The sequence below is a fragment of the Mirounga angustirostris genome, unplaced genomic scaffold (genome assembly GCF_029215605.1).
Source record: "Mirounga angustirostris isolate CCGP_5_RB_7025 unplaced genomic scaffold, mMirAng1.0.hap1 SCAF_3, whole genome shotgun sequence".
In the NCBI taxonomy this organism is placed as follows: Eukaryota; Metazoa; Chordata; class Mammalia; order Carnivora; family Phocidae; genus Mirounga; species Mirounga angustirostris.
The window spans coordinates 114,029,764-114,101,852 of NW_026991711.1; positions in this window are offsets into that span (position 1 = coordinate 114,029,764).

Sequence of the window (72,089 nt, forward strand, 5' to 3'; positions counted from 1 at the left end):
TCCCTCTTTAATACCCATCACCAGGCTAACCCATCCCCCTACCTCCTGCCCCTTTAGAACCCTCAGTTTGTTTCTCAGAGTCCATCGTCTCTCATGGTTCGTTTATTTTTAAGATTTTTAAGTTTCTATTCCTTTGTTTTTTCTGCTTCAATTCACTCCTTGAACAATTCAGTTCTAAAAGCAGGCAGTGGGATTGAGTATGATAAATGTCCTCACCAGGATGGAGAATATGGCCCAGAGCAAGGTACAAAAACCCAAGTGGGTTAGAAATACCCACGTATTTCTAAGTAGGAATCCACACAGGATGGCAGTAATAGCAGTGATCTGGCATCTGAAATCAGAGCTCATTAGGATGAGAAGAACATTCATACTTGGGGTAGCAGCCAGGGTTGTCAAAGCCCAGGCAGCGCATGGGGGCATTTTTGAGGGCTCGGGGTGGCAGCAGCAATTGGAAATTGGTCACATGGGGGGTTGATTAAATAAGTAAACATATCAAAGATAATGGGAACCAGCTTTCTCACTGTTGGAGGAGGGAACAACAAAGGTGGAAAGGGAGGAAAAAAGAGAATGAACCCTGTGGTCTACAGAAAAATTTGAGGTGTTGATATGAGCTCATGATTTCCAATAGACAGATAAACAGAGATGTAAACACATGGATATATATAGAAATAAATATAAATGAAAGGGCTTGGGAATAGTGACATCCCAACAGCAATGAGCACACAGTACTTGTTTTCTAAATACCATTCACCACTAAATGGAACCAGTCTCCTCAGACAAATTGTTGATTCCAAGACTATGGCAAAAAAGTTCCCAATCAGCTTGGAACACCTTTTTGCACCAGAAAGAAAGCAAGGGAGTGTTTAAAAACAGATGGTGACATGTCAAAAGGACACAGAAGCCAGCTTGAAGGGGCTCCCCACTGGATAAACCTGGGGCAATTAAAATACCAAAATAAATAATTACAGTTATAAATTAGAACCAGCTAATTAATACTAATGTAAGTAAATGAATAAATTGAATGTTTGATGGGGAATTGAATAACAAGCTTTATAAATGAATATTTACATAGTTGCAAAGTGTCTCCCCAGCAAATAATTATAGAGGGAAAAAGAGTAACATTACTATAGAGAAACCTGGCAAACACTATCTTTAGCAAATGATCAACGTAATAGCATCAGTAACAGGACAAATCAAAATGTTATGTACCTAATAGGATACACTGAGAAGAACTCAGCATCACTGCTATGATATCCCTGGCAAACATGCATAACTTGACTCCATTTATAAGAAAAAAAATCAGACAAACTCAAATTGAAGGACATTCTACAAAGTAAGTAGTCTGTGATCTTCAAAAGTGTCAAGGTCATGAAAGTCAAGGAAAGATAAAGTAACAGTTTCAGATTGAAGGGGACTAAAGATTCATGACACCTAAATGTAAGATGTGATTCTGAACTAGATCTTTTTGCTAAAGAAAAGACATACTAGGAAAATCATAAAACTTGAATGGGGTCTAAATATTACATGGTAGTCATATATCAGTGTTAATTTTCTTATTTTGATGATTTTATTGGGGTTATTATAGAAATATGTCCTCATGATAGGAAATATACACTAAAGTAAGTATTCAGAACTGATGGGGCATGAGATCAGCAACTCTCTCGAGTGGTACAGGAAAATTAAAGTTCTTCATACTGTACTTCCAACTGTTCTATATGTTTGAGACTGATTCAAAACTTTAAAAAATTATAACAGAAAAACACTGCCTAGGGTTGACTTTTCATTTAGGAGGACCTTGCAAACCAAATCACAATTTTATGTGATGGTAGGTCTTTCTCTCTTACTCTTGGGCTAAACCTGAGTGAGATGTATAAATTCTCCCAATTGCTAGGTTCAGTCCCATCCTTTATATAAACCATCGTTATCTTTTATCAGGGATAATATAAGAAACTCAAGTCTTATCCACTTTAAAAGTTCTCTAATCCATTTTACGGGTGTTGGGAGTTTGCATCCTTGTCCTTATGACCTGCTATCTGAAGACTAGTTTTAGGCCTGTTTTGCTCTAGCTACTTTGACCAAGACCTTGGCATTCAGTTAGTCTTTTATTTTTCTTCCCCTCAGTCAACAAAAGATAGAAAAATACTTGAGTACCAATTACATGCCAGACACCATCCTAACACAGAATAAAGATGTAGCCAAAGCTCTTCATACAAAGCTCCAGTATTGAAACTGACAGGACTGATAATCTTTAGGAAAAGCTCCTTTCCAAGGTCACAAGTGTTACTCTTCATACACACACACACACGCGCATGCGCGCATGCACAAGAAGGGATAAGATAATTTTTTAAAAGGGCTTATAGATTGTTATTCTGATGCCATTCCCATTGGAATGGACAGCATAGTTCTGGAAAATAAATGACCAGTACCTGAGGCTATTAAATAGCTGTGACCCATTCCTAAAGTATCCCATTTGGCTTATAATGCTTCTTAATCAATTCTATTAAAGATATCATTAAGACTTGCTTGCATCATTTACATAATGTGAAGGGACTAAATTAAAAGAGTTGTGAACCGTCTATCTCAAGGCCTGGATTTAGTGCTATTATATGCCACACAATTTCTAGCTCTTACTGTAACATCCTCTTTGACACCCAACCTATTGCACAATCACTTGTCTCATCCTTAAATGCTGTCATTTGTAAGCAACATATCCATTCTTCTGAATAACTTACACATACATCCTGCCCCAGACTGAACCACTTCTGAAGAATCATGAGAGGGTTATTTTAGTGCAGGTTCATGCATTAGGTTCGAAACGTCAAAAAAAAATTCACAGCTAGTGTCTTGCCTAAAGCTGTTTACACATCATGCATTAAATATTTTAATCAAATTTAAGTTTCAATTTTATTTAAAAAATTACAACCACATAGGTGTTTAAAATACAGTATCTGGGCAATCCTGTTGTCTAGATAAACTACACAATTATTCCACCCAGATCTCACTTCTATCTGATGCCCATGGGTACCACTGCTCTATTTAGACCATATCTTTCAAATTGTAGGTTTTTAGTTTGACACAGTTAATCAAATGGCCACCTTTTACATCCCTTTTCCTTTTTTGCAAGTCCCTGGCTCCTTTTAACCTAATCTACTTTAAAACTCACTCACCCAAACTTGAGCATTGCCTGCTCACTCTGCTGCCATAAATTGTATGCAGAATGGGCCAGAGGGTGCTCTAGTCTCTAATCAAGTCAGCTAGGAAATGACAAAAGCTCCTATTCTTTACTAACTTTCTGGCATTTTCAAGATATTGTAAAGCCCTCTCCTTGTGATACCTCACACATTTAGGCAGTTATCCCTAAACGTGGTGAGAAAGAATGCATTGTTAGGACCCATGGCATGGAAGGAGAAACACCGCAAACAGGTTGGTGTTAATCTTTGTGGTCTCTAGACTCCATATTTAATACACTTCACATTGCACTGAGATTAGGGTTGAGGAAGAAAGAATGGTTTAACTTAGATGTAGACAAAGAGATAATTTACATTCAATCCTAAAACTCCAGTAGGGACACTCAAAAATGAAGGTTTATCCTACTGCCTTCAAACTAGTACATCATCATTGCCTAACACTAATAAGCCCATGAAGCTATGTCCCCCACAACTCCCTATCTTCAGAGCTTGTATTAATGCTTTGGCTCTTCAGAATATTAGGAAAGGGTTAGACATGTGCAGAGTATTCTTGATTATACTCAGTATGTAATGTATACCCTATTTCCCTAGTAGACTGTGAACTCTTCAAGGACAGGGAATTGGTCTGTCTGCCTTTTCTTCTCTATACCCCTGTAAATGACTACTACCTGGAACAGAGTGGTGGTACTTAATACTTTTTGAATGACTGTCTGAATTGGGACAGAAAAAAAGCTCATGAAGAATATAGGTTAAGATTTAACCCCACGTAAATCTAGAGATTCATCAGTATGCCTAAAATAATCTACCTTACCATTTAAATCAAACTCATCTTATTTTTTTATTTTATTTATTTTTATTTTTTTTAAAGATTTTATTTATTTATTTGACAGAGAGAGACACAGCGAGAGACGGAACACAAGCAGGGGGAGTGGGAGAGGGAGAAGCAGGCTTCCCATGGAGCAGGGAGCCCGATGCGGGGCTCGATTCCAGGACCCTGGAATCATGACCTGAGCCGAAGGCAGACGCTTAACGACTGAGCCACCCAGGTGCCCCCAAACTCTCTTATTTTATTAAAAACCAAAGCAACTGGTAAAACTTCTCCACACAGAAAAATTGTATGGATTTGGAGATGCCAATTAGTATCTGAGTGTGGATGACTGGAATCCAAGCAGGGAGCTAAAGCCAATATTGGATTACAGATTCTGTAAGCCTTTATTTATGTAAGTCTGGTTCACCACTCCCACTGTGTACCTTCCATAGGTCTCTACTGAGAGACTGGTGAACTCTTCCTGCTTGACAGGTCATGACTCCAATTTTTCTTGCCTCTTTAGCTCCAAAAAATTGCCAAATCCCACACTGATTTTCAGAGACTTTCTTGTTTGTTTCTTAAATACTTGCTCTGCTCAACTTAAAAATTTCACAAAAAACGCAAGGGAGAATCTGAAAAGATTGGATTTATCTCTCTGTACTTCTCCTCTCTCCAGCATCTTGGTCCCTCAAGCCCTGGCCACCTTCATTACTCTGTACTTCAATTTTTATCCCTCTCACACTGTGACACTATCAGAAGATTCATTGCTGCAGCCCTCTGCAGGATTCTTAGCCTCCCTCCGTTGGCCAGGAATTGGGAAATATCCCTAGGAAGAAAGCAGCTTACAAAATATCAGCTCATCTCTCTGTAATTACCTTCTTTTCTAGTACCTTCACTCCTCAGTTGTCTCAGCTGTTTTCCAAATTCTTTAAATAGATCATTTCATATTTTGTCCAACTTTTCTGTCATTCTCAATAGGAGTATTGTTCTGCTGTAAACCAATGCATTGTGCACTTTGGAATCTTTTTTGATGAGTTTTTAATCTGAACATTCATCATAGTTTAAAAGAATGTAACTTAAATGCAAGTTTGTAAAGGAGATTTGTAACTCCTATTTCCATGTTTATGGAGTATTTTATTACCTCAGATGATATGATTTGAATGGTGTAGAAAGGGGGTGCCTGCCTCAAAGTGTTTTAGTCGCATATACCTATTACTTAAGATCGTACCATAAGAAAGATATTCAGGGCACTGTTAACATACAGATGCCTCTAGAAGATTAGCAGCCATTACATTGATGATGATGAATACCAGACTTTTGCAAGGGGAGAGATACGGAGAAGGAATATGAGTCTTGAGTGTTGCTAAAGAGAGAATCCCAAGGCCAGATTCAAGCTACCGGTACCCAAGAAAAGGGAAAGAAAGCACAATGTGAGGAAAATACTGTGACAGGATTAAGCTTTCCTACATCATGTCTTTCCCGAGACTGACTCTAATCTGTAGGATTATTGCACCTCTATCCAGATTAACAAATATTAGAAGGATCATATCTACCAAAGGTGGACACTCTTCCTCGGTGCTGGCGGCACATTTTGTCTGCCTGCTTTGTAAAGGGTGTGTAGCCCAACGAGGCCTGAACTAGTATCTACCTTCTTATTTTCCTCTTTAGTAGAGGAATGTTTTAACTGATCCACTATGTTAACATTTGTTATATATTTTTTTACTTTATCAATCATGAAACCCATGACAAAGCCTTGCATTTGTACACCAAAAGGTAAGAAACAGATAGAAATGAAACCCTTGACCCTTATGTGCCTGTTCTATGAGCAACATATGCTAAACCAAACAATTCCAGACATCCAAACTTTGGACTTAGGTTTGGTTTGGACAAAAGCAAGTTCTGTTACTCATTATGAAATGAGTGTGTTTCCTGTTACCCAGGAAGTAGGAGCTGGTCTGCAACAAGATGCTTCATACAGAGACAGGAAAACCACAAATCAGTGTATGTGATCAGTATTTGACATTCTACCAGCATGTTGCAGCTGCTTCCAGCTCCGCTGGGATAAAGCATTGACACGTTATTTGACAAGGTCTATGTGGGATGGACTGAGCTGTGAGAGGAAAGCCACAAGGCCAACCTGCTGAAAATGGTGTTGTTTTATTTTTTTTTCCAAAATGAATTAAAGTGCTTACAACCCCTGCCAACCTTGGGCCCTCTTGGCCAAATTTGTCTTAAACCCAAGAGATAGCTCCTATATCTCAAAGATTCACAGATGGAAAGAAATGGAAAAACACTCCTAGAAACAATAGCTAATTTCAAATGAGGGGTTAGGGGAGGAAATAATCTTTATTAATCTCCTACCACATACCTACTAGGCTCAGAGCTTATTTACATTATAACAAACTTTCACATTAGTCCTAGGGTAACTGGAATAACATTTTTAAAAAGAGGTATCTGAGGCTCTGAAAAATTAGGTCATTTATCCAAGATGATCCAGTAATGAGTGATAGATCTGAGACTTAAACCTGGGAGTTCCGAGTTTCAAAACTCATATGCTTTCCATTACTCATGATGCCGAAATACTCCCTTTGTATCATCTGTCTTTTGGACTTTATGAAGACCATATAACTGTGATAAGCCAAATTCAATGCCTTTTAAAATCACGTGAGGCATGTGTTCCTTATGTTACACAGTGAAACAGCTCAAGACATAAATTAAGGTCTAAGCATGTACTTGCCAGCGCCCTGATAATATCATCCTGGCATAAACTGACATAGTGGTGGGCCTCCTCAGTTCAAGTTCTGTCAAATCCAATCACTTAATTAAGCCCTGGATATGATGGGAATTTCAATAGCAGGGCACTCTGGGAGCATTCTATAATATAAAGCAAATACAGAAATAAAACTACTAGAGAGAACCTATCAAAGCCATAATACATCTATTACCACAGCTGTTTCTCCCCAGACACTAGGCTCCCTCCTGAGCCTATTATTAAGTGCAAATGACCAGGCTCAGTGACTGTTATTTTTAAAAACATTACTTATCGTGTATTGTGTTCTGAAGCTTGTTGACTTATTTTAATTTGCATAATTATAGTAATTTTCTCCTATGTCAATGCCGTAGGATTATATTAGGGTTTTGCCTTTTATTTAAAGAAATACACAGGTTCAAAAGTAAATTGTTGTTATATCATTTTTGACCCTTTCAGGCGGTTGAGATGCAGTGATCATGAAAGGATACATTTTGCTAAGTTCACCCCTGGCTCAGGATTGGAAGGGGTGGCATAGGTATGAAAGAACAAAACAGGGAGAGATAAAGAAAAGTGGTTAGGATAGTAAAATGATGTAGAAACAGAGGGAAGAAGAGCTCTTTGTAGACCTTCTTCAGAGTGTACTTCAATTTTTATTGTAACATTTTCGTCTTTAGCAACTGAGGGAATTAGGCCACATCATCCTTCTTTTACAGAGAATGAACTTAAGAATAATCACTCATCTAGTTTACCTTAGAGCCAAGTTTGACACCTAGATTTCTTGATTCTTAGTCTGACCATGTTCCACTCCACAGAATAAGAACTTTGTCCAAGATTTGCTCAGTGAAATATTGAGACATCCAGGCTATTAGTTGTCCACACTTAGGCTGTACAGTAAGTCAGGAAATTTTCCACTTTATGGGCACTTTTATTTTTTTAAGGAAATTTGTCTATACTTGCCACATATCCCCACGACCTAAATTCCATTTCCCCCTTAGGTCCTTCTAGTATGTCTTAAAACCAGAAAGATAACAGACCTCTGACAGAATCAAGAAAAATAAAACTCTGTTCTTGGTTCCTGCCCATCAATCCTATGCCCAAAGCTGCCCAAGAAAAGTACAGACAGGTTGGCATAAAATCCAGTACATCCACCCCCAACTCCAAAGGGTGGATGAAGATAGAAGCACATGTACCTAGAATGTGCATATTGGCACCCTGTCTTCCTATTTCTCCCCCCTCTTTTTAAAGTTTCATGACCTTCCAGTCAGTAATAGGAGGACCCAGACAGTTGAAACACGCTGGAAAGACATGGGAGAAGGGGCAGCATGAGTACATAAATGAAGGTTACTAGACTTGTAGATTAGGAAGAAGTCTTCAGCGCAGGTCATCTGAGTCCCTGAACTAGATTTCCAACTGTCTTTTTTCTTTTTCTTTTTTTAATTCAAAATCAATTAACACATAGTGCATTATGTTTCAGAGGTAGAGTTTAGTGACTTCTAAATTCATCACCCCTTCATGTGCCATAGGATCTATATCAAAGTTATCCCTTTCCCCTACTAAGGCGGTTCTTACTTAAGTCAAAATTCCCACTAAGGTCTGAAACCACAAAATTACCTCTAAATCCTCTCTCTCTCTGCTTTCTTCATCCAAGCAGCAATGTGATATAACATAGGAATAGTGGACTTAGAACTCAAATGTCTGCATTTGAATCTCTACTTCCCCTCACTACTGGTCTTTAGCCTCTCTAAGCCTCCCTTTCCTCATTCATTCCTTAGAGATAATGCCTATCACAGGTAGGTTGTGAGGACTAGTAGATATAATACATGAGTGCCTGTAAACACTTGAAAATGTTATATTTATTAAAGTGGTTCCTTCTTTTTCATTTCCAGCATCTTCATAAAATGTAAGCCCTTATTACTCAGCTGGACAGTATTTTCTAGTTTTATGGTTCCCAAGAATTGGTCCAGTGTTCTTTTCCAGTATTTATTTTTCAGTAGTATTATTGGTCTATGTCTGTTCCAGTCATAACACACTGTTATCAGAATATCTCTGTGCTTTTGTACTCCTCTGCATTTGTTCTTAATATCCCATTTTCCATGGAATGTTCTACTTTCCCTACTCTTTTTGGTCTATCCCAAATTTCTCCACTTCTATAAAATCCTTGATTCTCCAAAGAATATCTGATTTGTGTTCTATTCTGATTTCATCCCACTCCAAGAATTTTGTTAGTAACTTCCTTATAACACGATGCAATTCCTTGTGTGTTAATCACTTATCTATGTCCACACATAAAATTTATGTTCTGCCTCCTGATTTTTAACTTCTTAAGATCAAGGTCTAACTTATATTTACACGAACACGGTCTAACCTAATGACTTCCAAACATTTTAATTGTTTTCAATGAATCCTTAGTTTGACGTGGAAAAACTTCCTTTAACCAACCGCGCCCCCCCCCCCATGGTAACGCAGATACTATCAAATTGAATTTTAAGTACTCAATAGACAAAACCATATAGCTAGTCTTGAGACGACTGAAGACTTCTTAGGGTGTCACCAAACCAGGATTGAAAATGACTAACGTGAACTGAGGTGACTCTAAAATAAGCTATTTTCACAGTTGCAATATTGTATTGCCTTTAAATATGTTATCTTTGATACATACAAGCGTTAAGCCAAGCCTTTTCGTCTTCAGATACTGTGCTCTTCTCACTATTTTGCACCAACTGTTAGAGTTTTATCAACTCTACTTATAATAACTTCAAGTTCTTCCTGGTTTGGGAATAGGTAAAGAAGATTAAAATATAAATTTCCTGAACCACACCAGAGCTTGGCAAACTTGCTGTAAAGGACCAGATAGTAAATATTTTAGGCTTTGTGGACCATATGGTCTACTCAAATCTGCCATTATAGCGTGAAAGTGGCCATAGAAAATATGCAATGGAATGAGCATGGCTGAGTTCCAATGACACTTTGGAAACTTTATAAAAATCAGAGAGTGGACCCGATTAGGCCTGCAGGCTATAGCTTGAGACCCCTGTTAAAATCCCCAATAAAGGTCTATCTACTATCACTGCAAAGAAGCAGGCTAAGTGCCATCTTGTGTCAGTATAAAACAAATAATTAAACTTTCATATTACACTTGTATTAGATATTTAGGGCACAATACTGCATAAACCTTGGAAATTGACAAAATTGTACATAATTACAACTCCAAAACACATGTCGTTCCCTCAACAGAAATTGAGATAATCTACTAAAACACTTTTTAAAAATCTAAAGGTGTAAAACATTTTTCCCTGTAGTTGCTTGGATATAGGATATGTAATTAATAGATTTTAAGTCCAGAAAATAAATGAAGCCAAGTGCCTGTGACCTTTGGTTTCCACATTCTCGCTCCTGAAATAAATTGATCTGTTCCAGTGAGTGTGCACATATAGGACCTTAGACTGGAGATGAGTCAATAATGAGCTGATCTTTCATGAGAAAAAGACTTGCATTAGTGAATAGGAAATAAGATTACAGAAATCATAGCACAGAGACTACAACTTGTTCTTAATAGAGACGGGTTTTGTTTTCATACAAACTAGTGGAAATATTTGGCCAAACATGGCAGATAATATGTCTACATATAAAACCCTCGTTTTCCTTTGTAAGCTGGGTCAGCACATTCAGTGAGAGCTTCGTGTTGGTCATATGAATTGTGAAAAGCTCACACTACATGAGGTTTTGACTGAATAAAAGAATAGCATACAGTTTTGTTTTTTGGGTTTTTTTTGCTACACCTCTGGAAAGCCTTGCCTAACCTTCACAGTAGGATCTCTGTCTCCTTTAAATCTCTGTGCTCATGATAAAGAATATTCATTTGCTTTTATGTACTATCTGATATTGTTACCCATTCTCCAAATATGTGGCTTACTTTTGGATTAGAATGAAATATATAGACTCACTCATGTGAGTCTAAACCTCAATTTCACTTTCTACTAGCTGATTGTAACTCCCCATCTTCTCTGAATCAGTTTTAGATAATAATAACATCTATTTCATAGGTGTGTTGTTGGCTCACATTTAGAAACCTACATAACCACTATCATGACCATTATTGTCAGTATTTTCATGTCTTTTTCTATATGAAGTTTTCCTCAACTTCCCAACCAGAATTCAATGGTAGCTATCTCACAGAACTTTTGGAACTTTCAAATTCTTTATATTTTTTATGCTGCTTTTAAATTGTTTGTATGTCTGCTTCCTGATATTAAATGAATGACTTTCTAATGATCAAGAAAATTACCTTCTTAGACTTTGCTCTTCAGACATAGTACACAGTGGCATCAGTAAAGACAAGCATAAATGTAGTGCATCTTCCTATGCTGATATATAAATATTTTGCTTAGAACTCTCTTCCTATTATCAGCCAAAGCTTGAGTTTGTGTATGAGTTTACCTAAATTTCTATCGAAACCAACACAATAAATTACAATGTTAAAAAAAGAAGATAAAATATGTCGTTATAGAAAGATAACCAGAGCATGTAAGAGAATTTATAGTATGTTGCTGGTGCCCTCCTCACATGTCAGGAAGCCCAGGATGAGGATAGGTCTGTTTGTCTATTGATTCCTTATGATTATAGATAAAAAATAGGATAAAACAAATTAAAATGTGGGAAAGGGCTATTGATCTCTTCTGAGCCCACAATTTCTCAGATCTGAGCCCAAGCCAGCTCCGGTAGCTGGACAAAATCAACCACCCTATAAGACCAAGTTGGTTTTTTTTTTTTTTCCCCCTAATTGTAGCTTCTATCACTAATTTTTCCAGACACTGTCTAGTCAAGCTAGTGTAGAGTTCGACTCTTATCTCAGATCATCTACTGAGTATACCCGCTTCTGCACATTTCCACCGTTTACACCTGTACAAATTGAGGCACTTGACACTTAATCTTCACAACATTCCCCTTTAATCTTATCTACTCTGACTCCCTTTCAAAGCCTGCTACATACCACTGCATAACTGTTCATCCAAATAGGACTTTCTATATGATACTACCTGATCAAGACCTTCAGTGAACTGCTGCTGTATTTTTTAAGTTAAATGGGATCACTGCTGTAAAAGTAATCCTGAAATTCCAGCTTGCTCAACACAACAGAAGTCTAGTTCATGCAACTATCCAATGTGGATATTCCTTTTCAAGTATCCCCCCCGCCCCACAAGGTGGCTTTCTATTAAGTGATGACTGAGGGACCCAAGTTTTATCTTTTGCCTCCACCTTCTAGATCTTCAGAGTTTTCTTCATTATGCAAATAAAAGGAAAAAAGAAAATGTGGGAGGTTGCATCAGAGGCTTTTGTTGGGGCAGGCTTGGAATTGGCATACACTAACTTCACCCACATCTCATTGGCTGAAATTTAGTTATATGGCCCCACCTAAATGCAAAGGAAGGAAACTGGGAAATGCAGTCTAGGCACTGTGCCTAGAAAAGGAAGACTGGCTAAGGATGAACACATAACAATCTCAGTCATCCAGATGAAGCATAAGCAGAGCAACTGGGCAAGGACTCCTCCTTTTATTAATAGCATCTTAAATGAGAGATTATAAAACAGCCGACAAAGTTCTTCCTCAAATACTATCTTTTCTCATCTTCCCAATGGATCTGGCATGCTTGTATTTTTATACCCATTTTTCAGATGAGGAAGCTAAAATTCAGAAAGTTAATAAAAACTGGTCAAAGTTATACAACTAGAAAGTATACAAAAGAGTCAGAATATGAACTCAGGAAATTTGATTCTTATTGTACCGGTATTTCCACTGTACTGGGGCTAAAATTACTTATGTGCACCCGCTTTACATATAGATCCTTAACTCAGGTATTAAAAGTCAGGCAAAAAATGTGTGTAAAACTCCTACCATGTTTCAAGTACAGGCACAATCCTAGGTACTGAGGAAATAAGCCAGACACAAGCTGTGCCCTCATGGACCTTATAATCTAGAAACCATGGCTTCCAGTATTTTTTACTACAAATGATATGTTCTACTCATATAAAGTTCTTCATCATTCTTTACCATTGATCTTGATATCATGATGGCATGATAACCTTAACTCTCCCTTAGCTTATATGTTCCTAGTTCTCTATCTACCAATATCAACTCATTTATTCTTTGTCTTCAAAATCTAGGTCAAGTATCTAGTCTTATTTTCTCCCCGAAGACTTACTCGCTACACCAGCGCTATCTTTTTTCTCTGACCAAATTTAGAACTTATATCTTACGGGAAAACATGTTGATTGCATGCTACTTTGTATTGTTTGTTAATTTTTCATACCTTATTTCATGCATCCCTGCACCATAGTAGCTAAAACTCCTCCCAACAGTGTTTATTTATTTATTTATGTTCTTGGATCACTGAGAGAGGACATTTAAAAAAACAGTCCTATGAAGACCACCTGTATGTAAAGCTTGTTGACCACCTTGTTATAAAGCTGAAGATGAAAATATTATTTTGTTTAATGTTCCTTTGATACAGTCAATTGTGATAAATTCTTATGAGAATGCATTAACTGAGAAAATGTCAACTTTCTTTAAAAAATCAGATTACTCGGGCACCTGGGTAGCTCAGTCGGTTAAGTATCTGCCTTAGGCTCAGGTCATGATCTCAGGGTCCTGGGATCCAACCCAGCATCAGACTCCCTGCTCAGCAGGGAGTATACTTCTCCCTCTCCTTCTGAGCCCCTCACTCATGCTCTCTCTCTCTCTCTTTCTCTCTTAATAAAATCTTCTTAAAAAATCAGAATACTTCTTTCCAAAAGAAAGTAAGAATTATCTAATTACATTTTACTGGATTCTCCAGATTCTGAATGGAAATCTCTCCTATTTATTATGTTTGATTTTTCTTTTTCAGGGCTGTGGTTTTTAAAAAACAACTCAGTGACATATATATTAACATCTCTCAATTTACATGTTGGGTAGTTTCCTGAAAAATGGCAAGTGATTCAAAAATACACTGAAATTTTATATAAGAAAAAAGATGAAATATACTTTGGTTGGTTAAAAAAAAAGGCCACTTGTGCCCCCACTTTTTTCCATATCACATCAAAATGAACTGTAAATAGTTTATGTAAATATATTAACATCAAAAATGTTTATTCATGAACAGAAACACAGTTCCTGAAAATGTCCAATAGATCTGTAATAGACATAAGGCATGAAACCATTAGGAATTCTTGCATACAAAGTGCTGCATACAAAGGTGAAGCATGAAGCCAATAACGCTTATTAATTCATCTTTAAATGCATCTAAGAGAGCCTGGATTTTTACTCCATTGATGTCAGCCTATTTTATTTCTTTATCTGTGGAATTCCTGGTTCACATGGCAATTTTTAGTCATGATTTCACTTGAGTTAGGGACACAGGAGTCCATAAGACATAATCCCAGATTACTTAAAAGTACACATAGTAACTGGTAAGAATTATGGATGCTGGCCAAGAAATCACTGCATTATAATGAGAGTAATGTCACATGCTGTTGGCTTGGTGAGCAATGCCCTCAAACTGAACTGCCACTGAGAGAACCCTTCACACCCCAAATTTGGCAGGCAGTTTAAACCATGTCATTCCAAACTTAATACACATATCTGTTAGGTAGTATTAATTTATCACTTTGTTCCCATGATATGCAAATTAATCACACATAAATTTATAAATTGACACATGGGTTTGAAAACATAAAAATAATTTTAAATTGAATCCAGTTCTCAACTTATATAAGCCTTAGTATTCCTAATTATAAATTAGTACTAATATACTTCTTTCATGAAGTTGTTGTGGGAATTATATGAAGAGTATGTAGTATAATTATATTTATAATATATATAAAAATATATTATAATTATAGAGTATGTAGTATAATACCTAACATAATATCTTACTCATTGCTAGTCACTATTATTGTCTATTACTGAAAAGTGACAGATTCTAATAAATGTTTATAAGTATCTACTCTGTCCCTAGCCCTTCATGCCATTCTGATATATAAATAAAAAATGCCTCTATCTGCTTCATGGAGGTTAAGAATGAACACCAGTCAACATGTGCTCTAATCTTATTTCTACCAAATTCCAATATTAAGTTCTAATGTTGGACACCTTAACCACCAGTTAACACCCAGAGACACATGCCTCTGTCTTGAAGAAATACTATTACAATTTTATTGAATGCAAAACCAATGTATTTTTACCTATTTTTATACACCCTCACCTCAGCCTCATCTCTAAGTTCATGGGTATTTAGTAATAGTTGATAGCTTAATTTCTAATCCATTACACTAACCTCTGTTATCCAGGCACAGAACAACCCTCAAGCAGCAAGGAAAAAAAAAGTTCTATCCTCTCTTCTCCCAGCTCATTTGCAGCTATAGCTATGAAAAATATTCACCTCAAGTCACCCACCATTCAGCCTGATCCTGTACCAAGACAATGCTATCTACAGATGCTCTTAGACTAAAAGAAACCGCCTGCCAATACAGGGAGGAGGATCAGCCAGTGATATATTTAAATGGATAGGTATTACAGAGGCCAAAGGAATGCAAATGATATTTTAAAAGCTAAGGTCTCATGGGAAAGCTTTAAAATATTTCTTAAAAGACATAGGTGATTAGTAGGGATGAATTTTAACAATCTGCAAGTAAATTTGCAACAAATCCCTAGATGATTCTATATCTACCTTTATCTTTTCTTTTTAGTTCTCAGAATCCTAAACAGATTCAATACTATCTCCAAAGGGACTGCCATTTACATGCACGTGCACACACACAGTGGTATGTGCAAGCCAGTGAGCTCTTGTTCACAGACAAATGTTAAATATTCAGGAATTTTTGAACTGGTTGATAAACTGTTGGTTGCTGAAATTGGCCATGGGGGAAATATTTACACCATAGAAATTAACAAACAGTACAAATCAGGCCTTTGCTCTTTTCTTTCTTTCTTTCAAATAGCTAGTTTACCAGCACATAGTGGCATATGTCCTATTCTTTATGGAATTACAGGAAATATTCACAACTTATCTTGGGGCCATCTATAGCAAAGTAATGGAGTAATTCATTTCCAAAAGAGCATTCAGGTATCTGAGAGAATAGCCAGATATCAAAGAAGTAAACATTTTAAAGGTTAAGTTTAGAGAAATTGGACTCTGTCTTGCTCAGATATTGGTAAAATTTTGAATGTTGCTAATAATGGTGACTTTTCTATTTATGCTGTAGAAACCCACTCAAGTTTTGAATCAAACTGGGAGTTCTTATGAACACCATGGCTGCTTTCTGGACTAAGAACTCTAACATAAAGTGATAAAGGCTCTATTCTATAATGTATAGGTCAAAAATGATCCATTCTTTAAGAGGAGGAGATCTGAACACAAGTAAAGCTACTAAACTATGTGATGTAAGGGTGACTGAATCCTGAAGGTTAAACAAATGTAGATAGCCAAACTGGTCATTCAGGGCCCAAAATGCTTTCTAATAACAATTTCATGAACCAAATAATTGCCAGTGCTCCTAACACACAAACATGGAAGGGATGTCCTAAGTGAAAGACTCACCAGAGTCCCTGACAGCCCTTTCTCTATTCTATAATGTATAGGTCAAAAATGATCCATTCTTTAAGAGGAGGAGATCTGAACACAAGTAAACCTACTAAACTCCAGATCATCATAAGGAGTAACATCAGCTGTGATTAGAATGGTGGATACAGTAGCTAACTGAACATAATAAAAATAAATAAAAATAAATAAAATAAATAATTTTTTAAAGTATATTAAAAAAAAAAAGAATGGTGGGGGGCGCCTGGGTGGCTCAGTTGGTTAAGCGACTGCCTTTGGCTCAGGTCATGATCCTGGAGTCCCGGGATCGAGTCCCGCATCGGGCTCCCTGCTCAGCGGGGAGTCTGCTTCTCCCTCTGACCCTCCCCCCTCTCATGCTCTCTCTCTCTCATTCTCTCTCTCAAATAAATAAATAAAATCTTTAAAAAAAAAAAAAAAAAGAATGGTGGAACTCTATTTTAAATTGCTAAGACTAACCATCATTCCGCAGAAGAGAACTACACATTTACCTTTCTTGCACTTTTTTTCAAAAAGCAATTTCTTATCATTTTTGTCCAAATATAGACATAACATAAATATTAAAAGATTAATGATTCATCACTATACTGTAAATGATGTCCAACTAGTGCAATCAACATCTTGAAACTAATTTTGTAAATGGAAGAATAAAGCAAGTTTTGAACATTAAGCTAATTACCATCAAAAATAATTTGATCACCAGTGTGTACATAGTATTGTTTTCAGGAATGCAGGCAAATATAACTTGAAGATGTACCTCATTTTAAAAAACAAAGAAATTGATATCTTAGTTTACGAATTTTTTTTTTTTTTTTTAGAGAGATAGCGAGAGCAGGAACACAAGCAGGGGGAGTGGGAGGGAGAAGCAGGCTTCCCGCTGAGCAAGGAGCCCGATGTGGGACTCGATCCCAGGACCCTGGGATCATGACCTGAGCCGAAGGCAGACGCTTAACGACTGAGCCACCCAGGCGCCCCCTTAATTTACGAATATCTTACTAGAGAATGCAATAGATGAACTCAGAAAGCTTCTAGAATTTACTTGTTGTTTTTTGTTTTTGTTTTTGTTTTTTTTACTGAATTTACTTTCAAGGACCAATGTTATAATACATATTCCCAGTAATAGGATAGCTATCCACTGCTTTGTCCTTGTATCATGGATAGTGTGACTTATAAACTTATGCTATTTTTAATTTTTCTCTGAACAATGGGAAGCCCCTAGTCATACTGGTGACTTATATCTAGGAAATTAGACAATTGCATAGTAATCTTATTTCTTACTTTGTCTTACATTCCTGTATGTTTTGTTGTTGTTACTCACTTTTGCTTTTGCCAATTTTTTCAGCTTTTTATGTTTTATCTTTTATTTTCAAGTATTTCTGTAAATATACTGATAATTCTTAAATGATGGGAAAATTAAAGCATTTGCCATGTGAGTTTTTTTCATCTTTATCACAGTAAAAAAAAAAATCATTTTTATGTTTCTTGGCCAGATTTTCCATTCATGTCTTTTGCCTGATACCTACTGAGTGGTTATATGTTTGTTTCTTGTTTCTTTGAACTGATGAGAAATTTGTGATACAAATACATTTTCCAGGTCGCTACTTGTCTTTTCAATGTTTATGATGATTTTTGCTATAGAGAAGTCTTTTAAGTCTTTTAAGAGTAAAATTTTTCTGTTTCAGTTATGGTTTCTCCTTTTGATGTCATGTTTAAAAAAACCCTTTGATAGTCCAGCATCATATAGGTTTCTACCTACTTGCTTTAAATTAATGTTTTATACTTAACAACTTAATTCTTCTGAAGCTTATTTCGAGTAACTTTTAAAATATCTTATACTAAATATTTCAGCATCCATCAACCAACTATTTCATCTTTTGTCACTGATCTGATGGAACATGCTTAATATGTATTAGGTTGCTTTCTTGGCTTTCAATTCTGTTCTCTTAAATTTTTCCATCTATTGTGGAATGAGTACAAATATACTACAATTATTTTAGCTTTATAATCGGTTTCAGAACCTGGCAGTATAAGTACTTCCCCCTTATTCTTAAAAATCTCTAGGTATTTTTTCTTCCTATTTTTCTACATAAATTTAAAAGTATTAAGTTGTCCCTCATCAATACACACACACACACACACACATACACACACACACACACCTGGAACTGGATTAGATTTATGAATAAGTTAGAAATCTAGATAATATAAATGCTTATCAGCCTGACAGGAAAAAAATATACTATCTCTATAGCTTCTTCCCCTAATTGGTGAAATCAGACCATATTTATTTTGACCTGACCTGCTAAAGAACTTCCAATTCAGCCAAAATTGGTTTGTCATTGTCAAGTGCCATGGTAGGAGATGGAAGTTGAAATTAGGTAAACTTAGGTCTCCTCCCTGGAAAATCTTATGATCTAATATAAATCCTGTACTTCAAAGGAGATACCAATAATGTTAGTAGGAAAAAATACATCTTTACAGACGTATAGGCTTCAGTATTTACTCCACTAACTTTCTTTCTTAGGTATATCCCTTTCTTGTTTCTCACACATTCAGCTTCTCAACATTTTATATTTAAGGTGTTCATTCTACTAATGCATAGTTTATCATATGAGAATGTAATTATTGATTTTGCTCTATAAGATCCATAAGAAATGTATTCTAATTTCTCAACTAAGATGTAAGTGATATTCAAAGGCTACATAATATAGATTTTACTAATTTTACATTTTGGTTTGGAATATTAAACAATGTTGTTTCTGCATGTGTGTTTTCATACTTTACTAAGAAAATACGAAATTCTGCCTAGACCTCAGAGGCTGGCTTAGTCGGGGCCTTCTACTGCCATAATCCAGCACAAACTATGACTATAATTGGTATGTGATTAATAACATATACAAAAATTAAACAAAATATACCTACCTATATCTAGAGTGTGTCTATCATTTAAAGCAGATTTTGTCTTCAATTACATAGCATGAAATGATAAAGTTGAAAAACAGCATGTGCATCATTAATTACAAATTATTTATTTCACAGTTGAGAAAACAGAGTGTCCAAGAATATAGAAACCATACAAAGCTACATGAACTTGCCAGTCAAGCTGACCAGTCAGTTTTGAAAGATTGTTATTCTATTACATTGTATATAAAAAAATAACCATAGATATTACAATGAAAGAACTGTTCCCTTTTAACTTAGATCCTAGGAGTGAGCAGGAAACTGAGTCCTAAATTCCAATACAAAGAGTCTGCATGAATAGCCAGAACCAAAAGTTCTGGAACTGAGGATGAAACAAGTTGGATCCACGCAAGAGTAGTTAGTAGCAGACAGAGAAAAAGTCATCTGCCCCTGGCTTTTATGCTCCAGGATTTGGTGGTATGGGGTCATTTAAAAAGCAACATCACCAAAGGCAAGGGAAGCAAGGGCAAAAATGAACTATCGGGACCTCATCAAGATAAAAAGCTTTTGCACAGCAAAAGAAACAGTCAATAAAACCAAAAGACAATCGACAGAATGGGAGAAGATAGTTGCAAATGACATATCAGATAAAGGGCTAGTATCCAAAATCTATAAAGAACTTATCAAACTCAACACCCAAAGAACAAATTATCCAATCAAGAAATGGGCAGAAGACATGAACAGACACTTTTCCAAAGAAGACATCCAAATGGCCAACAGACACAGGAAAAAGTGCTCAACATCGCTCGGCATCAGGGAAATCCAAATCAAAACCTCAATGACATATCACCTCACACCAGTCAGAATGGCTAAAATTAACAAGTCAGGAAACGACAGATGTTGGCGGGGATGCGGAGAAAGGGGGACCCTCCTACACTGTTGGTGGGAATGCAAGCTGGTGCAGCCACTCTGGAAAACAGTATGGAGGTTCTTCAAAAAGTTGAAAATAGATTTACCATACGATCCAGCAATTGCACTACTGGGTATTTATCCCAAAGATACAAATGTAGGGATCCGAAGGGGTACGTGCACCCCGATGTTTATAGCAGCAATGTTCACAATAGCCAAACTGCGGAAAGAGCCAAGATGTCCATCGACAGATGAATGGATAAAGAAGATGTGGTATATATATACAATGGAATATTATGCAGCCATCAAAAAGAATGAAATCTTGCCATTTGCAACAATGTGGATGGAACTGGAGGGTATTATGCTGAGCAAAATAAGTCAATCAGAGAAAGACAGGTATCATATGATCTCACTGATATGAGGAATTCTTAATCTCAGGAAACAAACTGAGGGTTGCTGGAGTGGTGGGGGTGGGAGGGATAGGGTGGCTGGGTGATAGACACTGGGGAGGGTATGTGCTATGGTGAGCTCTGTGAAGTGTGCAAGACTGTTGAATCACAGATCTGTACCTCTGAAGCAAATAATACATTATATGTTAAAAAAAAAAGAAGAAGAAGAAGATAGCAGTAGTGTAAGAATGAAGGGGGGGAGAATCGGAGGGGGAGACAAATCATGAGAGACTATGGACTCTGAGAAACAAACTGAGGGTTCTAGAGGGGAGTGGGGTGGGAGGATGGGTTAGCCTGGTGATGGGTATTAAAGAGGGCACGTTCTGCATGGAGCACTGGGTGTTATACGCAAACAATGAATCATGGAACACTTACATCAAAAACTAATGATGTAATATATGGTGACTAACATAATAAAAAAAATAAGCAACAGGCAGAATGGAATACAGTGGAGAGAACTGGAGAATTCTACTAATTTTTCCTATCTCTAACAATTACCTGAGTAATACATTCTCATTTGTAAAAATTTCAAACAAAAACAAAGAGTTTCATTTTATTTCTCCCTTCCCCAATATACCCTCCTTCATCTTACTCTTTCCCAAAGGCAATCAGTTTTAATAGTTCAGATACCTCATTTAACACCTTTTTTCAAGTCATTTCCCTAAGGTATGAACAAATTTGCAAATGCATGTTTTTTAATATAAAGGAAACCATATTATATGGTCTGCTCTGCATGTTACCACTTTCATTTAACAATTACATATTGGTATATTTTCAAGTCTGTTTATGAAGACATAGCTCATTCTTTTTAATGATTGAATAATATTTTACAATATACACAGATCACTATTCATTTAAACATCACCTGACTGATAGAAACTTATGGAATTCCCATTTAGGGGCTTTAAAACACTGTTTCAATTACCATCCTTTTACATGTATATTTTTGCAAGAATATGAATTTCCTACAGATTAGATATGGACTAAAACTGCTGACTTCATACATGTTTTCATAGACAGTCAAATTTCTCTCAAAAAAGACCATGCTTACTTCTAATGCCATCACAACATATAAGAATATCTGGTTCTTCACACATAATGAATCCTGGTATATCAGTATATTTAATAGTTGTCAATCTTAAAGGCAAAAATTTTTGTTTAAATTTTTAACTCCCTGATAAGTAATGTTTATTCATTCATTTCTTTTATTTGTTCTATAAATTATTAACATATATTATGTTTGTTTTCTTCTGGGGGTTTTGATTTTCTTATTGATCAGTAGATACTCTTGAAATATTTTTGACCACAAATTCCTGGATTTTTCAAGATGGACTCTTCCACTGGGTGCAGTAGGACTTTATCTCTCCCTTTGTAGTATTAGCATCTCTAATACTTTTTTTTTGCCTCATTTCATTTCTTAGGAATTTAATTTTAAAGGTATCATTGTCAATAGACATCTTCCTTTTGTTGCTAACTTCACTGGGTAGATTTTTAATATTTCATTAGTTATAAAGACTGCTCTAGAGTTTGAGGATCCTCATTGTGACAGATTTTCTGTTTATGCCACTACAACTCCAGCTGCCTTTGATGCTCTCCCCATAACACAGGGTTAGAAGACTGGGAGCAGCATGATCTAAAATTCTTTGCTTACACATTTCCAGTTTAGATTCATCCACTGAGAAGCACTTGAGTGAGATTTGGAAGGTGGGAGGGAAGCCAAAGCCATGATTTCCCCTCCAACAATAGTGGGCAGATTATTGAGCTTTGGCCGATATGAGATCTTACATTAACCCCTAGAATTGTCTCTGGAACCAAACCAACTCAGTCCAACAGCCCACTGTCACCAGCAGCAGTGAAGTTTGCTGAAGTTCCCAACCAGGATGTGAGTAGCAACTTCCTAATTTCCTGAAAATTACTGACAAATCTGAGATCTGAGGGTGAACTTTCCATAGCCTCCATTTCTCTTGCCCTAACAACTAATGTGTTTCTAAAATATGTTTTTAAAATGATCAATTTCTCTTATTATAAAATACATATCTATTAAATTCCTGCTTGAATAGCTCTTGTTTCATAGACAGAGCCTTGACTGATACAGCTATTATTACTTAGGGAGATTTCCTTTCATTTCTATTTTTTTTTTAAGATTTTATTTATTCATTTGTCAGAGTGCATGAGAGCACAAGTAGGGGAGAGCAGCAGGCAGAGGGAGAAGAAGACTCCCCGCTGAGCAGGGAGCCTCAATCCCAGGATCCTGGGATCATGACCTGACCCGAAGGCAGACACTTAACTGACTGAGCCACCCAGGTGCCCCTCATTTCTATATTGTTGAGAGTTTTGGTTAGAAAAGAGTATTAAATTTTGCCAAATGATTTTGCTGCTATGAGAATGGCTTTAATTATTTAATTCAATAAATTACATTCATTGATTTTCTAATGTTGAACCATTCTTGCATTTCTGGGATAAAGCCTACTATAGCATGATGTTAAGATGTTCCTGAATTACAGAATGATTTGAGATGCTGTCTTTTGTCAATACTCTGAAACAGTATTACTTAAGGATTCTTTTTCTTTCACGGTTTTGTCAAAATCATTTTTACAGCTATATGTGCCTAATACTGTTTCAAATAGAGATCATTGACTATTTTTTCCACTTCTTTCTATGTTTTTATGTTCAGTGGTCTACCTCTTGAGTCAGTTTTGACCATTTATATATTCCATAAAATAAATATACATAGATTGTAAAATGCATTCTATATTAGCCATGCAATGCACTTTTTTTTTATATTTTCAAAATCTTCTCCATAGCAATAACTAAGTTTTTTTCCACTTGTCCCCAATATATAGGTAGTTGCTTATTTTCATTTGGACCTTTTGTTTATTTTATATAGTGTATTCAAAGAACCATCTTTTGCTTGTACTGATCATGTCTGCTTTGTTATGCTTTTGTTTCATCAATACCTGCCTGTTAATTGTCAGTTTATTAATAATTTTTATTTCATTAATTCCTGCCTAATTGATTTCTTCATTCTGCTTGGCTATTTTATTCACTTTCATTTCTTACTCTAGATCATTGCCTTGAAATCTTAGCTCATTTATTTTCAATTTTTCGTATTATATAGTAAGTGCAGTTAAAGGCAAAAGTTAACAGAAACCAATTCTATCTTCACCAACAGGGAATTTACTGAAAAGATATCAGTGGCTATTAGGAAGCAAATGAGCAAGGAGTGCTAATTGCTGAAATACGGAGGTCTTTCACCTCAGAGTGGAGAAGTTCAATGTACTAGAGAAGTAAGATTGTACAGCAGATAAGAATGAGACTAGAGAGCCAAAGTGCACACTCTAGCTTTACCACTGACTAGGCTCTGTGATCCTGGGCAAGTCACTGTACCTTTTTGATCCTTAGTTTCTTCATTTGTAAAAGGGGATAATAATCATGATTTTCCTCATAAAGTAGTTGGAAGGCATGGATAAGAATATGTAAAACTTAAAAATATCCTCCTGAAAAACAATTTTCTTCCATTATCCTCCATAAGCCTCCAGAGCTAAATCAAGCTCTTCTCTGCTTCCTTCTTAGGGTCAAGAGCCAAGCTGGTAGTCCCCCACAGGCTTTTTTCACTTTCTGAAAAGAGAAGTTTCTGGAATGTAGTCTGAAAAAGTGGGCCAGAGAAAAGATGAGGTCAGAAATGGAGGCCAACTATTTCAAATGCCATTTTTAATGTCTCTGGATATAGTACCAAGTTGATGTTTAAAATATTTAATATGGGGAGTACATGGACAATGGCTGAATAGGAGGATCTTGAGCTTGTCTCTCCAACAGACACACTAAACAAAAACTACATGTTTTGCAACTCACTCTGAAAACAACCTGAAGATTGGCAGAACAGATCTCCACAGCTAGTCATCAGAAGGCCACATGGAATGGGTAGGAAGACAGAGGCATGGTTGGGAATGAAATCCTCAGCACAACTTAATCACAAACAAGAGAGACATCACAACCATGGAAAAGTGAAAGTATCAGACCCCTTAGATTGGGCATCCCCACCAATGGGAACCCACCTTAAGAAGAATCCCCATAATGTCTGCTCAGAAAAATCAGTGGAGCATAAGTCTGGAAAAACTAGAGGGCTATAGGAAATCCATTCTTTGCCTTTGAAGAGCCAGCACACTAACTCAACTCAAGACACAGCATAGAAGCAGTAATTTAAAAAATGCCTGGGCTATATATGAAGGAAATCTATTGACTAATTTTCAGACCTGTGTCAGAGGGGCAGGGATTTATAGATTTTTTCGGGGGAAAAAAATGCTGGTGGGTATCAAATTTTTTGCCCTCCCCCAAGATTAGATTGCTTGATGCTTGGGTGGGAGCAAGTCTAAAAATCTCCATCTACCTTGCTACCACAGCTTGACGCACCCTAGCATTTCCTTGTGGTCCTGTCCCACCCAACTTGCCCACCTTGGCAGGCACTTCTAAAAAGCAACTCCTGCCCTGGAGTGAGGGGACAATAACCCTACATACCAATGTACCCACAGTTCCAGCAGCTGGGCTGTGTAGGGAACAAATCCCTACCCTTTGGTGCACCTGCAGCTGTCTTAGCAGTTAATTGTAGAGCCAAGCTGTGGGTTGCCCCACCTGAGAGCCAACCCAAGGGGGCTACAGTCAGGCCTCTCAACAGCATGGGGAACAAACACTGCCTAGCACCATCGACAGGTGAAATGGGATACTGTAGCCAAATGGGCTAAAGACCAGTCCCACCCACCAGCATACACACAGTAATCAAGGCCTAACCACAACAGGAGGCACATGTAATCCACACAGGGGATACCCTTAGAGTGTCTAGTTTTGATGACCATGGGGGATTGTGCTATGGGGCACCAGAGGACCCCAACTACACTACTTTCAAGACCAGGAGAGGAAGCTGATTTACCTAGTACAAAGAACAAATACAGAGAGTTAGATGAAATAAGGAGAAAGAGGAAAACTGCAAATGAAAGAGCAAGACAAAATTAGAAAAAGAGCTAAATGAAATGAAGATAAGCAATATGCCTGATAAAGAGGTCAAAGGAATAGTCATAAAGGTACCAAAATTAATGGGGCACTGGGTGGCTCAGTTGTTAAGCTCGGGTCATGATCCCAGGGTCCTGGGATCAAGCCCTGCATCAGGCTCCCTGATTTGTGGAAAGCCTGCTTCTCCCTCTCCCATTCCCCCTGCTTGTGTTCCCTCTCTCACTGTGTCTTTCTCTGTCAAATAAATAAAATCTTAAAAAAATAAAAGATACCAAAATTAAGAGAAGAGTGTATGAACTCAGTGAGAATTTCAATAAAGTGATAGAAAATATGGAAAATAACCAGTCAGAGTTGGAGAATACAATAACCGAAGTGAGCAATGGATTAGAGAGAACCAACAGCAGATTAGAGGATGCAAAATAACATCCTCAAAATAACAGGTCAGTGATATGGAAACAAAGTAATAGAAAGCAACCCACTCTGAACAGCAAAAAGAAAAAAATCACACACACACAAAAATATAAAAAGGTTAAGGAATTTCTGCAACATCATCAAGCATAATAACATTTGCATTACCGGGATGCCAGAAAGAGAAGAGAGAGAAGGGAGCAGAAAATTTATTTAAAGAAATAATAGCTGAAACTTGCCTTATCTGGGGGAAGGAAACAGAAATCCACATCCAGGAAGTACAGAAAACCCCAGACTAGAGAAACCCAAGAAGGTCCATATCAAAACACATAGTGATTAAAATGAAAACAATTACATGGACTTCCAGGGAAGATGGCAGAGTAGGAGGAAACTAGTCCCTGCTCTTAAAGAGACAGAACAACAAGCAGCCCCTCAGAGATACAGCATAGCAGTTTGAAAAATGCTGGGGGTATATGGGTGGGAGATTTGTTTACCAATCTCAGAGTGCCTGCTGGAGGGGCAGAGATCCTTGGGAGACTTCTGGGGAGACAAAGGAGGTGGCAGGCACAAATGTCCCCCTCCCATAGAAACACATGGCCACCTGTAGGAACCAGCATGGCTCCCTCCAATACTCCCTACTTAACTTGGTAACACCTCACCTCCTGCCACCCAGTGTTTTGGCAGATAGGCCCCCTCCAGCCAGGCCTGCTTCAATCTCTGCTGCTGGAGGTCTTCTCCCATAGAGGGCCTCTGCAAAACTTGCTAACACCATGTCTCCCACCCCCACACCCTGCGGATCTGCCCTTTGAATAAGTACACTCTTGGCTGCAGCCAAGCCAAAGCCATACCACAAGCCTGGTAGTGTGCAAATAGCCCCAACAGGGGAAAGCACAATTCCAAAATGATTCCTGCTCTGCAGATAGGGGAAAATAACCACACACACCACTCATACTGTGGCCCCAGCAGTGGGCTGGGGCAGACAACTGGTCTGACTGCAGGCCCAACCCACCAATGAAAGTGTCTCAGGGGACAACATGGGGAAAGCACCCTGCAGTTTGGTGCTACTGCATCTCTCACAAATGCCTGTTTCTCTAAAGTCAAGCCCAAGGCAGGCCCAGACTGTCCAACTAATAACCCTGCCCACAACAGGCCACTGCAGATGACTGGGCTGAAGGAAAAAGTCACTCAACCACAACAGCAGGACACATACAACACACACAGAAGACACCCCTGAAGCGCCAGGTTCTGGTGAATAGGGGACACTGCACTGTGGGACCGCTTCTTCATAAAGCCACTGCTTTCAAAAGCAGGAGACATAGCTGACTTTCAGAACACACAGAAAGAGAAATGGTTAGACAAAATGAGGAAACAGAGGAATATATCCTAAATGAGAGTACAGCACAAAATTACAGAAAGAGACCTAAATGAAACAGACACATGATATGCCTAATAATTTAAAGTAATAGTCATAAAGATACTCACTGGATGTAAGAAAAAAAAAAGTGGAGGACATCAGAGAGATGCTTAAACAGATCAAAAACAAACAAAAAGAACCAATCAGAGATGAAGAACTTCATAAATGAAATTAAAAATATACTAGATGAAATAAAAAGTAGACTAGAGGAAGTAGCAGAATTAAGCAGCAACCTGGAGGACAGATTAATGTAAAGCAATCAAGCTGATCAGGTGAGAGAGAAAAAGTAATACAAAGTGAGAATAGATTTAGGAAACTCAGCAGCACTCACAAATGTAATCCTTTCATATTATAGGGATCTCAGAAGGAGAAAAGAATAAAAGAGAACAATAGCTGAAAAGGTCCTGAATCTGGGAAGGAAACAGAAATCCAGATCCAAGAGGCTCAGAAATCCCCCAACAGAATCAACTCAAGGAGGTCTACACCAAGACATATAGTAATTACAATGTCAAAAAGTACTGATAAAGAAAGAATGTTAAAAGCAGCAAGAGAAAAGAAAGCAATTATATACAAGAGAAAACCCCATAAAGCTATCAGCTGATTTTCAGCAGAAATTTTGCAGGCCAGAGGAACTGGCACGATATATTCAAAGTTCTGAAAGGAAAAATTCTTCCGCCAAGAATATTCTATCCAGCAAGGCTATCATTCAGAATAGACGGAAAGAGTTTCCCAGACAAATAAAAACTAAAGAAGTTCAGGGGCACCTGGGTGGCTCAGTCAGTCAAGCATCCATCTGCCTTCAGCTCAGGTCATGATCCTGTAGTCCTGGGATTGAGCCCCACATTGGGCTCTCTGCTCAGTGGGGAGTCCCCTTCTCCCTCTCCCTCTGTCCCTGCTCCTGCTCTCTCTCACACACACTCTCTCTCTAACAAAGAAAAAAAAAAAAAAACTAAAGGAGTTCATAACCACTAAACCAGCCCTACAACAAATGTTAAGAGGACTCTTTGAGTGGAAAGAAGACCATATGTGAAAGTACGAAAAGTTGGAAGCACAAAAGCAGTAAACCTAAGCATATCTGTAAAAATCAGTCAAGGGATTCACAAAATAAAAGGATGTAAAATATGACACCATAAACCTAAAACATGTTGGGGGAGAGCAGTAAAGATTGGTTTCAAGATGGATTTAACTCAGAACATTCTACATTAAAACAGCAGAATACACATTCCTTGCACATGGAACATTCTCCAGAATAGATCACATATTAGGCCACAAAAACAAGTCTCAATAAATTCAAAAATATCTAAGTCATACTATTCATCTTTTCTGACCACAATGCTATGAAACTAGAAATCAACCACAAGAAAAAATATTGAAAGAATACAAATATATGGAGATTAAATAACATGCAACTGAACAATAAATGGACAACCAAGAAATCTGGGAGGAAATAAAAAAATACATGGAGACAAATGAAAATGAAAATGCAATGATCCAAAATGTTTGGGGATACAGCAAAATTTGTCCTAAGAGGAAATTTTATAGCAACACAGGCCTATCTCGAGAAGAAAAATCTCAAAATAAATAACCCAACTTTGCACCTAAAAGAGCTAGAAAAAGAAGAAAAAACAAAACCCAAATCCAGTAAAGGGAAGGAAATAATAAATATTTGAGCAGAAATAAATAGAAACAAATAAAACAATAGAACAAATCAATGAAGTCTTGAGCTGGTCCTATTAAAAGGTCAAGAAAAATTGATAAACCTTTAGCCACACTCATTGAAAAACAAGAGAGAGTACTCAAAATGAAAAATGAAACAGGAGAAATAACAAATGATACCACAGAAATACAAAGGATCGTAAGAGAATATTATGAAAAGTTATATGCCAACAAATTGAACAACCTAGAAGAAATGGATAAATTCCTGGATATATATAACCTACCAAAACTGAAGCAGGAAGAATTATGAAATTTGCACGGACCAATTACCAGCAATGAAATTGAATCAGTAATCGAAAAATTCCCAACAAACAAAAATCCAGGGACAGATGGCTTCACAAGTGAATTCTACCAAACATTTCAAAAAACGTTAATACCTCTTCTTCCCAAACTATTCCAAAAAATAGAGAAGGAAAGCTTCCAAACTCATTCTACAAGGCCAGTATTACCCTGCTGCCAAGACCAGATAAAGACACTACAAACAAAAGAAAACTATAGGGCAATGTCTCTGATGAACACAGATGCAAAAATCCTCAGCAAAATATGAGCAAACCAAATCCAACACTACATTAAAAAATCATTCACCATGATCAAGTGGGCTTTATTCCCAGGGTGCAAGCATGCCTCAATATTTTGCAAATCAATCAATGTGATATATCACATCAATAAGAGAAAGGATAAAAACCATATGATCATTTCAATAGATGCAGAAAAAGCATTTTATCCATTCATGATAAAAGATCTCAAAAAAGTAGGTTTGGAGGGAACATAATTCAACATAACAAAGGCCATATATGGCAAACCAACAGCTAACATCATATTCAACAATGAAAAACTGAGAACCTTTCCCCTAAGATCAAGAACAAGACAAGGATGTTCACTCACCTCTTTTACTCAACTTAGTACTGGAATTTCTAGCCACAGCAATCAGACAAGAGGAAGGAGTAAAAGGCATCCAAATTGGTAAGGAAGAACTAAAACTCACTACTTGCAGATGACAAGATACTATATATAGAAAACCCTAAAGACTCCACCAAAAAACCAACTAGAGCTAATAAATTATTCAATTTAGAATACAACATCAGTGTACAGAAAATCATTGCATTTCTATAAACTAATAATGAAGGAGCAGAAAGAGAAATTAAGAAAACAATCCCATTTACAATTGCACCAAAAATAATGAAATACCTAGAAATAAACCCAACCAAGCAGGTTAAAGACCTATACTCTGAAAACTATAAAGCATTGATGAAAGAAATTGAAGATGACACAAATGAATGGAAAGATATTCCATGCTCATGGATTGGAAGAACAAATATTATTAAAAGGTCCATACTACCCAAAGCAATCTATAGATTTAATGCAATCCCTACCAAAATACCAACAGCATTTTTTTTTTTTTTTAAGATTTTATTTGACAGAGAGAGAGAGACAGCGAGAGAGGGAACACAAGCAAGGGGAGTGGGAGAGTGAGAAGTAGGCTTCCTGCAGAGTAGGGAGCCTGATGTGGGGCTCGATCCCAGGACCCCAGGATCATGACCTGAGCCGAAGGCAGACGCTTAACGACTGAGCCACCCAGGTGCCCCACCAACAGCATTTTCACGGAACTAGAACAATCCTAAAATTTGTATCGAACCACAAAAGATCTTGAATAGCCAAAGCAATCTTGAAAAAGAACAAAAGGGAAGGTATCACAATTCCAGATTCAAGTTATACCACAAAGCTGTATTTATCAAAATAGTATGGTAGTGACACAAAAATAGACACATAGATCAATGCAACAGAATAGAGAGCCTAGAAATAAACCCATGATTATATGGTCTATTAACCCCCAACAAAGGAGGTAAAATATGCAGTGGGTAAAAGACAGTTCCTTCAACAAATGGTACTGGGGAAACTGGACAGCTACATGCAGAAGAATGAAACTGGACCACTTTCTCACACCACACACAAACTCAAAATGGATTAAAGACCTAAATGTGAGATCTGAAACCATAAATCCCTAGAAGAGAGCACAGGCAGTAATTTCTCTGATGTAGACTATAGCACCATTTTTCTAGATATGTCTTCTGAGGCAAGGGAAAGCAAAAATAATCCTTTGGGACTACATTGAATGAAAAGTCTGCACAGCAAAGAAACTATCAACAAAACTAAAAGACAACCTATTGAACTGGACAAGATATTTGCAAATAACATATCTGATAAAGTATTAGTATCCAAAATATATAAAGAACTTTTACAACTCAATGACAAAAAAACTCCACAAATAGTCCAATTTAAAAATGGGAAGAAGACATGAACAGACATTTCTCCAAAGAAGACATACAGATGGCCAACAGACGATGAAAGGTTGCTCAACATCACTCATCATCAGGGAAATACAAGTCAAAACCATAATGCGATATCACCTCACACCTATCTGAATGGCTAAAATCAAAAACACAAACAACAAGTGTTGGCAAGGATGTGGAGAAAAGGGTAATCTCATGCACTATTGGTTGAAATTGCAAATTGGTACAGCCACTGTGGAAATCAGTATGAAAGTTCCTCAAAAAAATAAAAATAGAATTACCCTATGATCTTGTAATCTCACTACTGGATATTTACCCAAAACACAAAAACAGTAATTTGAAAGGATATATGCACCCCTATGTTTATTGCATCATTATATACAATAGCCACATTATGGAAACAACCCAGGTGTCCACTAATAGATGAACAGAAAACAAAGAAATTACATTATATATATTTGTAAAATTATAATTATATATATAATTATCATATATATATATATATATATATATATATATATATATATATTACACACACGCACACACACGGAATATTTTTGAGCCATAAAAAAGAATGAAATCTTGCCATTTGCACCAACATGCATGGGTCTAGGGAGTATAATGCTAAGGAAAATAAGCCAGTCAGAGAAAGGCAAATACCATATGATTTCAGTCATAGGTGGAATTTAAGAAGCAAAATGAACTGGAAAAAAAAAAAAAAAAAAGGCAAACCAAAAAACAGGCTCTTAACTATAGAGAACAGACAGACCAGAGGAAAGTTGGGTGAAATAGGTAACAGGGATTGAGAGTACACTTATCTTGATGAGCACTCAGTAATATATAGAATTATTTAATAACTATACTTTACATTTGAAACTAATAACACTGCATGTTAACTATACTGGAATTTAAATAAAATAAATTAAATATAAAGAGAACCTTAAAAGTAGTAAAAGAAAAACAGTCACATACAAGGGAATCCCCTTAAGGATATCAGCTAATTTTTCAGTAGAAACCTTGCAGGACACAAAGTAGTGCCGTGATGTATTCAAAGTTCCAAGAAAAACAACAACAACAACAAACTACAACTAAGAATACTCTACCTGGCAAGAGTATTCCATGCCAAGGTTATCATTCAAGATTGAAGCAGAGATAAAAATAATTTCCCAGAAAAACAATACTTAAAGGAATTTATCATCACAAAATCAGCCTTACAAAATTGGTTAAAGAGAATTCTTTAATTGGAAAGATCATAACTAGAAAAAATTATGAAAGGAAAAATTTCAGTGATAAAAGCAAACATATAGTAATGGAAGTAGACTAATCACTTATAAAACCAGTATGGAGGTAAAAATGCATAATAAAATCAATTACATCTACCAAAATTAGTCACGAGATACACAAATATAAAGATGTAAAATATGACATCATAAACGTAAAATGTGAAAGGTGGAGTTAAAATCTAGTACTTTTAGAAGGTGTTCAAACTTAAGCAGTAGTCAACTTAATATAGACTTATACACACAGGATGTCATATATGAATCCCATGGTAACCATAAATCAAAAAACTAAAACAGAAACACACACACAAAAGAGAAATGAACCCCAGCATAACACTGAAGAAAGTAATTAAACCACAAAGAAGAGAGCAAGAGAAAAGGAAAGAAACAGACAGAAACTACAAAAACAACGAGAAAAGAGTTAAAAAATGGCAATAAGTCCATACATATCAATAATTACTTATATGTTAATGGAAAAACTGTTCCAATCAAAATGCTTAAGGTGAGTGATTGGATTTAGAAAACAAGACCAGTCTATATGGTGATATAACAAACTCACTACAGACCTGAAGACAGAAAGTTAAATGATGAAAAAAGATATTCCATGTCATGGAAGTGAAAAGAAAGCTGGGATAGTAATGCTTATATCAGACAAAACAGACTTTAAAACAAAGACTATGTAGCAAGAGTCAAAGGTCATTACATAAAGAGATCAATTCAACAAGAGGATATAACAATTTTAAGCATCTATGCACCTAACATAGGAGCACCTAAATAGATAAAGCAAATATTAACAAAGGGAGAAACTGATCACAATATAATATTAGTAGAGGACTTTAACACCCCACTTTCATCAATGGTTAATTCATCCAGACAGAAAATCATAGGGAAGCAGTGGCTTTGAATGATACATTAGAGCAGAAGGACTCAACAGATATATATATAGAGAGAGAATATCCCATCCCAAAACAGAATACATATTGTTTTTGAGTGCACATGAAACATTCTCCAGGATAGATCATGTTAGGTCACAAAACAATTCTCGATAAATTTGAGAAGACTGAAATCACTTCAAGGATCTTTTCCCTACTACAATAATCAGAAACTAGAAATCAAATTCAAGAAAAAAAAAAAAACTGGAAAAAACAAACAAACATGGAGGCTAAACAACATGGTACTAAACAACCAATGCATCAATGAAGAAGCCAAAGAAGAAATAAAAAAAAAAAAGAAAAAATATGGAGACAAATGAAAATGGAGACACAGCAGTCCAAAAATCTTTGGGACACAGCAAAAGCAGTTCTAAGAAGGAAGTTTATAGTGATACAGGCCTATCTCAAACAACAAAAATCTCAAATGAACAATCTAACCTCACACCTAAAGGAACTAGAAAAGGAAGAACAAAGCAAGCCCAGTGTTAGTCCAGGGAAGAAAATAATAAAGAATAGAGCACAAATAAATAAAATCAAGTGTAAAAAAAAAAATTAAAAAGATCAATGAAACCAAGAGTTGGTTCTTTGAAAAGGTAAAGAAATTTGATAAATGTTTAGCCACACCATCAAGAAAAAGAGAACTCAAAATCAGAAATGAAAGAGGATCAGTGAAACCAACACTACAGAATACAAAGGATTATAAAAGAATACTATGAAAAATAATATGCCAACATAGAAGAAATGGATAAAAAATGTAAAACTTTCAAAAACTGATTCGGGAAAATAATTGAAAATTTGAACAGACTGATTACTAGAAACAAAATTGAATTGGTAATCAAAAAATTCCAAAAAAACAAAAGTCCAGGACCAGTTTTCCTCAAAGATGAAATCCAACAAGTATTTAAAGAAAAGTTAATACTTATTCTCAAACTATTCCCCCAAATAGAAAAGGAATGAAAAGAAACTAATATGACATTGTATACAGGTTTGCTTCAATTAGGAAAAATAAAATAAGAAAATAAAATATTTAACACAGGCAGCTGGGTACCTAAAAATCAGAACAGGAGCAAGATTCTGAAGGCCACGTGTGTGCCAAGTGTTAATCCCTTGGATGCTGGGTCAATGAGAGATTAAGGGGTTTCTGGGAAAGGACCCTGGGTTCTCTCATGGCAGGAGCTATTTATCAGTTCATAGAATGCATTTTCATTATTTAAAAACTGGTATAACCGTACCTGTGTAGATCTAAATACCAATCCTGCTTAGAACCCAGTTTGCTCTTTAGTTTATTATCTCACCTTTCAGCATCACTAGATACACTTCTGTGTTTTTTTCTTGTGCCTGTTTTGAGATGTGTTCTCATGTCTTCTATCAATCTGATCTCATCTGTTTTCTATCTTCCAAGTAATTCCTCAAAGTCCTTGACCAAAGTATTGTATCTTTTCCTGGTTTTCATTATAATTTAAAATATACAGACAGGTAAATACATAAATTATTTTATAGACCCTTGGATATCTTTTTCAGTCATTACAATGAAATTGGAATGGAAAGGAAGACACATGCATTTAGTTAATCAACTTGATTATACTTTTTTTTTTTAAATGTGAGCTACTGATTATGGAGTTATCTGAGAAAAATTTACTTCCACTCCATGCCTGAAAGTCCAGATTTTCAATACATTTCATTTAATTGAGTAGAGGCTCAAGTTAAGACAAATTTTAAGAAGCATTCTACTTCACCTTACAATAATTTAACTATAAATAATAAACCAGTGTTAAATTATGATGATTATTTAAATTTTGTTAAACATCTCTAAAAGTTTGACTCATGGCAAAATATTGAGTAATATAAAAAGCTCCTATAAACAATCCAAACTGACCACATACTAATAACATTATAATCTTTGAATTAATAGCTGTGCCTCAAAGGTTGTAGATTTGGGGTGGGGTTTACATTAAAAAAAAAAAAAAACTGCCAAGGGGTTTCTGGGTGGCTCAGTTGGTTAAGTGTCTGACTCTTGATTTCAGCTCAGGTCATGATCTCAGTGTTGTGAGATTGAGCCCTGCATTGGTCTCCATGCTCAGCTGGGAGTCTGCTTGAGATTCTCTCTCTCCCTGTCCCTCTGTCCCTCTACCCTGTGTGTTCTCTCTAAAATAAATAAATTAAAAAACTGAGGGTTCTAGAGGGGAGGGGAGTGGGGGGATGGGTTAGCCTGGTGATGGGTATTAAAGAGGGCACATACTGAATGGAGCACTGGGTGTTATACGCAAACAATGAATCATGGAACACTACATCAAAAACTAATGACGTAATGTTTGGTGATTAACATAATAAAAAAATTAAAAAATAAATAAATGACTCAGCCAAAAAAAAAAAAAAAAAAAAAAAAACCAAAAAACTTTCCAAATTAGCCATGGTTCTCATGTCATGGCTTATACTGACATTATAGGAGTCTGAAAATTTAAAAAAAAAGGGGGGGCTCTGGATTGGAATTGGACTTGATAGAAAGAAGTGGGGAAATTCTATCAATCAAAGAAACTCTGTACAATTATTATCATCCACTTAGACAGACAGGAAAATCAGTGGAATGATGACAGGAAAGAAAACAGTACAGATTCTGATCCTAATACAGATCCAAGTCTATATAATGGTTTCTAAAATAACATAAAAGAATCATAGTCTGAAAACAATCAGCAAGAGCCTCTATGGATATAAGAGGAACAGCAAGTGACACATAATGTAAGGCGCCTGATCAGAAGCCACCCAATGAAGAATTTAGTGCAAGGCATGTACAGAGCTCACTAGTGCTCCAAACACGAAGATAAGGAAAGAAGTGAAGAAAAAGGGAAAGATGGCGGAGAGTTGATATAAGATGTGATTGGGTTTGCAATGGCAGTTAATGATCATAGCAATCAAAGTGAAATTAAATTTTGGTCAAAATAGTCAATTTGATTTTTCAAGAATGTTCTCCAGACCAAAGTTCATTTCTGAAAACAAGTTCCTAGATGAGAGGAAACATGGACTTCATTTTTAGTATCTTCTGCAACATCTTGTATATGTAAGCCACAGATAAAGAGCAGTTTATGGCCAAACATATCATTATCTCAGTCTTATATAATTTCATACACTTTTGTCTCAAAGAGCTACTCATATCGTCATTACCTTACCAACCTCAAATTGTCCTGCCAGAAGAATGGAACTTCAGTATGTGAGTCATGTACCTTCATACTCAGATAAGGACACAGAGTATTTTATATACTCCTGTTATGTTTTACATGGTGAGAATCAAAAGAAGCAAAAAAAAAAAAACAAAAAACAGAACATGCCAACTTACAAAAGTAAGACTAGAAAATATGTTGTATTGCTTCCTCCCCCACCACTTCAAGCATCAGTAAGCAACATGGTACCTTTTTCCACTAAGTAAAGACTCAGCCTCAGATTTCTTCCATCAGAAGAATTCCAGGCTGTATGTTACAGGCACTCTAGGTAAAATCCTATTTGACATCATGACACAAATACAAATTTCTTTTATGATTAAACAGTCATACCCATATATAAAATGTAGTTTAGAGTGTACAAAGGGCTTTCACATACTGTATATCATAATTCATAATAACCCCTGAAATAGGTTTTAGCTTTATTTAACAAATGAAGTTCAGAGATAAAGTCATGCAACTAGTAAATGGAAGAGGCAGGACATGAACTTGAAAATTTGTTTACAAATCTGGTGCTTCTACCATTTTTACTATAATCACATCTGGACACATACATACACCTATACATACATTTACACAGATAAAATAAGAAAAAAGTAAAATACAACAATTATTACACAATGCTACTAAAATAACAGTGATGATAAAATACAGTAACTGTTTTTATTCCTGCCGAGGTTCTTGGTATCACTGCTGGCACTTAATCATCAAATAAAGTCACAGTCTCTGGGTATCTCAGGTTTCCAGATGCCAGGATCCTTTAAGGAGTGAACCCAACTTCATAATTCTCTGCATAGCTTAGATCTTCTAATTCTTATCCTCTGAGACAAGATTACAGTGAAGACATTTTCAACCCATACTGATATTATCAACGCAATAATCAGAATTACAATTTACTGCCATCTACGGTGTGCTGGCACTCTACTTTGTGCTCTGCATACATTATCTTATTTATTTCTCTCTTCTGTCACAGGAGGTATTAGCCAACCTCATTTTGTAGATGAGAAACCCAAAGCTCAGCATTAAGGTAACTTGTCCAAATTAATTTAGCTCAAATAGGACAGAGCTAAGATTTAAATTCCAATTGTGACTTTAAAGTCATGCTTTCCTCATAATGCAATGGTGCCTCTAAACCAAGAGACAAAACATTCAACTTAAAGTAATTAATTTACACACTCTCAGATGTCTTAGTCCCAAAACATAAAGGCTAAGGCTGTTCTTCTTATCATCACAGATAATCTCTTGTGCCTCTTAAATTCCTACAGTGAGAAACATTTTTCCTCCTGCCCTATAATGAGATGCCTTTCTTACTCATGACCTCATCTTCCTCTACCCTCCTCACCAAACATACTGAGACATCCTCATTTATCTGTTCATCTTTCATAAATTTTAGTAGGAAAAGGAGGGGGGTTAAGACTACAAAAAAATAAGCAAATAAATAAGTTTTTATTTTCATGTCATCTTTAGGCAGTGCTATAGGCTAAATGTTGAAAACCTAATGCCTCAGGTGTTGGTATTTAGAGGTGGGGTTATTGAGAAGTGATAAGGACATGAGGGTGAACACTTGTGAAGATGATTAGTGCCCTTATAAAAGAGACCCCAGAGAGCTAGCTCACTTTTTCTTTATGAGAAGACACAGGAAGAAGCTTATGACCTGGAAAAGCACCGTCACTTAATTACGTTGGCGCCCTTATCTCAGACTTCCAGCCTCCAAACTGTGAGAAATAAATTTGTCTTTCATAAGCTACCCAGTGCATGATATTTTGTTATGGTAGCCTGAGCAGACTATGACAGGCAGAGTAGAATGAGGTCAATTGGTGCAGGGTTTAATTATTGAGAATAACTTATTTTTAAATATTCTATCCTTTGTTTTCATTTTCTTCCTTCTCAAATCTTTCCTCTTTCACAATATCAAAATCATCTTTTGCTCTAATTTTAATTTGCAAATCCTCTGCCTATGAACTTCAACATCATCCCCTGAACTATACTGTCCCATATTGTTATCTGTCATTTTGTCAACCTATTGGAATTGCTCACTGATACCTCAAACCTTATATATAAAAATGAACCTGCTACATCACCCTGATTCCTCAAAACCAAAACAAACAAAAATAAAAGAAAATAAACAAAAAAACTCCTCCCATTTTGGCTATGGTGTTCTTTCTCCAATATCAGTGTCAATGTCATAAGTATTTAGGCTTAAAATCTTGTCTTCAGGTTTGACATTTCTCATTGTTTCCTAAATGTGGTCAATTCTATCCCCACCAAGTTTCTAAATACACCTTTCTTCTCTGTCCTTATGAAAAGCACCATGACATCAGTGGTTCATTAGCTCTGGCGTAAACTGCTATAATAACAAGACTCCATGCTTCTAAGAAATCTGATTCTAGCTTATTTTTGATACTGATTGCCAAAAAATTTTCCCAATGCACTGTCCTGTTCATATCTCTCTGCTGCCAATAAGCCTGCTTTAGTTACCAAATGATGTCTCAGCTCCTCTGGCTGGGCATTTAAGACTTTTTATGATTTCGCCCCAGTAAGAAATTCTTAATTATTCTCCTTTGTGTGTCTTTTACTATCTGTACAATCTTAACTAGGTTATTTCAGTCCCAATTTCATCTGCTGATATGTGTGTGTAAATATATATATATATATATATATATATATATATATATATATATATATATATATATAATATATAAAACTACATATAGCTTTCTATAGAATATATATAATACATAAAGTGCTCATGATAATAAAATAGTATTATGCAAACTTATATGGTTACTGGTAAAATTAGTTGAGACAAATTATCTTTTTATAAACTATAGAGCAATTACAAATATAAGGAATTCTGTTGACTAGGTTTAGAAGAGGTTTTCACATAAAACTGCACATTGAAATGCTCCTAATAACAGCTCTAATGTAATCTATTCTATGAAGCCTTCCCTGAACTATCCAGCCGCTAATATTTTTTTTAAACCTCTGATGTCTCCTTATCTAATCTTCATTTACAATACCTATCACAGTCTACATTACTATAGTTGTTACTGTACATATTCTATTCCCCCTGCTAGACTAGAAGACAGGACATGGACCCCACAACTGCATATTTCAAAGCATACACCAAAGAGCATTTCCCACAGTAGGTGCTTAATAAATGTTTAAAATTACCTGAATAAATGTATGCAGTTTATTCAGATGTGCACTTGACTATAAACTCCATGACAGAATAGAAGCTGTCTACCTTGTTCACCAGTAAATACCCAATACCTTATAGTTCAAGGTACATAATAGTTTGAATGACTTATCTTAAGCTACAACAGATAAGTGAGGATATTTGAAGAGAAAGAAAGGAGCCATGAATATTTACTAAGCATTTGGAATTTGCCACTGTGGGGTTTTTTTTTTGTTTTTATTTTAATTTTTTTTTTTTTAAGATTTTATTTATTTGCGAGAGAGAGAATGAGAAACAAAGAGCATGAGAGGGAGGAGGGTCAGAGGGAGAAGCAGACTCCCTGATGAGCAGGGAGCCTGATGTGGGACTCGATCCCGGGACTCCAGGATCATGACCTGAGCCGAAGGCAGTCGCTTAACCAACTGAGCCACCCAGGTGCCCGCCACTGTGGTGGTTTTAAAACATATTTACAAATTTTTGAGAATCCTCCTATCAAAAAGTAGAATCTATTTTCTCCTCTTGAAAATGGGCTGGTCTTAGAGGCTGCTATTCTAACAAATAGAATGAGGAAAAAGTGATAATGTGTGGCCTTCAGGGCAACTCAGTTTCTGCCTGACTCTTTCTGTCTGCCAATTCTCACATTGAAACAAAGCCATTATCTTGTAAAAAACAAAAAACAAACAAACAAACAAAAAAAACAAAAACAGCTCAGTCCATATGGAGAGGTCACATATAGGTGTTTCAACCACAGCCACAGCGGAGGTCCCAGCTGATAGCCAATATCCACTTTCAGATACATGAATGAGTCAGCATTCAGATAATTCTATCCCATGCCGCTGATGCCTAGTGGAGTAGAGAAAAGCTGTCTCCACTGAGTCTTTCTAAAATTTAAATTCATGAGCAATATATATGTTGCTGTTCCCTTAGGCTACTAAGTTTTGGAATGTTTTCTTACACAATAATAGATAACAAATTATATCTATATATATCTATATATATCTATATCTCAAGCTTTTATAGAGAGGAGGGAAACCAAGGCTCAGTGAGACTAAGAAAAAAGTGTCTAAGACCATCTACTTCACATATGGCTAAGCTGAAATTTAAGTCCTTATCAATTCAAGGACAAAGTTACATTTTTTTTTCCTCCATCACTACTTTCTCCCTGGTTCTTTTTTTTTTTTTTTTTTTTTTTTTTTTTTTTTAAAGATTTTATTTATTTATTCATGAGAGACAGAGAGAAACAGAGGGAGAAGCAGGCTCCCAAGGAGCGGGAAGCCCGATGCGGGAATCGATCCCAGGACCCTGGGATCATGACCTGAGCCGAAGGCAGACGCCCAACCATCTGAGCCACCCAGGCGCCCTCTCCCTGGTTCTTTAGAAACAAACCAAATCAAACCAAACCAAACCAAACCAAACCAAAACAAAACAAAACCTTCTTATAACCTTTGTATCTTTAAAATTTCCAAAGAAGAGAAAAACCCAACTATTTCATGAAAATATGCATTCAATTATAGAAGTCAGTTTTCTTAAAAAAAAGGCCTCATCTCGTCTATGTTCACAAACAGCTATGTCCTTAGGCAATTATCAGCAAAAGATTCTCAACACATCAAAAGCCCCTGAAAGTACAGCACATTCCCTAGGAATTTAAGCCCTTAATTAGATAAAACATACTTATGTTTTATATTTTTTTAATATTTTATTTATTTAATTGACAGAGAGAAAGATAGTGAGAGCAGGAACACAAGCAGGGGGAGTGGGAGAGGGAGAAGCAGGCTTCCTGCCAAGCAGGGAGCCTGACGTGGGGCTCGATTCCAGGACCCTGGGATCACGACCTGAGCCGAAGGCAGACATTTAATGACTGAGCCACCCAGGTGCTCCCAAACACACATATTTTAGTCATTCTTTCTAATATTTAAAGTTAGAAATTATATGTATACACACACATATATAACACAAATATATAAATAATTTTCTATAGTGTCATAATTGATATCTGTAATTACACCAGTGGACATATGACAATTGGAAATTTATTAGAAATCAACTGCCAAAATCTATTTAGTTGAAGTTTAGAGACTAGATGTCAACAGATGTCCCAGAAGACCGATGAATTATTCACATTTATGAACCATGAACCCTTTCTTTCAAGTAGTCACACATCTTGATCCTCATCTCTTAAGCTGACTACCAGAAAGATAAACCTTATAAGGTTGAAATTGTGCCACCCATCAGTTTATTATATTTAAAAGAAACTCTCATGCCACTCTTCTATTTGGAGGTCTATACTCCAATTGCATTGCACAGTTCAGAAGTTCTACTTTTGGAGAGAAAAATCTACCTCAGGCCAATTTGTATTATAAATGAAATGTACAAATTAAATAAAGGTCTCCCTCTGCAAAGTAGAACCTGATATATGAATAAAAGCAACAGGGAATTTGTAACATTTAGTTACAATTGGACTGTTCCAAAAAGTTTTAAAAACTACTTCTTTATGAAGCTCAGTGACACCCCAAATCTTCAGTCTTTTCAACTATGGGTCATGTTAAAGTAGATGGTGACTGTTCTGGCATAGAACCTACAAAGTACATTTATATGGCCCTTAAACATCCACGCCATGCCCCAAAATGATATGTAGAGATCAGTAATAAGCTAAAGCAGAACAAGAGAGCATATTAAAAAACAACGCTTTATTAAGATGAAGTTTATAATAACTGGAAATATACTTGTGTATATATTATTACCACAGTGCCTGGGTCATATCACTCATCTAATCCAAAAGACAAACCTAAGATATAGATATTATTTCTATGACTAAATTTCAAATAGCTTCTCTCCCTCTTCTCTTTCTGTCAATAATAGAACACCCAAAATTTAGCAGGGCACATGGTCACCCAGAAAGGAGACGAGATTTCTCCACTTTAGTGGCTTGGTTGTGAGATAAAGTCCAAGCCAATGGAATACATGGATGGGCAGGTAGGTAAGTAGATACAGAAATGACGGATGGATGGATGGATGGATGGATGGATGGATGGAAGGAAGGAAGGAAGGAAAGAAGGAAGGAAAGAAGGAAGGAAGAAGAAATAAGAAAAAAAGAATGGTAACAAATTGTTACTATTTTAGGAATCTGGGTGATGGGTATATGAGAATTCTTTACACTATTCTATTATCCTTTTCAAGGATAAAGTTCTGAAGTTTTATCAAATAAAATTTTTTTTTATAAAAAATGAACATCCCAATTATAAGTCAGTCACTTCTAAAAATTGGATACAAGGTAATATTGTTGGGCACTTTAAAAATGATGACCTACACCACAGGACCTCTTCTTCAAAGGCCACTACTTTAAAAATCAGGAGATTTAACTTATTTTCCTAATACACAGAAACAAACACAGAGTTAGACAAAATGAAGAGACAGAGGAGTATGCCCCAGATGAAAGAAAAGGACAAAATCACAGCAAAAGAGGCAAATGAATCAGAGATAAGAAATATGCCTCATGGGCGCCTGGGTGGCTCAGTCGTTAAGCGTCTGCCTTCGGCTCAGGTCATGGTCCCGGGTCCTGGGATCGAGTCCCACATCGGGCTCCCTGCTCTGCGGGAAGCCTGCTTCTCCCTCTCCCACTCTCCCTGCTTGTGTTCCCTCTCTCGCTGTGACACTCTCTGTCAAATAAATAAATAAAATCTTTAAAAAAAAAAAAAAAAAAAAAAAAAAAAAAAAAAAAAAGAAATATGCCTCATAAAGAATTCCAAGTAGTGGTCATAAAGGTACTCAATGGATTTGAGAAAAGAGTAGAGGACCTCAGTGAGATATTCAACAAAGAGATAGAAAATATAAAAAGGAATCAATCAAAGATAACTCAACAACTGAAATAAAATATACACTAGAAGTAAAAAATAGTAGACTACAGCAAGCAGAAGAAGAATTAGCAACTTGGAACACAGGGTAATAGAAAGCAACCAAGTTAACAGCAAAAAAAATTAAGAATGAAAAATGAGAATAGGTTAAGGATACTCAATGACATCATCAAGTGTAATAACCTTTGCATTTTAGGAATCCCAGAAGAAGAAGAGAGAAAGAAAGGGGTCAGAAACTTTATTTGAAGAAATAATAACTGAAAACTTCCCTAATCTGGGGAAGGTAACAGACATCTAGATCCAGGAAGGACAGTGAGCTCCCAAAGAAATTAATCTCAGGAGTCCACACCAAGACCCATAAATAGTTAACATGGCAAAAAGTAGTGGCAAAAATAGAATTTTAAAAGTAGCAAGAGAAAAGCAAACAGTTAATATGATGGAAACAGCATAAGGATATCAGCTGATTTTTCAGCAGAAACATTGAATATATCATGCCACTCTCTTCTGACTGGCAAAGCACTGAAAAGAAAAAAATCTGCAATCAAGAATACTTGACCTAACAAGGTTATCACTCAGAATAGGAGAGATAGTGTTTCCCAGACAAACAAAAGTTAAAGGAGTTTATCACCACAAATCCAGACTTACAAGTTAAAGGAAATTGTATAAGTGAAAAGAAAAAGCCATCATCAGGACTAAGAAAATTATGAGAAGGAAAAATTTCACAGGTAATGTAAACATATAATAATAGATTAAGTACTTATAAAACCAGCATGGAGTCTAAAGCACAAAAGCAGCAAAATCAATTTTATCTACAAAAATCAAAGAATACAGAAAATAAAAGAATGTGAAGTATGACATCATATACATAAAATGTGGGGGGAGAGGAGTAAAAATTTAGTACTTTAGAATGGGTTCAATCTTAAGTGACCATCAACTTAATATAAATTGTCATATGCATAGGATGTTATACCTAATGGCATAATGGTATAACCACAAATCAAAAACCTATAATAGATACACAAAAAATATAGAGAAAGGAAGCCAAGCGTATCATGAAAGAAAGCTACCAAGCCACAAAGGAAGAGAGCAAGAGCAAAAGAAAGGAATAGAGAAGTAAAAAAAATACCATAAAAAAATGAACAAAATGGAAGTACATACCTATCAAGAATTACTTTGAATGCAAATGGAGTAAATATTTCAATCAAAAGACATAGGGTGGAAGAATAGATAAAAAGCAAGATCTGCCTACAAGAGACTTGCTTCAGACCTAAAGACACATGCAGATTTAAAGTAAAGGGATGGAAAAACATTTACCATGCAAATGGAAGCAAAAAGAAAGCTGGGGTATCAAGACTTATATCAGACAAAATAGACTTTAAAACAAAGACTGTATCAAGAGACAAAGAGGGACACCACATAATGATAAAGGAAACAACCCAACAGGATATAACTGTAAGTATTCATGCACCCAATATAGAAGCACCTAAACACAGAAACAACTATTAACAGACAAAAAGTAAGAAATTAACAGTAATACAATAATAGTAGGGGACTTTATCACCCCACTTACATCAATGGATAGATCATCCAAACAGAAAATCATAAGGGACCAGGCTCTCTGAAGGACACATTGAACCAGATGGATCTAACAGATATATTTAGAACATTCCATCCAAAAACAGCAGAATGCACATTTTTTTTCAAGTGAACAGGGAACATTCTCCAGAAGAGATCACATGTTAGGCCACAAAAAATATCTTAATAAGTTTAAGAAGATTGAAATCATATCTTGCATTTTTTTCTGACTGCAACAGTATGAAACTAGAAATCACCCAAAGGAAAATAAAATCTGAATAGAACAAAAATACATGGAAGCTAAATAACATGTTACTAAACAATGAATAGGGCAACCAAGAAATCAAAGAAGAAATTTTTTAAAAAGTACATTAGATAAATGAAAATGAAAACACAATGGTCCAAAATCTTTGGGACAGTGAAAATTATTTTGAGAGGGAAGAGTATAGCAATCTTGCAATCTCAAACAACCTACTTTTACACCTAAAGGAGCTAGAAAAACAAAGCCCATCCAGTGGAAGGAAGGACATAATAAAGATTAGAGCAGAAATAAATGAAATAGAAACTCAACAATATAAAAGATCAATGACATCAAGAGCTCATTCCTTGAAAAGGCAAACAAAATTGATAAACCTTTAGCCAGACTCATCATGAACAAAAACAAAAAACAAAAAAGAGAAAGAAGACTCAAAATCAAATGAAAGAAATAACAAAAACCACAGAAATACAAAAGATTATGAGATTATGAAAAATTATATGCCAACAAATTAGATAACCTAGAAGAAATGAATAAATTACTAGAAACCTACAACCGTTCAAAATTGAATCAGGAAGAAATAAAAAATCTGAACAGACTGATTACTAGCAATGAAACAGAGTCCATAATAAAAAAATCTCCCAACAAACAAAAGCCCATGGCCAAATGGCTTCACAGGTGAATTCTACCAAATATTTCAGAAGAGTTAGGGGCACCTGGGTGGTCCAGTTGGTTAAGTGTCTGACTTTGGCTCAGGTCATGATCCCAGGGTCCTGGGACTGAGCCCCACATCAGGCTCCCTGCTTAGCGGGGATTTTGCTTCTCCCTTTCACTCTCCCTCTGCCTCCCCCCAACACCCCCTGCCCCGCCATGCTCTTGTGCACGCTCTCTCTCTCTCAAATAAAAAAATAAAATAAAATCTTAAAAAAAAAGAAGAGTTAATAGCTATTCTTATACTATTCCAAAAATTAGAAGAGGAATGAAAGTTTCCAAATTCATTCTACAAGGCCAGCATTACCCTGATACCAAAACCAGACAGTGACACTAGAAAAGAAACAACAACAACAACAAAAACTACAGGCCAATGTCTCTGATGAACACAGATGCAAAAATCCTCAACAAAGTATTAGCAAACCAAATTCAACAATGCATTTAAAAAATCACTCACCATGATCAAGTGAGATTTACTCCAGGGATGCAAGGGTGGTTCAATATTCTCAATCAACATGGTACATCCCATTAATCAGAGAAAGGGTAAAAACCATATGATCATCTCAAAAGATACAGAGAAAGCATTTGATGAAGTACAACATCCACTCATGATAAAAATTCTCAACAAAGTAGGTTTAGAGTGAATGTATCTCAATATAATGAAGACTGCATGTGAAAAACCCACAGCTAACATCATACTCAAGAGTGAAAAACTGTGAGCTTTTCCTCTAAGATCAGGCGCAATACAAGAATGTCCAATTTCACTACTTTTATTCAAAATAGTACTAAAAGTTATAGCTACAGCAATCAGACAAGTAAAAGGAAATGCATTCATATTGGTAAGAAAAATGTAAAATTTTCACTATTTGCAGATAACATACTGTATACAGAAAACCCTAAAGACTCCACCAAAAAACTACTAGAACTGATAAATGAATTCAGTACAGTCAAGGTTAAAAAACTAATATACAGAAATCTGTTGCACTTCTGTATGCTAATAATAAAGTAGCAGAAAAAAAATTAAGAAAATAATCCCATTTACAATTTCACCAAAAAGAATAAAATATCCAGGTATAAATTTAACCAAAGAGGTGAAAGACCTATACACTGAAAACTATAAAACATTGATGGAAGAAATTGCAGAGAACACAAATGAGAAGATACTCCATGCTCATGTATTGAGAGAACCAATATTGTTAAAATGTCCATACCACCCAAGAAATCTATATAATCTCTATAAAAATCTCTATAAATGCAATCTCTATAAAAATATAAACAGCCTTTTTCACAGAATACAAAAATTGTTGAAACCATAAATAAATAAATAAATAAATAAATAAATAATAAATTAGTTGGAACCACAAAAGACCCCAAATAGCCAAAGCAATCTTGAAACAGAAGAACAAAACTATAGATATCACAATCCCAGATTTCAAGTTATACTACAAAGCTACAGTAGTAATCAAAATAGTATGGTACTGGCATAGAAACAGACACATAGATCAATGGAATAGGAAAAAGAGCCCAGAAATAAACTCACACTTACATGGGCAATTAATCTATGACAAAAGAGGCAAGACTATACAATGGGGAAAAGACAAGTCTCTTCAACAAATGGTACTGGAAAACTGGACAGCTACATGCAAAAGAAGGAAATTGGGCCACCTTCTTACATGATACACAAAAGTATACTCACAATGGATTATTTGTCTTTCTCTGACTGACCTATTTCTCTTACCATTATACCTTCTGGGTCTGTCCTTGTTATTGCAAAAAGCAAGATTCCATTCCTTGTTTATGACTGAGTAATATTCCATTATATATATATATATTATATATATATGTAGATTATATATATACATGTAATCTTTATCCATTTACATATGGATTGACTTTTTGCTTGCTAAGTAATTCATATATAATTACATATGATCTAGTAATTCCACTACTGGCTATTTATCCAAACACTTATTCAAAAAGATACATGCATCCTTATGTTTATTGTAGTATTATTTATAATAGCCAAGATATGGAAGCAACCCAGTGTCTATCAACAGATGAATGATAAAGATGATGTGGTATATATATACAATAGAATATTATTCAGCCATAAAAAAGAATGAAATCTTGCCATTTGTAACATCACACTCGACCTAGTAGATATAATGCTAAGTGAAATAAGTCAGAGAAAAACAAATACCATATAATTTTTCTCATATGTGGAATTTAATAAACAAAACAAATGAACAAAGAAAGAAAGAGAAAAAAATACTCTTAAATACAGAGAACAAACTGGTAGTTGCCAGAAGGGAGGGGTGGAGGGGATGGATGAAATAAAGATTAAGAGTACACTTATCTTAATAAGCACTGAAAAATGTAGAATTGCTGAATCATTATTTTGGACACCTGAAATTAATATATTTCAATTAAAAATAAATAAAAATAAAAATGATGACCCTAACATAAACAAACAACATCTATTGCTTTCAAGAAAGTAGAATAAACATGATCTCTTTTAGGTGGTAGTGAAGAACTTGGGGTCTAGAGCAGAGTCCCCAGATTTGAATTCCAGTTTCACCTTTCAATATCTGTATAAAGAAGAAAAGTTATTCAATCTTTGTGACTCTGTTACCTAGCTAACTGGCAGCTTAGTTATTAGTTACCTAACAAAATGGGCATCAAAAGGGTGATTATTATGTGATTATTATAAGATGAGTTAATACCATGCCCAGCATAGGGTATTTAATAAATATTAGCTATTATTATTATATACTGTGTGAAAATTTAGGAAGAAAGACTGTGTCTGTCTGTGGAGGCAAAGATATGGTCTTTTCACCATTTATTGAAACAAATATAAACAAAGTATACCCATTAGAATATATAGTGAAATGAGAAGTGTGTGGTGCATGTGTAACAGAACTGTAAATGTAGTAGATGTTTGAAACAGAGTATCTCAACTAAAAGTATTTGAAACATTTTGAGATGTAGTCCCTGAAATTATCTTGCAAAGCAAATGTGCATTATCAAGCAAGATAGTTTTTGTTTCTTCTCACAGGAAAATGGATTCTTACAAGAGATTATGGTTCATTTTTTAGCTTTACCATTTATTTTTCTGTCAAACACTGTTTCAAGCTGATACACATGCTTTCACGCAAGGATTTTTCAAATATATGGCAGAAAATATATGACATTTCAAATATATGACACAGTGAAGCTAACATTAGATGATGATGGTCATGCCCTATACTGATGACGCCTATAATGGTGATTATTGTATAAAAGGTATAGTTTTTGTTTCAATAATCAGCAGATGAAATTCTTCAGTTTCTTTATTGTGTTAGTCATTAGCCCATCCTATGGAGTATCCTCCTCTTCTGCCTTACCCAACCAGAGTGATAGATCATGATTGCACTAAGCCAATCATGACCATTTGTTGACAACTTCCCAGCTTCCTTTGCAGTCAGTGTTGGACATATGACTTATTAATGCCAAATGAGATGTATGGAGATGTTCCTGGGAAACTCTTTCTCTTCTGACAGAAGGGCTCAGAAAGAGCTAACACTTCCCCGTCTACCCTCTTTCCATCCTGAACACATATGTGGTATTTGGAGCTGCTAGTCCCCTTCTTGTAACCAAGAGGTGACAAGCATAAGGGAAAAGCCAAGAGACTCTGGCCCTTTCACCATTAAAACACTGAATCAAAACCAGCAGCCATCTACTTCCAGGTCTTTTGTTCCATAACAAGTATAAGCCCCAGTTCTTTTAAGGCACTGTAAACACAGTGGTTGTTACTTACAGCTGAATGTATTTCTCATTGGTACAACACACAATTTAAGACCTTAGGTAATAAGGTCTTACACTTTCAATTGTATAATTTTTTCATTATGAAGCAGTAAATCAGGAAAGTCTTTCAATATCAAAAATTTTGTAGGGAGATGATACTAAATATACATAATAAAGGAAACTCAGAGCTTTCAATAACTCCTTTAAGCTTGTAGATAAGTATTTAATAGCAATTGAGCAAGGAACTCTAGTGCTCTAGTATGTAGAATCATAATTAAAAGTGGAGCTTTTTTTTAAATGTCAAAAGAAGTTTGTAATTAGTACCAATTGTAAATGCTAAGCCACAGAATTCTTGAGTCCCCTGATAGCACCACAATCCCTTAATCAGTTTGTGCCTGATTGTGTTCTTATAATCAATTATTTGTGAATAATAAAAAACCAGAGTCTTAGTGCATTTTTGGTTGATTGTGTCAAAGCCAAATCACTCTGACAAACTCAGGGGAACAAGCCCCAATAAGATACAATGATCTATATTCACTACAACATGGACATAGACTTTGAACATCCTGAAAACATTACTAAATTCAAAGGCAAGCCACTATTTAACTTCCAAATCCAGAGGATTTTTCTTCAAAAGGTGACAAAATCAATCATTCACTTTTCATTTTTGGGAGCAAAACATGATAGAAATGGTATACTCTCAGCAGACTTAATCTCTTTTATTTCTTGGTAAATGTATTATGGATTGCATAAATTGCACCTTGGGGAAGCTTAGGGTCAGCTGCTTTGATTCAATTTTCTTAAAAGGTAATACTGTAAATTCGAAATTTTTCCTAAATAAATTATTAATGTGTCAAAAGATTATCAAATATGTTAAATATTTCCCCAAACTTACCTTTCTCTTAATTTCATAGTTAGGATATCATGGATACATGGTATAGATTTGGAATTAGAAGCAGCAGAAATCAAATGTCATAACTCATTGGCCTCAAAACATGTCTTTTTAAACAAGAGGTCAACAAAAGAGAACAGTAGGAAGAGAAGGCGGTTCAAACTGATGCCTGACTGTATTTAAGTATCCACTCTCCCAAACTGTAAATGCCAAACAACATGACCTGCTTAAGTTTGAACTTGACTGGAGTAAATATCTAGAGTCCAAGCTGATAGGCTAGCACATGGCAGTAGGATCTGACAAAGGTAACTCATATTCAGTGGGAAGGAGAATCTTGTTGCCAGAGGAAAGGAGGTAAAGGAGTAAGTTCATTCCCATTGAAATAGGAATGCAAAATTAACAGGAACTATGAGGACCTGGTCACCTTTCCCACATATATATATGTGGTATATATCCAGCTGGATATTCCAGCTATAAGATATATGTAGGAATATATTATATATACACCAATTGTGCAGAAACTCATCTTTAATAGTATAATATGACATGGAATGTTTGAGACACTTCTGTGGCGTCTATGATAGAAATCTAGTCAGTTCTCACCTTATAGCTTGTAAAACTTGACTTTGTTTATTGTAATAATAGTATATTACCCACAAATCCTGAGGATGCTCAAGCTATCATCATTTACTGAAGGAAATTCTTAGTTAACTGCCTTTATCAGAACGGCAGTTCCTATCTATCCCATAATGACAGGTAACACTTAGGAAGTTATTCTCCCTGATTCTCAACTCCGTGCATTATCCTAGCAGGTCTTACTCAAGTATTGCAATCTATTAGGTGCCAGAGGGCAGGATCTACATTTAGTTTTGCTACCCTAAAGCTATCATCATTTTATTCTTGATCATCATTGTGCATAGTAGGCTAAATCCTTTCTTCTCTAGTCCTATAATTTACTTAGTTCCAATGGCTAGGTTTCTTCAGGACTTCTACAGAACCACTTGGCCTTTACTATCTGTATAGTCCTTTTAAAGATTCTCCCTTCCAGGTAGCCTACTGAATGGGAGAAGAGATTTGCAAATGATATATCTAATAATGGGTTAAATTCCAGAAAATATAAAGAACTTATATAACTCAACACCAAAGAAAACAAATAATCTGATTTTAAAATAGGCAGAGGGCCTAGACATTTTTCCCAAAGAAAACATACAGATGGCCAACAAACACATGAAAAGATGCTCAAAATCACTAATTATCAGGGGAATGCAAACCAAAACCACAATGAGATATCACCTCACAGGGGTGAGAATGACTAGTATCAAAAAGACAAGTGTTGGTGAGGATGGGGAGAAAAGGGAACCCTCATGCACTGTTGGTGGGAAGGTAAACTGGTACAACCACTATAGAAAAGAATATGGATATTCTCAAAAATTTAAAAATAGAAATACCATACGATCCAGTAATTCCACTACTGGGTATCTACCCAAAGAAAATAAAAACACTAATTTAAGTAGATACATGCACCCTTTGTTTACTGCAGCATTATTTATAATAGCCAAGTTATGGAAGCAACCTGTCCACCAATAGATGAATGGATAAAGATGTAGTATATAAATACAATGAAATATCATTCAGCTATAAAAAGAATAAAATATTGCCACTTGCAACAACATGGATAGACCTAGAAGGCATTATGCTAAATGAAATAAATCAGACAAATATTATTTTCACTTATATGTGGAGTCTAAAAAAACGACAAATGGAATCATAAACATAGAGAACTTTCCAGAGGGAAAGGGTTGAGGAGATGGCTGAAATAGATAGAGATCAAGAGGTACAAACTTCTAGTTATTAAAAAAAAAAAAAGTCATGGGGAAAAGAATTACAGCACAGGGAATACAGTCAATAATATTGTAGTAATGTTGTATGGTGACAGACGGTAACTATACATATTGTGGTGAGTATAGTGTAATATACAGAATTGTCAAATCACTATGTTCAAAAGAAAAAGATCTATCCATATAATGTTTCCTCTGGACTGAATTTTATAGGATATGAATTTTGCTAACCCTGCAATTTTTGTTTCCTTTGATTTGAGTACACTTTCTCATCTTCTCCATCACCTTTTATATAGTCCCTTTTTATTTTTTTAATTTAATTTTATTATGTTATGTTAGTCACCATACATTACATCATTAGTTTTTGATGTGGTGTTCCATGATTCATTTTTTGCATATAATACCCAGTGCTCCATTCAATACCTGTCCTCCTTAATACCCATCACCAGGCTAACCCATCCCCCCATCCACTGCCCTTCTAAAACCCTCAGTTTGTTTCTTAGAGTCCATAGTCTCTCATGGTTTGTCTCCCCCTCCAGTATCGCCCCCTTCATTTTTTCCAAAATAATCCAATCAAGAAATGGGCAGAAGACATGAATAGACACTTTTCCAAAGAAGACATCCAAATGGACAACAGACACATGAAAAAGTGCTCAACATTTCTCAGCATCAGGGAAATCCAAATCAAAACCTCAATGAGATACCACCTCACACCAGTCAGAATGGCTAAAATTAACAAGTCAAGAAATGACAGATGTTGGCGAGGATGCAGAGAAAGGGGAACCCTCCTACACTGTTGGTGGGAACACAAGCTGGTGCAACCACTCTGGAAAACAGTATGGAGGTTCCTCAAAAAGTTGAAAATAGAGCTACCATAGGACCCAGCAATTGCACTACTGGGTATTTACCCTAAAGATACAAATGTAGGGATCCGAAGGGGTACATGCACCCCAATGTTCATAGCAGCAATGTCCACAATAGCCAAACTATGGAAAGAGCCAAGATGTCCATCAACAGATGAATGGATAAAGAAGATGTGGTATATATATACAATGGAATATTATGCAGCCATCCAAAAAAGAAAAAGACAATGAAATCTTGCCATTTGCAACAACGTGGATGGAACTAGAGTGTATTATGCTAAGAGAAATAAGTCAATCAGAGAAAGACATGTATCATATGATCTCACTGATATGAGGAATTCTTAATCTCAGGAAACAAACTGAGGGTTGCTGGAGTGGTGGGGGTGGGAGGGATGGGGTGGCTGGGTGACAGACATTGGGGAGGGTATGTGCTATGGTGAGCACTGTGAAGTGTGTAAGACTGATGAATCACAGACATGTACCTCTGAAACAAATAATACATTATATGTTATATAGTCCCCTTTTTAAAAGTAGACCTCTTAACATTCTGTAATGGGTTTCAGTTTTGTTTTGTTTTTAAATAGATCTGGTAGGCTACTCTTTTTTGGTTTTTCTTTGAACTGGACAAGTTTACGTTCAAATCATCATGATCATTTGAACAGATAATTTTGGATTTACTTCTGCCATTTAACATTTGTGACTCATTTGTTTTTATCTTTTAATAGCTGTCATGTTGTTATTTTCATTTTGGTTTGCTATTTGTTTTAGTCCATAAAAACTCTTTTGACACTTCATAATTTGAAACCTGAAATATTAATTGCCTTTCTATTTTCTCTTCCCACTAGTATTTTAGTTGGCTCACTTCTAGTATATCATTATCAAAATGTTATTGTTTTATAATGTAGCTCTTACTTTAAGAATACAATAATTACCTTCATCTTGGTAACAAAACTGCCAAATTTAACTGGACATCACTATAAAACTTTTAAAGGTATTCGATATACAGCACATTTTCTTTCATACCTTGAATTTCTCAATGAGGCTTTCCCCCCATTTTTTAAGCTGTGTAATATGTCCTATATATAAAATGAATGATTTTAAGACACATTTTTAAAAAGATGAAAAAAAATCTGTGTACACATATATACACAGATATATATATGCTTTCTTATTACATTATTTAATTTTGTAGAGTTTGGACTCATCATATAATCAATCTATATGTATCATTTTAAGATTTTATTACTCAAAATTTTGTTTTTGAGATTTGCCCACATGTGCTGTAGTTTATCAATTTCCACTTAGAGAATTCTACTGTAGAAAGATAACACAAATCATGTATCCATTTAATTGGGACTGGATGCAGGATTGTACACATGCAAATATTCTGGTACTAAGTATGAGTTTCTCTTTGGTATATGGTATATATATGTAGTTACTAGTGATTTTTGCTAGTGACATATAGTCATGTCATCCTTAAACTCAGTAATAATATGTGAGTGCTCCCATTGCTGTACAATCTTGTCAGCACTTGATATTGCCATATACTTTACTACCATTCCAGAGAGCATGAAATGGTATCTTATTATTTTAATTCTTATTTCCCTTGTAATGTAGAAGTTTGAGAATATTCTCATATCTCTATTAGCCATCATCTTTTCTTTCTGTGAAAGACCTATTCCGGTCCCTTTGCTCAGCCATTTTTCTAAATGATCGATAACCGATTTCTGTATATCTAGGAGGCCATGTTAGCTAAATGTATTTAGATCTCTTCCTTGTGCCTTGCCTTTTCACTATTATATGGGGTCTTTGGCAAACATACATTCTTAATTTTAAATAGATGAATTTATTTATTTTTTTCCTGTATTTTGAGTCTCAAGAAATCCTTTACTACCACAAGTCATGAAGATATTCTCTTATATTATCAATGAAAGTTGTAAAGTTTGTGATCCATATTAAAGTTCAACCTGTGTGGAATCTGCGTGTGTGACAATGAGGTACAGATGCATTTAAATATATTTTTCCAAAATAATCAGTTTTTCTGGCATTATTTAATTAAATTAATTCTCCATTTTTCCCTATTTGTCTTCAATGCTACCTCTGTCATAAATTAAGCTTTCTAGTATCTGTGAGTCTGTTTCAAAGGTCATAACTTTTGCCATTCAATTTGTTTATCTCTACACAGATACTAAACTGTCTTCAATACTATTTTTTTCTTTTGAATACCCAAAATACAAATTCAGAAGATTATTCTTCTTCAGCAATGAAACTTTTACTTTCAAATAAACTTAAGTTGGGAAATTTTTTTATATTAAAATAACTATTGTGATTTTTATTGACATTACACTGAATTTATAGGTTAATTTGTGAAGAATTAACATTATAAAGATATTATCTTTCTACTTAGGAACATGTTATTTCTTCATTTATTTGGGTTTTCTTGCATGACTTTCAATAACATCTGATTATTCTTATTTCTACATAAAAGTCATTTAAAACCTTATTTTTATTACTAATATAAGTAATATACTTTTAATGCTTTAGTTATCTATTATTGTGAAATAAACTATTCCAAACTTAGTTATTCAGAAACAACAATGTATTATTTCTCATGATTCTACCTTCTGGGTTGAACCAGGCTGGGTAATCTCTTTGCTCTACATGGTGTCTGCTAGAACTGGAAAGTCCAGATGGCTCTTTCACCTATATGACATTGCCTCTGCGGGGATGTCTGGAATTATTGGGGGTTTGATAAACATGTCTCCCTCTATGTGTAGGATGCTTTAGTTTTGTTTGGCAAGATGGCTTCAGGGTGGTGGGATTTCTCACAATGGTTGGCTCCCAAAAGAAAGAAATAGAAGTCCCCAAACCTCTTAAAGGATACTGGAATTATCACAGCATAAATATTGTCCCACTATATTGGACAAATCCCATCCCAAAGCCCAATGTTAAGGGAAAGAGAAATGGATTCCTCTTCTTAATATGAAGAATGGCATGTATATAAGAAAGATGGAATTAATGATGGTTTCAAGCCACAATTCATATCCCCTCCACATGCTAAATATGCCCACCCTCATCCAGGACCCCATTTCATTCCACTCTGGCTTCAGATTCTAGTTTTTCATGTAGAATATTTTCATCTAAATATGGTCTATATCCAGAAGCAGAGAGGCTCCTCAGCTGGAATCCTTCAGGTGCAGAGACCTGTGAACTAAAAATTACATAGTACTGGCCTCACAAATGCCTAACAAATAATGGGATAAGAACAGGATAACCTCATTAGACACCATTATTCAAAAGTAGAAAAAGAAATGCATATAGAAATTGACCTGTTCCCTAGCAATTCTGAAATACACTCAGTCATGTATTTGCAGTTCCCTCTGCTCCAAGAACAAGGAATATTTCTGGTTATGGCCCCAATTCTGCTCTCTTGGAATATTTCTCTGTGGTTCATGGCTCCACCCTGAGTTATCCTTCCTTTTCCATAAGAAAGATTCCATGCTTGTGGCTGAATGGCTTTTTCACTGTATCTGTTGCCTTTGTAAGGATGGGGATCCTAAGACCTCTTTTTATTTTTGTACTTAGTTTTTGTTGTTGTTGTTCAAATTGGCAACTCCCATCAGTTTTCTTAAAAGCTTAGTGGGTTTTCTAAGAATTTTATTTCAGTAGACTCCATCAGACAAGAGTTGCACCCATAGATATGGTCTAGACAGAATGTTCTCTGCGTGTCAGAATGCTGCGGGTCGACACACTTCAAGTTCTTAGAAACCTTCTTAATTGACTTAGAAGTTCTTTAAGACACTGATTCCTAATCTTTTGGATATTTCTAGAAACATCTCGCAGCCATACATTTGATTTGATCTCAACCCTAAGTTACAGATTTTACTGACATCTCCCTATGTTTGATCTTTACCTTAAGGCCATTTTTTATTTGGAGAACATTTGCCAGCTGGAGAAACTGGTAATAAGAAATAGCATAATATCAAAATGCTCTGGATTGGATTTTTTCCCCTGAATTCTGGTGTAAACTGAGCAGTTCCTTTCCTATTTTATCTCTCAGTTTATGTACTTTATCATAGACAGCTTACAAAATTCTGCCTAGAAATCTCCTCAGCCAAATCTACAAGTTTATTAGGTACATTTTCTTTCTTTTATGTACTTGCAGACAATGGTGCTGCCAAACATCCCACCACTACATAACACAGGTTGTTTTTTTTTTCACTATCTTCCAACAACAATTCCCTCACTGCCTTTTAGTCTCCCACTCACTGCTTAGTCATAGAGCCAATTTTACATTTTAGCTTTTTGTTTTGGAAGTACCCCACATCTAGATACCACATTATATTACAGTTATCTATTGCTGCATAACAAACTACCCCAAAACTTAGTGGTTGAAAACACAAATGTATTTTTCCTTTTTTTTTTTTTTTAAACAAATGTTTTATTTTCTATGATTCTCCCATCTAGACTGGGCCCAGCTGGGCAGTTTCTCTGCCTTATGTGATGTCCTCCAGATCTAGAATATCCAAGATGGCTGACTCCTTCTTTCATGTTTGTTCCTCAGACGGGATGAATGGAAGAGCTGGGGTTTGGCTAAACATCTCTTTCTATCTCCATATGGCTATATTGTGCTTTCTCAAGCCTCATGTTATCAGGGCAGTTTGACTTCTTACATGGTGAATGGCTTCCAAGAGAAAGAGAACAAGCTGCCAGCCTTCTTAAATGCTAAGTCTGGAAATGGCATAGCATCAGTTTTACCACATTCTACCACAAGTTTCAAAGGAATCTTTGAATCCAGAGTCAAAGGAAAAAGAAATAGACTATCTCTTACTGTGAGGAGCAGCATGCATATTGATAGTGACCACATTTGGAAACTAACATTATTACAATTTTCTTATTCTTTACAAGTTGATACATGAAAATAAAGCAGCTTTTACTGATATATCAGAAAAATTATTAGAACTAAAAGGACTTTCTGAAGGTTGTCTATCAATTCCTTCTGACTTTCTGTGTCAATAATCTACCTTAATAAGGTTTTTTTATTTTATTTTAATTCCAGTATATTTATCAGTGTTATATTAGTTTCAGGTATACAATATAGTAACTTAACAATTCCATACAACACCCAGTGCTTGTCACAACAAGAGCACTCCGTAACCCCTATCGCCTAACCCATCCCCCCACCCACCTCCCTTCTGGTAACAAGAACTTTGTTCTCTATAATTAAGAGCAGTTTCTTAGTTTACCTTCATAAATTATCTTTATTTCTAATAATTTGTCATCAATTCTTTTCGGTTTTCTGTGTAGACAATCATATCATATCTGGCAAGGACCTCCAATTACAACCTAATCACTGTCTTGGCTTAGACTTTATTATTCACAAAACAATCCAAACTATTCATGTGCTTCTGTCCCATGTTAACTCTAGAACTTACATTTAAGAAGTCCCTACTAATGTGAGCAAGTCTGGGCCAAACATATTCTTAGCAAAAACCATTTTTAAAAAAAGTATCTGCACAATATTTAGAGAAACATATTGCATTCTTAAAAGAGTATCTGTACTCAAATATGATTGCTGTAAAAAGACTAAGTAGCAATTCTCGTGTTACTCTCTGAGGCAACTGTGTTTGGAACTGACAGAATCTCTGTTTTAATAATGCCCCATTTCAATATGGCATAGTTTGCAAATACAATAACCAAACATTTGCTTTATGTAAACCCTGATTTAAAAAATAAATCCAGGATCTGGGCACCTGAGTTTCTCAACCCTCCTTTTACATCTACCAGCTTTATGACTGGTAAATATTGCTTAAACTGCAAGATCCTCAGTGTTGTTATCTTTAAAGTGGAACTAATAATTATTGCCTTGTCTATGGGAGGCAATTACAATATGGGATCAAAAGACTTATAGTTTTTAAAATTACTTCTATATAAGAATCTCAAAATATATAAGATAATTAAGACAACATTTTTGTAACATTTCTTACTTAAAGACAGGATATGTCCCATAAATATTTGTTTGCTCTCCTGTTACCACAATTTCCAGGAGTCCCTAGTTCCAGTGCATGAACTTGTGAGAGTATTTTCATTGCTGGCCCAGAGTGGTTTTTGGAACCTTAGAATACATTTGGGACATCTAGAAGAGCTGATAAAATCTCTGCTGTCATTGTATTGTCCTGTTGTTGTTTGCATTTGTTATTTTCTCTATTTCACATTCTACAGTTCTACTGTGACAGAATTAGATGAGGATTTGTTTTATTTATCCTGCTGAGATGTTCTTGGTATGTATATATTTTTAAACCAAAGGGCTCAGGTCTTTTAAGTATTGAAATTTTTCAGTCATTATCTCTTCCAATATTGTCTGTCCCTGATTCTCTCTTCTTTGTTTGTGTAATTCCTGTAAAACTTCTGTTGGACCATTTCATTAAAGCCTCCATTTTTTTTTATTACCTCCCTTGATATCTCCCATCTGTTTATCTCATATTTTCCATCTGTTTATCATTCTATAATACATTCTGGTTGATTTCCTCAGATCTATCTTCCAGTTTCATTTGGTGCTTTGCTCAAGTCTTTTTGCTTTATCTTTTCTTATTCTCTCATGCTATCAATTTCCTCTTTCTCTCCTTAATGATAGTAAGAACACTTTACATTTTTGCTTACATATTTACATAGTGTGGATTGTGATTAACATCCTAATTTTCCTGGGGTTTCTTTTATACCTGATAAAACTTTCTTGCCATAGTTTAACTCCTTTGTGGGGCTTCTAATTTTTTCCATCTTCAGGTTACTAAGGATGTCCATAAATATTTCCGTTCTGCTCTCTTCCTGGACACACAGATTGTATTTCCCTGCATGCACTGAACTTAGTTGTGTTCAAATGATTCTCTTTAGGCAGTAAAATGTAAATAGAATTAACTCATCTTGTTTACTTGTAGAATTTTTAAAGCAGAACTTTAGTCATCATGTTCCCTTGGTTCCTGCCTTGGAAATCATGTGTGTCAAGTTGGATCCTCAGTCAGCCTGGGTCCCTGTGAGCCCTAGAGGATTATCATAACAAAGTTCCCTGCCAGCCCCAGCTGGACATGCAGTGTGAGCCAGATTAAGCTGGTTTACCTGACTGAATTAGCTTATCTTCATCAAGGTTCACGCCTCTGTGGGATCTCTTTCTTTCTCAGATTGTAAAAAAAAATCCTATTTGGTATTTACTTTAAATTCAGGTATGTATTCAAATTGTCCTGGCCATTAGCATCCCTATGGCTTTCTAGTGGGAGGAAAGCCTTACAATGTTAACTAATTTGATCATGTTGCCAGAAGCTAACAATTAAACTGTTGGTCATTCTGTTTACAATTTTAAATGCATTATTAATAGGCATAATACATACATATTATATGCAGTCAACTCTTGCCTATCACATTGAACAAAGGTAAGAACATGGTACTGAATCCAAAAGTGATGCTAAGTCAAAATTCCATAATTAGGACTAATTGGGGTAGATTGTTTTCAACTTGATAAAAATTTGAGATTATTGTCTACTTTCAGAAAAAGGAATGTTTTTTGCTTTTAAGTACATACTTTTTTCCAATTATTTAAAAGGGAATTTCTAGGAAGTCACTTTTATTTACCCTTGTAAATAAAAAACCTAAAGTTCTCAAAAGCAGTTTATATAGGGTCAAGTTAAACTTTAACCAAATTTAAGATTAATTATCAAAATTTTCAAAAAGATTCTACTGGATTGTTCATATTATGGACTACCATAATATGCTATTATGAATTATCACTATATTCTTCTACAATCTTCATTCTTCCTTCTCTGATCTGTTCTACCTTTTACGCCATGACTGGCACACAATAGACACTTAATACATAGCATGGAAATGAATTTGTGTCATTTCTGGTTGGTCTTATGCTCCAAAAGTAGCAACTAAAGTCTGTGAAGGTTAAGTGAACATCTCAGTGGATTTTGACTAGTGGATCAGAGTGAAGACTGGAACACTCTCAGACATGCTCTCTTTTAAACCAGTATTTCTAAAATTACAGTTACAGGATATATTTTCAGAATTCAATAAGTTATTTATGAGACTTCTAAAATTCTGTGTCTTCATTTTCATGATGATTTTAAAAGTTACATGAACATATTCTGAATTTTCTGGAAGACTGCCTTCTAACTGATATTTGCCCATTGATTTGAGAATCAGTTTTTGCATGTATCTCATGGTCAAAGTGAGGCCAACCAGTCCCTCATTACTTGTCATGAGCCAATGGGACAAGAAGAGAAGCAAATGGCATAAATTATGTATTCACACCAGGGAAGGCCAAACAGCATCACAATGCACTAGTAATCAAAAAACACATTAGCATTGGCATGCCACACTACTAAATTAGTGCATGGTTTAGTACCATGATTTTACTGTGAGTGACCTATTTATTTTTAGCAATCAACATTTTCTTTTACATTTAATTAATTAGTTTACATTTGATTGATTTTGTGGTTTTGTTTTTGTTAATTTGTTTAGGTTTTATAGATAGAAAAAGTTACATTCATAAAAAGGCTATTGCTAGCTTAATAGACTAAGTCAAAACTGGAGGGTCATACAAATTGTGTCTTTTAAATGGAATCTGTGCAGCCAACAGTCTTGAGCAAGAACAAATCTGGAGATATCACAATACCACATTTCAAGATACACTACAAGGGCACCTGGGTGCCTCAGTCCATTAAGCATCCGACTCTTGATTTCAGATCAGGTCATGAGCTCAGGGTCATGAGATTGAGCTTCATCTCTCTCTCGCTCTCTCTCTGTAAATAAATCTTTTTTTTTAATTTTTAAAGTTTTTTAAAAATATTTTATTTATTTATCTGACAGCAAGAGAGAGAGAGAGAACGTGTGCACAAGCAGGGAGAGCAGCAGAGTGAGAGGGAGAAACAGGCTCCCCAACAAGCAGGGAGCCCAATGTGGGGCTTGATCCCAGGACCCTGGGATCATGACCTGAGCTCAAGGCAGACACCTGACTGGCTGAGCCACCCAGATGCCCCAGTAAATAAATTTTTTTAAAAAAGATATACTACAAAGTTACAATAATCAAAATATGGTACTCGAACAAAAATAAACACATAGTTCATTGGAACAGGACAGAGACCCCAGAAATACAACCACACTTATATTTTCATTAATCTACAACAAAGGAGGCAAGAATATACAATGGGGAAAAGACAGTCTTTTCAATAAATGGTACAGGGAAAACTGGACAGCTACATGCAAAAGAATGAAACTGGATCACTTTCTTACACCATAACCAAAAATAAACTCAAAATGGATTGAAGACCTAAATGTGAGACCTGAAACTATAAAACTTCTAAAAGAAAACATAGCCAGTAATCTCTTGGACATTGGCCTTTGTGACATATTTACAGACTTGTCTCTTCAGGCAAGGGAAACAAAAACAAAAATAAACCAGTGGGACTACACAAAAACAACAACCTTTTGCAGGGCAAAGGAAACCATCAGTAAAATGAAAAGGCCACCTACTGAATGGGGAAAAAATATTTGCAAGCAATATATCTGATAAGGGGTTAATATCTAAAATATGTAAGAATTTATATAACTCAACATCAAAAAAAACAAATAATCTGATTTAAAAATCGGCAGAGGACCTCAATAGGCATCTCCCCAATAGGACATACATATGGCAAACAGACACATGAAAACATGTTCAACATCACTAATCATCAGGGAAATGCAAGTCAGAACCACACCAAAAAAAAAAAAAACCCAAATAATCTAAGAAGGGGCAGAACACCTGAACAGGCATTTTCCAACAGACACATGAAAACATGTTCAACATCATAAGCAGGGAAATGCAAATGGGAACCACAATGAGTTATCACCTCAGACCAGTTAGAATGGCTAGTATCAAACAGATAAGAAATAACAAATGGTAGTAAGAATGTGGAGAAAAGGGAACCCTTGTGCACTGTTTGGGGGAATGTAAACTGATGCAACCCCTGTGGAAAACAGCATGGAAGTATCTTAAAAAATTAAAAATAGAAGTACCATATGATCCACTAACTCCACTACTGGATATTTACCCAAAGATAACAACAACATTCATTCAAAAGGATATATGCACGCATATGTTCATTGCAGCGTTGTTTACAATAGTCAAATTATAGAAGCCACTTAAGTGTTTGATAGGTGAATGGATAAAGAAGATGTGGTATATATACACAATAGAATATTACTCAGCTACAAAAAGGATATCCTGCCATTTGTGACAACGTGGATGGACCTAGAGGGTATTATACTAAGTGAAATAAGTCAGAGAAAGACAAATATGATTTCACTTGCATATGAAAGCAAAAAAGCAAAATAAACAAAATCAAACAAAATCATAAATACAGAGAGCAAACTGGTGATTGCCCCAGAGGAGGGGATTTGGGAGGCATGGGCAAAACAGGAGGAGCTGAGGTAGAAACTTCCAATTATAAAATAAGTAAGTCATAGGGATAGGAAATACAAATTGAGAATCAATAAAATTTTAATAACATTATATAGTGACAGATGGTAACCACACATATCATGGTGAGCACAGCATAATATATAGAACTGTCAAATCACTATGTTGTACACCTGAAACTAATGTAACATTGTATGTCAGCTATAGTTCAATTAAAAAAATAAGTAAATGGATACTGGGCAATACTCTTTTGACAAACACTGTACTATTTAAAATATCAACTCATAACAGCCTACTGTAAAAGTGTTAGAATATTTACATTTATTATCCCCGTTTTAGATCTGATATAAATAAAATCATCAATATACACAAAGAACAAATGCTGATTCTTTCTCTGTACTAAGGATTTCTCATGTTACTGAGGCTAAAAGGGAACTCAAAAATATTCCTTTCTTATGAGGTCAGTGAATTCTAATCAGCCAGTTGTCTGTATGAATACTTTCACTTATACAAGTAGTTATTGTTTGTCAACGAAAACTGCCTTGAGGCTGACTACCGTTTAAACAAAAATCCACCTTGAAAAAAAAGTGTTTTAAAAAAAATGTGAAAATCAAGGGTATTTTTCTTTCAACTAAAGAGAAAAGTCCTTTCAAACAAAAATGATTACTGCCATTTGGTCATTTCAGCACCAAGATAGAGCTGGCAATCAAAGATACCGCTAATGGTGAAGACAGCCTCCAGCAGTTAAAGCATCCAGGAGAAGAATTACTTTTTTAGGGTAAATAATACTTCCTGTGACCACAGATTCAGACGTGGAAGGCCCCATGCATCAAGTTGATGGCATCATTTACATGAAGCCTCCACTGTGATCCGCTCTCTGACTAACACATGAAAGAAAAACGCTTCCAAGGCCCAGTTAAAATTCTGATTAATAGGTTGGTCAGGTAGAGCCAAGATTTGCAACAGGCTGCAGTTGGTGCTTTGTCCAGGACCATGGATCATTTAGGATGAATGGAGCCTCCGTAACGGAGTTAACGGCCTCTCTCAGGCAGCAACTCGAAATGCAGTCTTAGGGTTTGTTTGGCCCTGCAGTTGGCACCAAAGCCAGCAAACACTCCAGCTGGGCAGCAGAACCCCAGCCAGCCCTTCTCACCTGATCTGCCAAGTTTGGCAGGCGTTCCCCTTTCGCTGTCCAGATTCTGAATGTGTGTGTAGTGAAGGGAGAAGATGGGGTCGTGCTTCTTAATGGTGAGGAAGCTGGAAGAGGTTGTGGTGGGTTTTTTTTTAATACACTCTGGTTCAAGATAAGTCCGTTTGTGAGGAAAAAAGTCAAGCTTTGAATACAGAAAATAGGGAGAAACTGGAGCCCCCAGAAAAACAAATCTGCATAGGTGATATAGCAGCTGAGTATGTGCAGTATTTTTTCCTCGTGAAAAAGGGTGTGAGGCTTCAGCAATAGAAGGGAACCATAAAAGTGCAAGAGCAGGGATACTCTAGCCCCTCGGTCTTAGAGATGCAGCTGCTGCCCGACACTGCCTCACAAAGGACCTGGTTGAAAGGCAAAATGGTTTCAGGTTTTCATGCTGTGGTCGTTAGACATGTGAGCCACTCTCTGAGGGTGTGTTGGGCCTGGGAAGCTAGGCACCTGTTGCAGGCAGAAACACAATACACTTATTGATTTGAGAGGGCTGCACAGAGTAACTAAAGAGGACACACAAAAATCCAAAATAATAAATGGACCCATTACCCAATGATGTTGCAAAGGGGCCTCTAAAGGAAAGCCATAGATCCAAATTACTTTGTCTAAGGCGATACGGAGCAGAAAGAATTGTTTATGGAAGGTTGGAGGAAGGGCAGTGAGAGAAGAGTGAGGAGGGAAGCACTGCTTAATAAAAACGGGTGTTGTACTTGAGGCCATCTAAAAGAACCCCTTCTGATTTATCTTCTCCCAAAGCTGCAGCAGCAGCGATTGAAGGGACTATAATAGCCCAGGAGAAATGTTGGTACTATTAGTTGGGTGATTGATGGAAGCGCTGCCAAAACAGCTAGGGAATTTGTCAATGTATTTTTTGAAGTTTGTAAATGATGACACTGGCAAAGTGTAAACAAACTCAGCTCCAGCAGACACGTTACACAGTCCCCAAAATGACACTTCCAGAGACTCATTTGCTGGATTTTTCCAATTAGGAATCATCAGCTGGACTAAAGTGCTCTGGTTTCTCAGGCCAGGGCAGATGGGCTTGTGCAACATGCAAGATTTAAAGAAAGTCATCAAAATAACTTGCGTTGACTCATCCAAAGGACTGAACTGTCAGTTTGTTGCAGGAAACCTGGCAGACGATAAGCAAAAAAGTCCAGAGATATTTGTTTCCCAAAGACTCAGAGTCCTATAACTCTATGACTATTGGACGAGTCACGTTACTTTTTTAAGGTCATACTACAATGACTCAAGCTCCCATCAGCTCAAGGAAGCAAAGGGAAAAGACAGACCCAAAAAACTGGGGTAGCAAACAAGAAGACTTGAGGGGTAAAGGAGCAGGGTGTCTTTAAGAAAGACACAGAAGTTCAGAAGGAGAATAAGGTCAGGTCATACAGGACCATTAGACTGTGTTAAGGATTTTGGTCTGTAGACAAAGCCATTGAAAGATTTCATGCACGGGAATTACGTTCTCAATTTACATTTGGAGAAGACCACTCTGGTTGGAATGCAGAGCATGCATTGAGGGAAGCAAGTGTGAACAAGGGTTGGTAATAAGGTTATAGCCATGTCTAGCTGAGAGTTGTTAGATTGGACCAAGAATACGGCAGTAGGAATGGAAGAAAAGGAAGAGATTAGAAAAACATCTGGGGAGTAAAAATCCACAGGTCTTGATAATTGAGTGGATATGGAGAATGGAAGAGAAGGAGGTGTCCCTCCCACTTGTCAGGTGTTATTGTCAGTGGTATGAATGGAGTACAGTTTATTCATAGAGGTAATTTTCTCAGTAAGCTGCAGAAAAGGGTCAAAATAGCAGGTCCATGGCATCATGTTGCCCCATTAATAAGAAACAACACAAAGCAGGAAAATGTAGATGTCTCTGAACAAAGTCCTGGATGATAGGAAATATATTGAAATATATATCACTAACTTTTAATTTTTTTCTTCAAAATATCAGCAGTCTGGGACAAAAGAAAAGGAAATATGAGATCTACAGAATCCCCTGGAGAAAGAAGGCAGGCCATGTCAGCTATAATAGTGATTTTTAAAAGGAACCAGAGAATCAAAAATTATATCCATGAAGGATCCATAGGGCACCACAAAAACACAAAGTGTAACAAAGAATGGCCAGTTTCTATCAAGCAGAACAAAGTTTTTAATATATGTGTTGCTCTGGATTAGACTGTGGAGCCAGGGCTGTGAAACCAAGAGAAACCTAAGAACCCCTAGCTAAGTCCATTCTCAAAACAACATTCTCACTCCCCTATTCAGCAAGTGGTAAGATTAGTCTTGATTGTGTTCCTGTTATATTTTTAAAATATGAGTCCTCAAAAAGAAATAACCTGAAATAAGTTCTGTGTTTCCTGACAAGCTAAGTCAAAATGTTTTCCTGTTTTCTTACAAGAATTTTCACAATGCAAGTTTGTAATTTTAGGAAAAACATATCTCTATGCACATTTCCGAGCATAATTTGCTTAAAATCTGCTTTGATGCCAGCACCTGGTTGAAATCCCCCACCTCCAGGCCATCCCATTTCCAAGGGCACATTCCACAGCCATCAGCTTACTGCTTTCCCAGCACTGATCCTGGATTCAGAGCACACCAGTGCCCAAGTGCCCAAGGGATTCAAAAAGAGAGATGAGCTTGTCAAGATATTTTTATTCTCACTTTGATGCTGCAGGGACTTAGTTGCTTTGCAGTAAGGGACATCCAGACAGACTTCCAGCAAGGCAGTGACTGGCACTGAAAGTAACTAAGTCTGTCAAAGACTCTTCGTGGAAAAGCAAAAGAAAAACGTGTACTATTGAAACAAACTGAAAGCATGTCAGAGTGATTGGCAAGCTGACTCTTCAAAAGAAGGAATAATTATTGCTTGATAATGGCAGCTTACGTCAGATGTGCATTTCTGGGCCACCATTTGGGTTATTGCAGGCTGCCTTGACATCACAGGAAGGGTTTTGTGCCTTCCAAAGCAAAACTGTGAAGTGGTGTTGGCCCCATTACTTCAACAGTGACAGCCTCAGCAGCAGTTGCATATCGCATGTACCTCTCACGTGTCTATCCCTCCCTGTTTTAACCATCAGACAGAGCCAGTTAGAAAGAGAGGGACCCATGGATCTGTAGTCATGGCATCTGCTATTTTGGACTAGACTAATCTTTCCAAGCATACTAATAGTCAGTGTTTGCACAATCTATTTAAGCCCCCCAAAATAAGTCAGCTTTTCATTTTACTGGTTTCTAAACAGTAACATTCCTCTCCCCAACCCCCAAAAAGATGTAGTCCCTGCATGCAAGTTTAGAATCCTTTACTAGATATATTTTTCATTCCTTGGGGCGACTTTCTTGTGGTCTTCTTTTGCGTTTGAATTTTTTCTCACCTTTTCTCTAGGAGTGCAAAAGAAAAGAAACTTGAATTGTTAAGGATATAGGACTTAGAGGGCATAAACTACCTCATAAATAAGATCTAGGGAAAATGATTTGCGTATTGACAGTAACTATCTCACTCTATTCATTACGTAACTAAACTTGCACATTTGTTAGTCACAGTTGTCAAAGGACATCTCCTTTGACTCCTCCAAATCATACAGGTGTACGGATATATTTGCTCATTCATTTATTTCAATAAAAAGTTATTTACCTACTATGTTCCAGGCATGGTCAAGGTATTGAAGGACTTATTTCAGATGAGATTGGGCGCGTTCAGGGTGGTATGGCTGTAGACAAAGGACTTATTTCAAATAGCTATTTCTGAATGTTTCTAGAATACAGGAGTGTTGTATATGCTACTTTCTGAGAGAAAAAGAGGTCTGTACCAAGGAAGTATTTTCCCCTGGAATATGGAAATCATATTGTCCTTTGAGGCAGACACTGCTAATTACCTACCCAATGTCCATTCTCCCCTTCTTCCTTACTAATTAAACTGATTTTAAAAAAGAGTAGAAATGTTCCTAGCTAAAATACTCTATTTCCCAGCCTCCCTTGCTACTTACAATGGTCACTTCTTAACTCAAGTCTGGTTAATAAGTTATTGCCAGAAATCTCAGTTGAAGGCACATTTTTCTTGAATAAAAGGGAGAAAGACACAGACTCTATTGTCACTGTAGGGTCAGCACATCAGCTTTGGACAACCTACCTTGAGACTCCTCATACATAAGAAAAACAAATTCCTGGGGTGCCTGGGTGGCTCAGTCCTTAAGTGTCTGCCTTCGGCACAGGTCATGATCCCAGGGTTCTGGGATGGAGTCCCACATCGGGCTCCCTGCCCTGCGGGAAGCCTGCTTCTCCCTCTCCCACTCCCCCTGCTTGTGTTCCTGCTCTCGCTAGGTCTCTCTCTGTCATATAAATAAATAAAATCTTTGGGGAAAAAAAAAAAAGAAAAACAAATTCCTATTTGTTCAAAACACTATAGCAGAGATTGCTAGTGCTATTCTTCAAAACCGTTTTCTCTTCTTCCTGACCACACAGCTAGATTACTTTTCCCAGCCTCCCTTACAGTTAAATGTGGTTATTGGAATATACAGTAAGAGGGACAAGCACTACTACAGACCTGGTCCGCATAAATTTCCTTTGTGTATGCCTACATGTGCTTCCTACTTCTGCTCAAAGCCAATGTCCAAAGCAAACTTGAAAGACATCTATTGAAGGTAAGTGATACAAAAGTTTCCATCAGCATGGGTCCTGGCAGACTGTATGGGTCAGAACACACCCACGCCAACAGGAACAACTACTTTGGATTTCATGTAAGAAAAAAATAAACTTAGGATACATTAAGTCAGTGAAATTTGTGACTGATTTGTTACAACAGCTAACATTGTCCTAAATACTAACATTATCCTACTTGAGCTAAAATACTGCTAGAACAAAACCCCAAATATTTGGCAAATATTTAGCACTCAGGTGGTAGATTCCTAGAAGGTGGGAGAACGCTGTTTTGTTATGGCAAGATGGTTGATAAAAACAATCTGGAAGGCAGACCAGGTATCTACTGAGACAAGTAACAGGGGAAGTAGCTGAAAAGACAGTCTATGTTAGTGTGTTTCAGCTGTTGTATGCTGTTTATTGCAAGTTATTATGAGGAAGATTGCAGCTAAGGCAAGAATTAACAACTGTTGAGTAAAATTCCAGGATTAAAGTGAGTCCAGAAATTTGAAGGCTCACAAGGTTGGAAAAGTCAACATCTTCTGAACTCCCCCCAAAATATGAAATGAATGGAAAAAGGGCTTAAGTGGAAATGAACAAAGGACTCAAATTGTTTCAAAGACCTCAAAACAGCCTCTATTAAGTTGAGAGCAAGAGGCATTAGGAGGAGTTTGCAATGAAATATAGCAGGTTTGAGAAATATCCAAGAAAGAACTTTGGTTCATGATTATGGGCACATAAAACTAACTTGGAAGCACATAGAGAGATCTAGTGAGCTTTTTAACACGTTGTATTACAAAAAAAAAAAAAAAGAAAGAAAGAAAAAAAATCATGAACTTGGCCAAAATAAGAAACTAAAAACTAGCCTATGACTGTAGAAGAAGTTTTGGCAGCCCAAATTTGCACCAGCAGAGAACAGGTTGCAAAAGGTTGTATTGTCTCCAAGGAAGGAAGCCTTACCAGTGATGACTTCACATAAACAGAAAAGATAAGAATCTAAAGTCAAAGAAGACCACCTCTAGGGAGCTCAGGAGCAGCAGCAGCAAACAGTAAAAAAGGGAATGAGGGTAAATCCAGGGTCTGCTGAGACATGTCCTCCTCTGCAGAGGTGGGGGGTCCTCAACAATGCTTGTTCAACAAGAGTCCATTCTTGAAATGGACAATGACCACCCAGTGGACCTCTTATTTTTCCCTTTTCTAAAAGGAAACCATCTTGCAATTATCTTGTTCTTGACCTAGTACTGTATATCTGCATGGGGGAGGGGGAAGATACACTTTTTTTTTTTGGTTAGAAGTGGCTGGAATTCATGGAGCCTTACCTGTACCTGGTTAGAGGAATTTGTCATTCAGAAATTATGGACTTTGATCTGGAAACAATAACTATAGTTATCCGTTTTCTCCTTTGGAAAGGGGCTGAGTATCGATCTTTGCATAGAAAATGGAATCAAAATGCTGTTTATCAAAATGTTTCCTCTTTGCCCTGCATTTCTTAGCTTACCATTAAGATGATAAAGAAATAAACAGGATTTGAGATTTATGTTTAAAAAGGAACTTTGAGGATAGTTATTGGTACATGGAACTAACTTGGAAGCAAACAGTTATTTGTTTATTATTCTTCCCATACATCTCAGTTTCTGTTTCAGTGAGTTCCATCCAATGGAATGTGAATAGAAGACTTCCCAGCTGGATCCAGAAAAATCCCCCGTGCATTTTCCTCCATGCTCTTAATTAATGGAAAACACACATGGAAGACGGCAGTGGCTATGCCAGGGTTTCATGGTGGACATCTTTCAGTAGAGCCTTAGTTCTCAAATTCTGTGGACCAGTAACACCCACATTGGACTGATAATGAATAAGAAATAAATTTCTATTTGTTTAGCCACTGAAATCTAGGGGTTTATCCTGAGGCTAGTGTTTTCTGAATGCTAAATAACATGGGAGCTCACATTACCCTTACTGTGTACACACAATTCCTAACTGATACTCTATCAATGAA